Raw genomic sequence first — 72,089 nt, 5'->3', positions numbered from 1 at the left:
CGTTGTCCTAGAAGGGTTCAACGATGATGATTGGAACTCTCTTTCGGATGATTCAAAGGCAACGAGTGGCTATGTCTTTAATATAGTTAGCAGAGTTATCTCTTGGAAGTCCAAGAAGCAGACTATTTTAGCCCAATCTATGATGGAGTCAGAAATGATAGCATTAGCGACAGCTAATGAAGAAGCAGGCTGGCTTAGAAGTCTGCTATCAGAGATTCCCTTATGGGAAAAGTCAATACCAGCCATATTGATCCATTGCGATAGTACTGCAGGATCGCAAAAGTTTAGAACCGTTACTACAACGGAAAGAGACGTCAAATACGTCGTAGGCACAGTACCATTAGAGAGTTTCTCACTACTGGTGCAGTTAGAGTGGATCACATACGGACTGATGAAAATTTGGCAGATCCTTTAACGAAAGGACTAGCTAGAGAAAAGTTTTTCGGAACCTCAGAAAAGATAGGACTCATGCCTATCGAAAAATGAATCACAGTGAGGAAAACCCAACCTGTAGACTAGAGATCCCAAGAAATAGGTTCAACGGGTAATAATTGATCACGAGTGATATATAGTGAATCATGCTAAACCAAACACAGAGTTCCATTCCTATGACTTAAAGTCGGAGCATGATATCCTGAAGCGTAAGAAAGGTTGAACTCAGTTCTTAATGAGATCTATACTTGATGACAAATAGGGTACCCAGCTACAAGAGTACCCTTAATAGACTCACCTATGTGAATGTTGAAGTGAGGGCCACTTCCTATGGAGTGTTTAGGCAAACTCTCTAGAGCATTCACTAAACAGGGATTCACGTGCTAGGCCTTAAAAGCACGGACTTTCGTACTACACCCTAATAACACTCTGTGTGAGATGCTGTTAGAGATAGAGTTCAAAACCAAGGGTTACTCTAGTATATTCTGAATCATCTATACTATGTAAAGGTTCAAGTCGTAAGACACATTTGCTTATGCACAGTGTTATATAGACTGAAACTGCTCAATGAAAATCTTTCCTCTCTTCTCGTTTTGTTTAAATTTCTAAGTGGGGGATTGTTGGGTGCAAATTTATATTTAAAACGGTCCATTAATTATATTTAAAATGGTCAATTGATTATATTTAAAACGCTCCATTGATTATTTTTAAAAACGGTCCATTGATTATTTTTAAAACGGTCCATTGATTAATTTTAAAACGGTCCGTTTCGATGCTAAAGGTCTATAAAAGGTGAGGCCTTCAGTAGTTCGTGAGGCATAGAATTCATTTTCTAAATTCCCACTTCAATTTCCTCTCCTTCTCCATCTTAGCTTTCCGAGAAGTGAGTTTAGAAAGGGTGTACGTTCCGATCGGTAACGCTGCATTTCCGATCGATTTTCATTTAGCTGTTTTATCCTGGGGACAACGTGACAATTTTAAGACCTGTCTGCATACTTGGGCAGAGCCACGAAACGTCTTAAAAAGAGTGAGCTCTGCGACTCAGCCTATAATGAGTTTCTGTTTTGCAGGTTTTGTTCTTCGCTTGACCACCGTGCCTTGACGGTTTACAGTTCGTTGTTCTAAGGGTCCTACCGTTTCCAACAAAAGCCTGTAAGCATGCATTCTAAGTACAAAGAAATAAGGAAGAAGAATTTACTTACCCTTGATGAAGTTATTCTTCGGGTCATGACCACTCCCTCAACAAAACTATACAAACACAGCACTGGAACAAATCTTCTCTTGTATATCACCACAAAACTCTTCCCTATTATTCTCAAGGTAAGAACCAGAAGGAGTTATGAGAGAGTTCTTTTGGGAAAATAAGAATTGCAAAGCTAAAAAAACTATTCTATCTATTTTGTGAAAGACTTCCTACTGTATTATGTGAAAGAGATGAGGGAGGAGTTATTCAAAACAACTCCTCCACTAACACAATGAAATAACTCCCAGGGAAGTTATTCCTTAATTTAAATAAATAAAATTACATTAGTTAATTAAACTAAAAACATTATATTAAATCTTATTTAGTATAAATGTCACATGCTTGAATCATATTCAACTAATACTCTCTCACATAACTTATAGTTTTAATATAAACCATATTCATATTAATTTTAACCTATGGTTTTATATGAATCTCATTCATATAACTAACATTTGAATCATATTCAAATATTTATCTCTCTCATTACACTTTATATTATAATGTATCCATATACATTATATCAATTGTATCTCATACAATTAATTTATTTAATTAATTTGAACAATTCAAATTAATCCAAAAAATAATTGATCCTTATTTAACACTTAATGAGCTAGCAAAGGGACCTCATAAACCTACAGATTAGAAGCTCCAATGATGCGAGATTAATTAATTATCTATTTAATTAAATTAATTAACATTCATTAACTGTCGATCATTCCATTAAAGACCGATAATTGAACTCTTCGTACTGTAGATATATTTTTATGTCCATGGATATAACCAATCAACAGTGAGTTGACCCTTCATAAATTACTCGTAACTACAGTTGGGTCAAATTACCATTTTACCCCTATAGTTACATCTAACTCCTTAAATACTATTGATCCCTCTAATGAATAATTAGTTATAGTCCAACCATAAACTAGATCCATCTCTGGCCAGTGAGAGGGTGGGCAGCTCATTGTTAAGACCTGGAATTAGCCTTTAAGGGGGCAATTCATCTACTTACCCTATAATCAGGAAGAGTGAATTCCATCTTGTGTAGTTGCATTCCTAGCTCCTCATTTGGACAAATCCCTAAAATAATAGGCATATTAAATCGGCAAATCTGGCCAATCTCACTCATATAGATCAAAGGATCACCCTCATAGGTAGGAGTTCACAACTCACTCAGGATTAAGGTCAATTTACCTATAGTCATCCTAGTGAAATGTAAGTCTCTTCAGGTAATGGTGTTATAAAAAAAAAACTAATCATTTCGTGGTTCGGTCTTATACAAACTCTTTGTATAGGATACCTCCGCTCATATGTCTCCACATGAATGATCAGGATTATACCATTTGTAACATTTTACAACAATTGTAACAATTATAAAGTGGATCGTATCCGTAGTGTTACCAAAATAAGGTACCCAGCCTTATCCATAAACTATAGACCATTCAGGTTATTACTTAAGCATGATCCACTTGTATGTCACCACATACATGTTTAAGCTACATCAAATAACCTAGGATATTAGTTTATTGGATTTGGGTTAATACAGACTAAATGTCAAATAAAATAACACTTTATTTTATTAAAGAAATAATTTTTGTACAAATAATTCATAAACTACGAAACTCACGAGATTTAAGGCATCAACTCCAACAATCTCCCACTTGTTCTAAAGCCTGTGGGGTGTATAAATACAAAGTATAAAAATAAACTACAGTACACAAAACAATAAACTAAGGCATACACTATACCCAGTAGCATCTCCCACTTACCCTAGACCAAATGATGTATGTCCCATAGACACAGACTCTCCAGGTGACCCTTAAACACTTTAGTTGTGAGAGTCTTTGTAAATGGATTGACAACACTGTGCCCCGAAGCGATCTTTGTGACGATCACGTCCTCTCGATGCACAATCTCTCAGATAAGTTGATTTTTGTGCCCAATTTCCTCTCTTGTGGCTCCTAGGTTCCCTGGAATTTGCCACCACACCACTATTATTACAATAAAGGGTAATGAGTTTTAACATGTTAGGAACAACTTCCAGGTTTGTCAAAAATTTCCTAAGCCATACAACTTCCTTGACAGCTTCACAAGTCGCTACATACTTTGCCTCCATGGTAGAATCATAAATGTAGCCTTGCTTTGTACTTTTTTAGATTATAGCTCCTCCCTTAAGGGTGAACACTATTCCTGATGCGAATTTTCTAGAATCCCTATTTGTCTAAAAATTAGAGCCAGCGTATCTTATAACGATCAAATCTCTAGCTCCATACATAAGCATGTAGTCTCTCATTCTCCAAAGACACTTAAGGATGGTTTTAACTGTTGTCCAGTGATCTAATCTTGGATTGGCCTGATATCTACTGACAATCCCCCAATGTATAGCAAATGTCAGATCTAGTACATAACATTGCATACATAAGGCTGCTAATAGCCAATACATAAGGAATCTATCTCATTTCCTTAACCTCTTGAGATAGCTTAGTGTTAGGATTGGTTTCCTAATTCTCCCAGAGTCTCGTTGTTTTGTAAAGATACACATTGTTTAATGAATAAAATAAGAGTTATTTAATTCTAGCATTTATTCATATCCAATAAACAAAGCTCCTTGGTTATCTTATGTGAACTTAAGCATGAATATGTGATATACAAGTGGATCATGCCTTAAGTGATAACCTAAATAGGTCTGTAGTATAAGGATTAAGGTGGGATACCTGATCCTGGTGACACTAGGGATAAGACTCGCTTTGTAGAGGTTTACAAGTATTGTAAACTACTACAATGGTAGATCCTGATCATTCATGTGAAGACGTGTGAGCGAAGGTGTCCTATACAAAGATTTTGTATAAGACCTGGACCACGAGATGACTAGACTATATATATATAACGTTGTTGATACTAGAGACTTGCATCTCACCTAAACGATCATAGGTGACACGACCTCAATCCTGAGTGTTTTGGGAACTCCTGCCTTTGAGGGCGGTCCTTTGATTAGTATGGGTGAGAGTGGTCAGATTGCCAACTCAATATGCCTACCTTTTTGGGGACTTTTCTGATCTGGGAGCTGGGAACTCAATCCACAAGATGGAATTCACTCCTTTCCTGAAGCAGGGATAAGTAGAGAGATTGCTCCCTTAAGGGCTGATTCCGGGACTTGAACATAGTGGCCACAACTTCTCTTTGGAAGAGAAGATTCGGTCATAGTAGGACTATGACTTATGTTCATTAGAGGGATCAGTGGTGCTTAAGAAGATAGATGTAACTACAGGGGCATAACGGTTATTGGCCAGCTATACTTACGAACGATCTGTGAAGGGTTGTCGCACTTCTGATTGGTTAAGATGGACACATAATATATATATATATGATAAGGAGAGTTCAGCTGTCGGTCTTTAGTGGAGTGCCTGACAGTTAACGGATGGTGGATCCCGTGACTAAAGAGTTTAGTTAGTTATTCACGTACCATTGAAGCTTCGTTAGCTACAAGTCCATAAGGTCCCCTTGGTAGCTTAATGGATTTAGTTGAGGATCAGTTCTTGGTGTTGATTTGAAATGTTTCAAATTGACAAAAGGTATTTTGATTATATATGATATAATCGGTATGATGTATGAGATACATCTAGTGGAGGATTGATGTAAATGAGATTTACATTAAGTACCATGAAATAGAAAAAGAACTATGATTTATATGTTTCATGAGATGAAATATTAAAGCTATAGGTTATAAATAATAGTATGATAAGTTGGTTATCATTTATATATTAATAATAATTATTATTATTGGATAATTAATTCTCTTTTCTTTAATAACCAATTAAGTGGATGGTTATTAGTGATTCATGGTAAATGTGAGTTAAAAGGAAAATTGTTTTTATAATTTTAGTAAGTTTTGATGAAAAGTCTTTTTGAGATTTTCTCTCGCAAAGAAAACTCACGGTAGTTGTCAGTAAATACGAATTTACTAAGCGAACAGCATGTTTTAGTAAACGATCGTGTAGTTTTTGTAGACGACAAACACCAAAGCTAAACGATGAGCTAAACGGTCACTTAGATTTTGCTAGACAATTGCTTAGCTTTAGCTAATGGTTGGGCATCGACCTATATGATAGGTTCCTATCTTCTCCCACTTGCCCAATGTGTACAAATTTTTTTTTCCTTCTTTGTCTACCTCAATCCAAGTCGAACAGAGCCCACCCTTTGGATTCTCGCACCGAGGAATACCAAGGTAACCTTCTTGGTGGTGCCATACTCAATTCGACACCGTCGAGGTTCTGTGGAGGTCGTTCGTGTGCTGTTGGAGTATTCGTAACCGAGGCGATCGCAGAGGACGAGTACACGGTGTTCGTGCTGGGGAGCGGTCGTGTTGTTTGAGGGTTCGAGGTTGTTGTGTTCGAGCATTCATGAGCAAGGAGCATGGAGACGAGTCTACAAATGTTCGTAAAGTTTTCTCCTTGTTCATTTGTAGTTGTTCATGCTGTAATTTCTGTAGCAATTGCATAACTGTATATTTTGTGTTCGACTGTAATTTGTAATGTTCATTCATGATTGTAATTTGGAATGATCTTATTTTCGCTGCTCATGGAAATCTCGAGTTCGATTTCCTTCACTTAGGACACTGTTTGCTAGATAATATAATTTCATGCCTGAAAGGTAATAAATCCCTATTGGAATTGTGCATTGAATATCTAACAAGCATCTTGTCAATATACGATGCCTGAGACAAGTCTAGCATTTTGTTCTTATGATTCCTGATGATCTGGATCCTTAGAACAAACTACATCTCTCCCAAATCTTTCATTTGGAATTGGGCGGATAACTATTGTTTAACATCTGTTAGTAAACCTACATCATTCTCAATGAGTAGGATATCGTCCATATACAACACTAAGAAAGCTACTGAACTGTTGATGATTTTCTTGTAGACACAAGGCTCGTCAACATTTTGGTCAAAGCCATAAGATTTGATCATAGTATAAAATCTTATATTCCAATATTGAGATGCCTGTTTCAATCAATAAATGAATCGATTAAGCTTGCAAACCATTTGCTTTTGACCTTGTTTAATGAACCTCTCTGGTTGCTGCATATAAATGGTCTCCTCAAGTTTACCATTCAAAAAGGCAGTCTTGACGTCCATTTTCCATATTTCATAGTCATGATATGTGGCAATGGACAAGATCCGGATAGATTTAAACATGGCAACAAGTGAGAAAATTTTCTCATACTCTACTCCCTCAATTTGGGTATAACCATTTGCCACTAGACTAGCCTTAAAGATCTGTATCTTACCATCTACACCTATTTTCTCTTATAGATTAACAGTGGCACGCAAACGTATATATCGAAATAATAAAATCTTGAGTGAGGCATCGTCCTTGGGTTTGAAGAATTTTTTATTACTGTCGTTAATCTTAAGCCAATTTTATTTGGACAAGCAACATGAAAAGTTTATTGTTGAAGCTCAATTAAACAAGAAAACAAGACTAACAAATCAGTGAGATAATGGTTCCAAGGTGTTGTTTCGCTATGAAATTTGAATTAGTTATTAACATACGAATCAATTTTTTAGATTGAATGAGCCTAGAAGTCTATGATCAAGGTATCTTTTTTCAAGCTCAAACTGTCCTAGCATAATTACAACAAATTGAATTTCTTCCTCAATATTACAATGATGTCGCATTATTGTTCCTTCATTTTCAGCCTCTATTATCCTCTAATCATTCTCATGCATTATCAAATGACAGTTTAATTGCTCAGTTCCAGCCAAACCTATCTTTCTCAAGTAGAAAATTCAACCCAAAATGTATTTGTTCAATGGCCGTTCAAACAAATAAATTCATACGGAGAAATTAAAACTCAATATCAAACAATTGATTCAAACGTCAAATAACTAATCAATTGAATTCATAACAAAGACAACACCTTAGAATTGAGATATTTAGCTACTCATGTTCACGAAAAGTAAAGATCTAACACATAAAATTGCCATAGAGAACAAGGAAGAAAGATAGATAGATAACGCAATCTCCCTTCACCGTCGTTGTGTCACGATCTTGTTCTCTCAAACCTTCGTTGTTGAGTTTCAAATTGTTCTCAGCGATAGCTTCGTTCTCTTGATGGAACTCTCTTAATTTAGGTCTAAAATATCACAGAATTAGCATCCTCTCTCATCAACAGCGGAAGACTTGTTTTGTGAGCAGCACCTGCAGCATCGCAATGCTATCAGCAACGTTGCAATGCAGGCGTAAGTGATAGCCAGCTTCTAACGCTACCAGCAGCATTGCAGCGATGCCATATTTTCTTTAGCTTTTGGGTCTTCAGCATAATGGGGGAGCGTAGCTATGCTACAACCTTATGCTCCCCTGTTTTTTTGCTTAAAATATTTACTCAACTTGCTTTTTCACTTCTCCTTGTATTTGATGGTTCTGAAGCCCTTATTTTTAGACATTTGCACCAATTTTAATTCAAATTTCTCTGGTAACTCGATTTCCTGAAATTAACTCAATAAACCACGACAAATTATGCAAACTAGCAATATTAGCTCTAAATCTGAAGGTAAGAAAAGCACTTTTTAAGCGTTTTTCATCATCCTAAACTTGAAGTTTTGCTAGTCCTAAACAAAGAAAGAATAAAACAACATGAGAATTTAAAAAAGTATGTAATGACTCAAAACCTCATCATTCCAAATGAATACATTAGATCCATTAGGAGAAACATTTCAAGCACATCCTAACATTAAGAGATTTCATGGCCAAATCTTATCGTCCCTCACATGTGTGTGCAAGCCCTTTTATTTAAGTCCTAATAATTTGTCATGATTTTACATGAATCTTTTTAGTTTCCCCTCTACTTTGTTTCAGTAAAACTTATTAGAATTTTCTTTATCATTTATGTAACAAAAAGAACACAAGATTGACATTTATTCTTTCTCTTTTTTTTTTTTTTTTTCAGGAAAAAGAAAAACTTCTTAAGACACACTACCTTCGTTTTGGCTTTACCCACATGGATTTCATGAATGACACCCAACTACGAGCAATGTCTCAATCGAAGTGCCTAAGCTTACTCACTTCCTAAGCTAAAACAAGGAGGAGTAATCTACTTTTAGTCTATTTCCTTTCTTTTTCTATTATATTTTTTTTCTTCTCTTTTTTTTTTATTCAATATAGTAACAAGACTACACGATATATAAGGAAGTTCCTAACTCATTTTAGGATCTTTTTGGGTGACAACCTGATTAATTCAAGTAAATTCATGCTTCACCATTAGAAGCTTAAGTAAATAAGACTATGTGCTCAAATATGCAAAGGAATTAAAGAGCGACTTAAAGAAAACTTAATTCAGGAGTATGCTATCGTATTTCCACAACAGATCATCTAATATATAAATATAGAACAACTCACAGGCAATCATAGTCATCGCATACTCATCAAATTCATAATTAAAACACGCATCATTTTTACTCAGAATCGAAAAAAATTATCCAATATTTAATCACTCCAAGATTAACATGCGTAAGACAATAATTCCTAAATAGCATACATAGCAGGGTAAAACACAACAATACAAGTACAAAGTACGAGTACACCCCCCTCCCCCCACCCCAAACTTAAAACTAAGCATTGTCCCCAATGCAAGAAATTAAAACCAATCACACAACAAATGAGTAATACAAGCATGGTCATAAGCGGGGATCTACAAAATCTCGCCAGTGAACTCGTACTCGAATGTACTTGGCTATGAGAAAACTCCTGAAAATCAAATAACCAAACCACCATGAGAGAATTCTTACTCAACTTATTCAAAATGAAAACAAAGAAAGCAAAATAAAGCAAAACTAAACACTTGGGTTGCCTCCCAAGAAGTATTAATTTTAATGTTTTTAGCTAGTCAAGGCTCGCAAATCAAGCAGGATCCTGAGGTGGCTTCACTATTCCTTGCATTGAGCCACTTAGAGTCAATAAATCTCGCCCACATTGGCATTTACACAAATAATTAGCATTATTGCAATCACTAGAAAATAAATAATTCAATTTCTCCTTATTAATCAACTCGCCTTTATGGACATAATCAAGGAAATTCACTGTACCATTTTTGGGAGAACTTTTAGGATTGAACATATTTTCTTTGGCATGCTTCTTTATTGATTGTTTACACTTTAACTCAGAACTAGGTTTTAAAGATGTATAGTTACTGGAGGTTTTAACACAAGTGGAAACATGTTTCTTATCATAATTCTCTTCTAATTTTTCACATCCTAATTTAACATCAAATTCAAAATTCTCTCCATCTATTTTGTGACAAGAATTTTCAGAATAAAAAAATTTCATGGATCGAAAGATGTTAAACTTTACCTGGTCGCCAAAAATGGTCGTCCCAAGATGATTGGGCTTCTGCATCTTCATCCATATCCAGAACTACGAAATCCGCAGGGAAGATGAACTTATCAACTTTAACTAACATGTCCCCTATTATACCTCAAGAGTAAGTAAAAGAACGATCTAGTAGTTAAAAAGATATAGTCATCGATTGCACTTCCCCTATATCCAACATTAAATTAATCGAAGCTCCCAAGTCACACAGAGTTTTACTTACCGTTACATTTCCTATAGTGCAAGAGATCGTAAAACTCCCAACGTCCTTCACTTTTTTAGGCAACTTCTTCTGCAGTGTGGCACTACATTCCTTAGTCAAACTCATCGTCTCATATTTTTCAAATTTTTTCTTATTTAACAACATGTCCTTCAAGAACTTCACATAATTTGGCATATGTTCTAAAACATCAGCAAACGGAATATTAATGTGAAATTTTTTTAAAATCTCTAAAAATTTTGAAAACTATTCATGCATTTTCTTTTTCTTAAAGCATAGGGGATAAGGGATTTTATTAAGAATAGTAGATGAAGGATAAAAAATACTCCCTGAATTAGGTGATACAGGAACAACACCCTATTTCCCAACTTTTCCTTTTCTTTCATCAATCTCAGGTTCTATAGTAACCTGCTCTTCTTCGTCATCCACTACTGGATTCACAAAATTCCTCCCACTTCTTAAAGTTATTGTTTTACATTCTTCCTGCGGTTCTTCTCAATACACCTAGGGAAAGTGCCCTTTTGCTGAGTATTTATTGCAGTAACCATCTGACTAAGCTGAACTTCTATATTCTGAATGGCCTTCCTGTGACTCATCACAGTGCTTTCCAAGAATTTTGTCCTACTTCTTGATTCCTTAATAAATTTCCCTAGTGATTCCTATATAGATGGTTTCTTCTCAGAATGTGGTTGAGAAGTAGAAAACCCTAGAAGGGCCTGCAAAACATTTCTGGTGTTAGCATACGAAGATGTCTCATGATTATGAAAACCTAAATGATAATGGGTAGGTTGATGCGTTTGGTATGAGGGAAACTAAGAAGACTGGTGTGATCTTTGAAAGTGGTTAGATCGATGCACATAATTGGCCTGTTCAGGATCAAGTATCTCCTGCGATGGGTTTACATTGAAAGCCACCATTGAACCAATCAATGGTTGGTTTCCTGTAAACAATGACTAACCACATTAGTTAAGGAAGCCAATTGTGCTTTTATTGAATTCACCTCATCAAGCTCATAGATCCCTGCCACTCTAGAAGTGGACCGTTATGTTGGCCAGTTATAGTTGGTTTCAGGCATATCCTCAAGTAATGCTCGAGCTGCTTCGACGATCGTAGAGAAGATGGACTCACCTACTGCAGCGTCTAAAATTGATTTTTTCGTACTGGTCAGACCATTATAAAATAACTAGATTTGGAGCCAGTTAGGATATTAATGCTGGGACACTTTTGCAGCAACTCCTTGTATTTCTCCCAAGCCAGGAACAGTTGCACATCCTCTCTTTGCCTAAATGTGTCAATTTTAGTTCTCAATCTGCTCATCTTTGATGGCAGAAAGAATTTGTTGAGAAAAGCTTGAGCTAGTTTTTCCCAATTGGTTATGCTTCCTGATACAAGTGACTATGACTAATCTTTTGCCTTATCTTGTAAAGAAAATGGGGAACAACCTTAAACGAATAGCATCATTAGAAACCTCATTTAATTTTACTATTTCACAAATCTCCAAGAAATCACGAATGTGTTTATGCGAATCCTCATTCGATGCTCCTTTGAATGCACCATCTTGCACCATTTGAATCAAACCAGGCTTTATTCAAAATTGTTTGTATTAATCGGAGTTTCAATGATTCCAAGCTGTGATATAGGAACAACTGGCTGAAAAATAATCTCTAATGGTCCTTGCGTTAACTTGGTCTCCCACGTCAATCCTCAAATTCCTCCTAACTCTTCTCAATGTCCATTCGATTTTTGGATCCAAAGGCAAAATGTCAGATCGATGATTTCGTCGTATACACCAAATATTTCAAGAAAATAATGAAAATAAAATAAAATAAAAATCAAATTAAGACTAGCTTCATTTTCAAAATATTAATAAAAAATCTTATTGTCAATCCCCCGGCAATGATGCCAAAAACTTGACAGCGGCACGCAAGCGTACATATCGAAGTAATAAAATCCTGACGGGGGTATCATCTTCAGGGATTGTGTTTGAAGAATTTTTGGTTAGCTATCGTTAATCTTGATCTAATTTTATTTGGACAAGAAACCGGAAAAGTTTGTTGTTGAAGCTTAATTAAAAAAGAAAACAAGACTAATAATTCAGTGAGATAATGGTTTCAGGGTGTTGTTTTGCTATGAAATTCGAATAAGTTATTGACATATGGATAACTTGTTTAGATCGAATGAGTCTAGAAGCCTATGATTAGGGTATCCTTTTTCAAGCTCAACCCATTCTAGCATAATTACAACAAATTGAATTTCTTCCTAAATGTTACAAAGATATCGCATTATTGTTCCTTCAGTTTCCTCTAATCATTCTCATGCATTATCAAATAACAATTTAATTGCTCGGTTCCAACCAAACTTCTCTTTCTCAAGCAAAAAATTCAGCCCAAAATGTATTTGTTCAATGGCCAGTCAAACAAATAGTTTCATATGGAGAAAATTAAATTCAATCATCAAACAATCAATTCAAACGTCAAATAACTAATCAATTGAATTCATAGAAAAGACAACACTCTAGAATTGAGAGATTTAGCTACTCATGTTCACAAAAAGTAAAGATCTAACACAGAAAATCGTCATAGAGAATAAGGAAGAAAGATAGATAGATTATGCAATCTCCTTTCATAGTCATTGTGTCACGATCTCTCAAACCATCATAGTTGAGTTTCGGATCAATCTCAATGATAGCTTCGTTCTCTTGATGGAATTCTCTCAATTTAGGTTTAAAATATCACAAAATTGGCATCCTCTCTCATCAACAGTGAAAGACTTGTTTTCTGAGCAGCATTTAGAGCATCACAATGCTCTTAACAGCATTGCAATGCTAGCGTAAGTGATAGCCAGTTTCAATTCATAGCGTTACAACACTACCCTGTTTTATTTAGCTCTCGGGTCTTTAGCATAATGGAGGAGCGTAGCTACGCTACAGCCTTACGCTTCCCTATTTTTTTTTCTCTATACATTTGTTTAACTTGCTCTTCACTTCTCCTTGTATTGGGTGGTCCTAAAGCCCTTGTTTTTAGACGTTGCACCAATTTTCATCCAAATATGCTCAACTTGCTCTAGTAACTCGGTTTCCTAAAATTAACTCAATAAACCACATCAAATTACACAAACTAGCAATATTAGCTCCAAATCTGAAGGTAAGAAAAACACTTTTCAGGCGCTTTTCATAGATCCATTTGCAACCTATAGGTTTGACCTACCAAATTGATCTACAAGATCCCAGACTGAATTGAAGTACATAGACTCCATTTCGAGATCCATAGCATTAACCTATTTATCTTTGTTCACATCATCCATTGCCTATTTATAGGACAATGGATCCTTAACTTTTTCATCTGATATGACAGCTAAGGTTTCCGTTAAACCCATTATAATGGGCAGGTGGGTTCAGGATCCTTCCACTACATCGAGGTTCCCTCAACTGTTGGGGTGGATGTGTTTGACTAGATGAACCAATATCAACAACTTTCATTGATGTACTAGCATCTTCAATAACTTTTGTTGAAGTTCCAATAGTTTCATTGGAATGTTCATTCAACACAATTTTACTGTAAGGCTTATGCTTCTCATGTGGTCCTCTTCCAAAAATGTAGCATCTGTCGAGACAAATACTTTATTCTCGTTAGGATTATAGAAGTAAACACTCCTTGTTTTCTTGGGGTAGCCTAGAAATAAGCACAATTTTGTACGAGATTCCAATTTCTTAGGATTTGCCTCAAGCATGTATGCTAGACAATCCCAAATTTTGAAGTGTTGTAAACTACCTTTACGAACTCTCCATAACTCCAAAGGTGTTTCTGAAACACTCTTGGATAGAACATTTTCAAAATGTAAATTACAGTTATTACTGCAAAACCCCAAAACGAATCAAGTAATTAATTATAACTCATCATAGACCAACCATGTCCAACAAGGTTCTATTTCTCCTTTCTAATACACCATTTTGCTAAGATGTATCAGGTGCCGAGAGTTGAGATGCAATTCCATGTCCTGTCATATAGTCTGGAATCTTAAATCCATATAGTCTCCACCTCGATCTGATTGAAGTGTTTTAAATAGTTTTACCTAATGAATTCTCAACTTCGACCTTATACTCTTTAAACTTTTCAAGAGCTTCAGACTTGTGTTGCATTAGGTAAACATACCCATATCTCAAGTAATCATCTATAAAAGTGATGAAGCATTCAAGCTCTCCTCTTACCTTAACATTCATAGGATCACAGAGGTCTGAATATACAAGTCCAATGGTTTTTTGGCTCTATGATCTTTTTCAATAATTTTTTTTTTTTTTTGTCATCTTGCCTTCAAGGCATGATTCACATACCGGTAAGAGTTTTCTTCTAACTCACTTAGAAGTCCATTCTTAACCAACCTCTCAATTCTATTAAGATTTATGTGTCCTAATCTTAGATGCCAAAGATGGATATTTTCCTTAGGAGAAATCTTCTGTCTTTTATATTGAGTTATTGCAGTTCGGAACATTTTAGTATTTAACAGCGGTTTATATGCTAACAGCATTAGCACATATAAACTGGTCTCTAAGTTTTCATAACAAATATTAACACCATTTTTTTTTTATAAATAAACGTTTTATTTACATTGAAAGAAATAGTGTATTGTTATTTTAGCAAAAAATTTACAAAAATAAGGTTCCATTTCAAACCCAGAACCACATAAATGTTGTTTAAAAGAAGAAAGCATTTTGTAAAGAGTAGTTTCACGCCTTCCACTACAACCGCTGAGATGACATGCCCTGTTCCAACCTATATCATCATCTCGCCGGTCCCAAGCTACCGCTAGGAACTAATTCTCTGAAATGAAGAACAAACATGATTAGTGACCTCTGAATCAATTATCCAAGTCGAATCATCATTCTCTAATAAATAGGTTTCCAGAACTAGAAAATCATATTTACCTTCTTTGACCTTCTTTTTCTCTGCCAAATACTTGGGACAACTCCATTTCTAGTGTACCTCCTGGTAGTCCAATCATATTTACCAACATTTTCTCTTCGCAACCTTGGTCTTCTTTCCCTTCTGGACCACAGCACGGTTAGCTTTATTTCCTTGACCTCCCTTCTTCTTCTTCCACTTTTTAGTGCTAGATGAAAAAGGCACAAACTTAGTTCCAGTGGTCGAACCTCTATGGAACTTCCGAGAGGAAGTGACAATATTTGTCTCTCCCTTCTATTCCTTCACTTTCATTAGGGATTGGTAAATTTGTAGCTCGTTAATAAGGGTGTTTATGGTGTAGCCTAGCTTGTTTATAACAAGGTTACTACGAAACTGAAGGAAATTCTCTGAATGATTTTTCAAAATAAAGCCAACTTGACTGGCCTTATTAATGACAACCACATTCATTTCAGCCACATTAAAGTGGACGATCTTATTGAGAACGTGCTCTCGCACAAATGTCCCTCTTGCATACGGGCATTGAAAATGAACTTAATGAAGGAAACATTGAAGGTCCTTGAGCAAAAAAGGGATCGAACCCAAACCTAAAATTTATAGAATATAAATTTTACAGAAAATCATATAGAATTATTATGCATTTAATTGATGAATACAACATGCTAAAGAAATATTTACAGAAGAGAAAATTGGGTTTAGAAACCCTTACCTTTGAAGATCGATCTTCAATTATAAAACCCTCGAACTAAATGGAACACCACCACGAGAATTCCACTGTATTCTATGGATGAGAATCCAGGAGGTGTGAGCTCTAATTATTTTGGATGAGGGATTTGAAAGAATTAAGAGGAGGAGGAGATTTAGTAGTTGGGAGAGAATGAAAAAACAATACAAAACTTTTTTGTAAAATACAAAGAGGAAGAAGATGAAGAAAACGTTCAACCCCTTCCCACTATCACATTGTAGAGAAGAAAAAGGGGAGTCCCTCCCTAAAATTGTTTTTCAAAAACTAAAATAAATTAATTTTAAAAAAAACTTTAATATATATTTATATGATAACCACATTATCATATAATATATATTAAACTATATGTTATATCAAATATACATATAACCTATAGTTTAGTATTGTATCCAATATAATATAACATATAGTTTAATTCTCTCAACAACGATATTTAATATATATCCCATTTATTTTAGATTTAATTATATGAATCCAATTCTCATAATTAATATATGAATCATATTTAAATATTTATTTCCTCTCAAATAAATCTTATATTATAATGTATCAAATACATTATAGTAATTATATCATATATAATTAGATTAAATTAATTATATCACCTATAATTAATTCCCTCAATCAATTTGAACGATTCAAATTAATCTCAAATTGATTCTCATTAATTCCTATTTAGCTACAGAGGGGACATCATGAACCTGTAGCTTTAAGCTTCAACGGTACATGAATAATTAATAATTAATTATTCACCATCCGTTAACTGTCGAGCACTCCACTAAAGACCGATAGTTGCACTCTTCGCACTACATATATATTTCTGTGTCTATTGGATATAACCAGTCAATAGTATGATGACCCTTCACAAATTGCTCGTAAGTACAGCTAGACCAAAATTACTATTTTGCCTCTATAGTTACATCTAACTCCTTAAGTACCACCGATTCCTCTAATGAACAATAAATCACAGTCCAACTATGACCAAACCCCTCTCGGGCAAGGAGAGGGTGTGGTGCTACATTGTTCAAGCCCTGGAATCAGTTTTTAAGGGAGCAATCTATCTATTTACCCCGACATTGGGGAATGAATGAATTCCTTCTTGTGTAGTTGTGTTCCTAGCTTCCTAATCAGACGAATCCCGTAGGCATTTTGAGACGGCGATCTGGCCACTCTCACTCATACAAATCAAAGAACCACATTCATAGGGAGGAGTTCACAATACACTCAGAATTTAGGTCATGTTACCTATGGTCATCCTGGTGAAATGTAAGTCTCTATTATGATGATGTTATATAAAGAGACAAACATTTCATGGTTCGGTCTTATACAAACCCCTTTATATAAAATACCACCGCTCACATTCTCCACATGAATGATCAGGATCATATCACTTATAGCATTTTACAACAATTGTAACATCTATAAAACGGGTCGTACTCGTAGTGTCACTAAGATAAGGTATCCAACCTTATCTATCTACTACAGATCATTTAGATTATCACTTAAATATGATCCACTCGTATGTCTCTGCATACATGTTTAAGCTATAGGATAACCTTAAATGTTAGTTTATTGGTTTGTGGATTTAATGCAACCAAATGTCAAATAAAATATCACATATTTTATTAGATGAATAAAATGTTTGTACAATACAATTACAAACTACAGAACCCTACGAGATTTAGGGCATCAACCCCAACACTTCAGAGTGTCGTCTTGAGCTGTGAGGACGGTTGTCTAAATATTTATTGTAGTGAATCCATAATCTCGCGTGCAGTGACTATGGATTCATACTTATTTGCCAAAACTTCGTAAAGCTGGCAAGTATATATGTTTGGGACTTTTCATTTGCCTTTACCCACCTCTAATAAGCATCACAAACGTTTCAAGGTGCATTTTAAGCGAGAACTTGAGGACATTTCTCAAGCAGGATAAGTCTTAAGTCATCGATGATGAGTACATGTTGATTGTCTTTTTCCAACTTATGTAGTTATCATCAGTTAATTTATCAATACCTAAAGATCGATTGTACCACTAGTCATTTTGAAGTTTGCTGAAACCATACAAATTATTTATATTAGTTATATGTGTAACCCATTAAAACCAATCAAATTTGGCAAAATTTTAATGTACTCTTTGTGACATTTAATTTTGCGATGATGCTTCAATGAGTTAGAATAAAATCCACTAAAGGGTGGCCAATTATCCCTTCATTGAATTGAGATACTCTCAATCAATCATTATACTAGAATAAATCTTATTCCTGTAATGATTAGTCACCATTGTTCAATCAAGAAATCATTAACTCGCTTAAAATTTCTAATAAGTGTAACTCTTCATTTTAGACCCTAAAGTTCCACCCCAATGAGCGAACTGAAGGAAAAAATCGTTTGGGAAAAAACTAAAGAAATCTGATCCATTTCATGCAAACACTTTCTAAAGGGGGACACAAACAAAGGTGCCACAAAGTCGAACATGAAACTTCACAACAAACTAATGAAAGAGACCGTAGAATGTGTTGACACACGTCCCTCTCCCACTTAATATTAAACACTTTCTCCATTCACCTTGGTATTAACCTATGTAAACACCTTCCAAAGGGGGACACAAGTAAGCGGTGTCATGAGGCCGAGCATAGATCTCACGGTGTGAACTCTTAAGGAGAACGTGAGAAGAAATTGACATATCATATACATCATTTTTTTCCCACTAAGTGTTTTAAACCTAGGGTTCTTTACTTAATAAACTCTGACTAATAATCTATCTAAGTCCGTTGTTAAATTTGTTGGGTTTTATGCCTTAAAACTCGTAGATAGTTAATGTAATTAAATGACCGTCATTAATAAATAGTTATTAATGTTTTTCTCAATAAGTGTTATTGATGTTTTATTTAATTTTGTCTTATTAATCCTAAAATCCAATAAATCAACATCCTAGGTTGTCTTGTGAGTCTTAAACTGTATGTAGAAACATATAGGGATCAATGTTCAAGATACATCCTAAAGGGTTTATAGTATAAGGTTAAGGTTGGGTACCTTATCCTAGTAACACTATGGATACGATTGATAACTTGTAGAAATACAAGTTATTTATGCCACCTTATTTAGAATATGCGGCAAAAAGAAAGGAAAAGTTGCATCGAACGTATAAAAATTGGCTTAGAAACGCAAAAGTTGTAAAGTGTCGTAAGCACACTCGCTAACCCCATTGCGATGGCAAAAAGGGATGTCCAAGTCTTTGTTTTGCAGGAAACAGGTCACCGCATGCAACGATCGCTCGAGCCGACAAAAGATCAACGCATTAGCACTGCATGCGGCAATCGATCATGGATAAAAGATCAACGCATTTGCACTGCATGCGGTGATTGATGTAGATGAAAAGATCGATGCATTCGCAAGGGGATTTTCTGAAATTGTACATCTTTTCTGTTGTACGATCTGACAAATTGAATGTGGAGCAGAGCGAACGTTTTCACCAAGCCGTGTAGTAAAAGCAGTTTCAGAGCGGGACCCACTGACGCAGGAGATGCCAAAGCGTCTATAAATAACTATATCAATTTCAAAGAAAGGAGGCTGGTCTGAAGAGACAACTTAGAGAAAATCTGGGAGAAAGACGAGACAAGACCGAAAGGGAAGTCTCAAGAGCAAGAAATTCATTCACATTCCCGAAGAGAAGCTCTGTGCAGAGATCACTTCTACTTGGAAAACAAGCCTGAGAAGAAAGTTCTCCACGACATTCCTCCGACACATCGGCAAGAAAATTGTCTCCGATCAGAATCCGTGTCAAGACATTGAGACGCTTTCCTTATTGTTCTTACTTTCTATTCATCAACTGTGTTCATTTCTAATCTTTCATTCATTAGCTGTTACAAACGCTTATCTTTATCTTTCAATATCATCATCATATTCATCGTCATCTCCCTGTTCTTCACCATACATTCATCTCCATCTCTCTCACCATGTGTAACTAATTCCCTAGGGTCAGGGGAAGGATTAAGCGAGTACGTTAATCCTTGTTGAAGAAATCGGCTAAGTTTAGCTAACGTGTGCTCAATGGCATCTTCACCTGTGAGAGCAGAAGTGAAGATGTTATTCCACCTCTCAAAAAAAGGTTGGAAGAATGCGTTAACTAAAGCAAGAAGTATTTCTAGAGATGGAAACAACCTTGTGTTCGCAACGTTCATCCCTGATTCATCATAGACATATGGGAACACGGCCGATCATTGAAAGGTGTAAGCCAAGGGAAAGCGGAACCTTAGTTGCGTCTTCAACGGGATTGACGAACTTTCGGTGTCCTTCCCCCAACCCATTCTCTTTCTGACACATTTCACAAGACTTGCCACCGCATTCCATCAGATACTTGCACATCTTCACAGACAGTCCTCTATTTGTTTATTTATTTATTTATCACCACAATTTATTTTATCACCATATTTTATTTATCACCGTATTTCATTTTATCATCACATTTTATTTTGTTACCACATTTATTTTTATTATCACATTTATTTTTATTATTGCATTTTACTTTTCACCTCATTTTACTTTTTCCAATACAATTCATTATTATTTTGTTTTCGGTCGCATATGTTACATTAGTATCGCATTGATCACCACAGTCTCCGTGTTCGACCTCAGATCACTCTGAGAAACTTGCGTTGGAATTATACTTGGTTCCAGCGCAAGAAAACTTATGACACGCGCGTACTACATGAACGCATATTAGCATCATCGTATACACTATTTTAAACGTAGTATCGCAATTATTATCGAGAGCGCATACATATCATCCACACGTCATCATCCACTCCACTCCATCACCATCCCTTTCTTCCATCTTTGTGGCGGCATTACATTGCATTGCATTGTATTACGTTTTGTCCGCCACAATTCAAGTTTCATTCAACAAGTTTTTGCGCAATCAAAATTCAACCTTACAACGACCCACTTTGTATTTGATACAAACGCAGTGATCCAACGCGTTCATGTAGTAGACATGCGAGTGGGGGTATCCTGGACAATGAGTTTGCACAAGACCAAACCGCGAAATAGTAACCACTAGATGTAACTCTGTTGATTAGTTAGGTTTCTATTTCAATAGATGACCTAGGCAACTTAGTCTTACTCCTGAGTATATTATGAACTTTTGTTCACGAGGGATTGTCCTTTAATTTGTATGGGTGAGAGTGGTCAGTTTTCCGACTCAATATGCCTACCATTTTGGGGATAAGATCGAGTGGGCAGCTGGGAACATAATCATACAAGATGGATTTCATTCATTCTCGCCTACATGATAAGTAGATTAATGTTCCCTTAAGTGGTGTCTCCGGGACTTGAATAAAGAGCCCTACCCTCTCAATGTCCCAAGAGGGTTTATGTTTAATGGTTGAACCATAAACAGGTTGTTCATTAGAGGAACATTGGTACTTAAGGATGTATAGGTAACCCAGGGGTAAAACAGTGATTTGACTCAGTTAGTGTTACGAACACTCTTCAAGGATTAACTTGCTGTTATTGGTCTATATCCGTGGTACAGAAACATATATGTAGTGAGAAGAGTGCAGCTGTGGTCTTTAATGGAGTGTACCCACAATTAACGAATATTGATTAATTTGGTTAATGAGTTTAGCCAATTAATCTCACATCGTTGGAGCTTCTGATCTACAAGTCCATTAGGTCCCCTTCCTAGCTTGTAAAGGGTATTGAGGTAATTTATCATTAAATTGAATTTGAAATATTCAAATTCAGAATTGGAAATTTTTTAATATATGTTGATACATTTTAATATAAAGTTTAATTTTAGACTTTATTATTAATTTTGGATATGATTCAAAATTAATGAATGAGAGAACAAAATATTTGAAAGGAGTTCAAATATTAATTTAATATGAATAAGATTCATATTGAAAACTATAGGTTAAAAATAATGTGCATTGGATGCACATTAAAACTATAGGTTAAATGAGGGAATTCTGTGGAATTCGTATGAATTTGGAATTAGGTTTTTGTTTTATTCCTGCAAAATTATTCTGTTTTAAATGCCAATTTTAGATATGTTTAGGTTATGTGTTTTGGCTTCCGTTATCCCTATGGGTTTATATCCCATCAAAATTGGCCCAATATAACCCTTATATTAGATAATTTAACAATATATGATTTGGTTCATTAAACACTTTAATAAAATAAATCATGTATTGCATGTTTATAAAATATTTGTCTAATTCACCTTCCAAGTTGGTTCCCAAATAGGGGTGCTCCATTTCCGTTAGCTTAAATACTCCACCTTAGACAAAACCTTCCTTGGACAAAAGTTCCTTATAGACGATTATTTTATAAATTTAATTTTTTATTATTTATAATTTAATCCTATTAAAAAGAAAATAAAAGATTAACATATTTCTAACCATATTAGAAATACTTTAACATAGGTCTAGATGAAATTAATTTTAAACTATTTAAAATTAATTAAAGCCTATGTTTGCATGCAACTCTTGATTGTAGATTTTAATTCTAATTCACTAATCTTATAACATTTATAAATTAATGAAAAATTTAAAACTATAACCATGCATCTAATGACATAATTAAATATAACATTTATATTAACTAATGTCATGCTCAATGCAATTCAATTTTCATTAGATATTATAATAATTATATTATAAACTAATGAAAATTAAAACATAACCACCATTCAACCATATACTATAAAATTTATATTATATTATGATGCATGGATATGCTTAATGATACATGTTATCATATAATATAACATGTATATTCAATATGATGCATGTGCATGCTTATGATATCATGCAACTATATAATATAGCATTTATATTAAGTATGATGCATCAATCATATTTATCCTAAGGTGGGATTTAAAAAAAAAAAAATTATATGGCATACACTATGCAATACATAAAAAAGTAATCATACATCATATGTAAAATTAAATAAATAGAAAAATTGGACCAAATTTTGGTACCCTTGAAAATTAATTAAATTTAACATTGAAGGAACTCTTATCAAAGAGGACCTATGAGCAGAAGTAAGATCGTTCCAAATTCATTATGACGGAAATACCGCATTCACAAATATACAACAAGTTATACATCTACTAACAAATTATGACATGCTTTTAAAACTTAAATACAAAGGAACAAAAGACATACCTCTTGAAGAACTCTTCTTCCCTTTATCTCTCGCTCTCATCAAGATCAGTAACTCTTGTTGTCGCTATGATCGCCAAGTCAATCGTCCACCAAATCTCGCTGTCGCTTACCACCAAACGGTCTTCTACACGAATAGGCAGTAAGGAGGACAACACCACTCAGTAACCTCGATATTCTCGGAGTGAGAATCCAGGAGGTGTGGGCTCTGTTGGATTTGGTAAAGGGAAGGAGGAAAGAACGATCACACACAACGACCAAGAAAGTAGAAGAGGTTCAGAGTCTATTGTATAGACGGATGCTTGATCGTTTAGAAATAGGTGCACGATCGTTTAGTAAATCGGGGTTAATCGTTTAGGAAATCTTGCTCTCTCGCGCGATCGTTTAGAAAAAGCTATTCGGTCGTTTAGGTCAACTGCGCATGTACACGATCGTTTAGGAAAACTTGAGCTATCGTGTATGCTCTCGTTAGCTAGACGATGGGTAGTGTACAAATCGTGAAGCGATTGTCTGATCTCTTTGCAAAATGAAAACTATTTTCATTTTATCCTTTAGTTATGAAAACTGAATGTAACCTCTCACTTTCACATATGGTTATGGAGAAAAACTACCAACAATTATCTTATAATTGTTTAATTATAAATAAATATAATCATATTATATTTATAACCTACAGTTTTAATATTACATCATATGCAACATATAAACCATAGTCATTTTCTCTTCAACTAGATATAAATCATATTTATATCTTTTTCCTCAAATTAATGTATCGCATACATCATGTCAACTATATCATATATAATCGACCAGTTTAATTATATCATATATAATCAAACTCCCTCTTATCAATTTGAACACTTCAAACTGACCCAAAAACTGATTCTCAACTTGAATCCATTGAGCTACCAATGGGACCTTATGGACCTGTGGCTCAAAGCTCCAACGATATGTGAATAGCTGACTAAACTCTTTAGCCACGAGATCCACCATTCGTTAACTGCTAGGCATTCCACAAAAGACTGACAACTGTACTCTTCTCACCACATATATATTTCTGTGTCCATCGGATATAACCAGTCAACAGTACGATAACCCTTCACAGATGCTCGTAAGTACAACTAGGCCAATTTACCGTTTTTCCCCTATAGTTACATCTAACTCCTTAAGTACCATTGATCCCTTTAATGAATAATACAACATAGTCCTACTATGTGTAGACACCTCTCGGGCCATGAGAATGTATGTGGCGCCACATTGTTCAAGTCTCGGAATCAGTCCTTAAGGGAGCAATCTATCTACTTACCCCTGCATCTTGTGTAGCTGAATTCCTAGCACCAAATCAGACGAATCCCTAAAGTGGTAGGTTTGAGTCGGCGATCTGGCCACTCGCACCCATGCAAATCAAAGGACCACCCTCAAAGGCAGGAGTTCCAACTCACTCAGGATTGAGGTCACGTTACCTATGGTCATCCTAATGAAGTGAAATCTTTGTCATGAACGACGTTATATAACGAGATTATAACATTTCATGGTCCGGTCTTATACAAACTCTTTGTATAAGGCGCCCCCGCTCGCATGTCCTTACATGAATGATCAGGACCAGACTATCTGTAGCAAGTCATAACACTTGTAACTATTCTACAAAGTGGGCCGCATCCGTAGCGTTACCAAGATAAGGTATCCCTCCTATATCCATATACTACAAACCATTTTGGTTATCACTTAAGACATGCTCCACTTGTATGCCTCCACATACATGGTTATGTTACAAACGACAACCATGGATCTTAGTTTATTAGTTTGTGGTAAAGCAAATAAAACATCCAATATTCATAGACAAAAGTGAAGAAAATATCATATATTATACAACACAAGCGTTTGTTCAAAACTGTATTCATAAACTACAGGACATGAGAGTTTAGGGCATCATCCCCAATAGTGGCAAGGGCACTATGGCGCTCTGGTACAAATTGCTTCTGTCTTCTTCATTTTCATCAGCTTGTGCTTCAAATCCAAGTCCCCAACATGGAAAACTCTTCACCATGAAAAACACGAACTTACAGACTCGATAGCATGAAATTAAATGCCTAAAACAACGGGCTTTTACAACTTTAAACAACTTTATAACAGTAAATTTTTAGTGCCAAAGTTTGAAATTATCCAATTTACAACCCAACATTCACAATGCAGTAAGCACTCACCATTCTCTAATTTTCGTTTCCAAAGAGAAATACAGAGACACGATTTGGTTCTAATACCAATTGAAGGATTTGAATCCTCAGCAGAAGCGAAAGAACGCCTTGTGTCGATGATTTCATTTTGGAAAGAATCCAAAATAGAGAAATTATGTAGAAGGATAAACAAAATTATAAAGCCTATAAACATGCATTCTAAATAAAAAGAAATAAAGAATAATAATTTACTCACCAATGTGTTGGGGTTGATGCCCTAAAGTCTCGTGTCCTGTAGTTTGTAAACAGTATGTACAAACGCTTGTGTTGTTAATATATGATATTTACTTCATGTTTTGTATTTTGCTCAGTTGCTTGTTTTATTTGCTTTACCACAAACCAATAAACATAAGATCTCTGGTTATCAGTATATGACTCAAACATGTATGTGGTGACATACAAGTGGATCATGTGATAACCAAAATGGTCTGTAGTATATGGATATAGGAGGGAAACTTTATCCTGGTAATGCTACGGATGCGGCCTGCTTTGTGGAATGGTCACAAGTGTTGTGACTTGTCACAGATGGTCTGATCCTGATCATTCGTGTTGGGGACATGCGAGCGAGGGCGTCCTATACAAAGAGTTTGTATAAGACCTGACCACGAAGTGTTAACGTTTCGTTATATAACACCGTTCATGACAAAGACTTCACTTCATTAGGATGACCATAGGTAACATGACCTCAATCTTGAACGAGCTAGGAACTCCTGCCATTTAGGGGGGTCCTTTGATTTGTATGGGTGCGAGTGGCCAGTTCGTGATTCAAATCTACCATTTTGGGGATTCGTCTGATTTAGGAGCTGGGAACTCAACTACACAAGATGAAATTCACTCCTTCCCCGAGGCAGGGGTAAGTAGAGAGATAGCTCCCTTAAGGGTTGATTATAGGGCTTGAACAATGTGGCACCACACACATTCTCTTGGCCCGAGAGATGTTCACACATAGTTGGACTATGTTGTATTGTTCATTAGAGGAATCAATGGTACTTAAAGAGTGAGATGTAACTACAGGGCATAACGGTAATTTGACCCAACTATACTTACGAACATCTGTGAAAGGTCATCGTACTCATGGCTAAATATATATGTGGTAAGAAGAGTTCAGCTGTTGGTCTTTAATGGAATGTTTGACAGTTAACGGATGGTGGATCTCGTGGCTAAAGAGTTTAGTCAGCTATCCACGGACCGTTGGAGCTTCGAGCCACAGGTCCATTAAGTCCCCTGAGTAGCTTGGATAAATTTGAGAACCAGTGTTTGGGTTAATTTGAAATGTTCAAATTGACAAGAGGAAGTTCGATTATATATGATATAATTGGACTGGCTAATTATATATGATATAATTGGACTGGTTAATTATATATGATATAATTGGCTAAATGTATAAGATACATTATTTTAGAGGAAATTAGATATAAATATGATTTATATCAAGTAGAAGAAAAAATACTATAGTAGATATGTGATATCAAACTATAGGATATAAATATAATATGATTATATTAATTAATTAATTAATTGGTTAATTATATGATAATTAAACCAATTTTCATGTTTGGACATGGGCTAGTGGGAATGAGTCGGTTATTGTAACCAATGAAATAAAAATGAAATTGTATTTTGAATGAAGAGTTCATTCGCCCCGTCGTTCAATTGCCCAAGAAAAAGTGAGAGCGCGCTGGTGAAACATCTAAACGATTACTTAAGAAAATTGAGAGACTATACGATAGCTCTTCTCTGGCTAAACGATCGTCCTTCGCACGCTAAACGATCGCATGCTATTTCCTACACGATCGGATAGCTTTTCTAAACGAACATATAGTGTGCCGGTTTTACTAAACGATCGTGTACCTTTTCCTAAACGATCGTTCAGTAAATTCTACACGATTGTGTAGCTCCTCCTAAACGATAAGTATTTCTGCTATGCGATAGTAGCTTTTCCCCTTCCACTTGCTTATCACCTACACGATTTGTGCTTTCCTCCTTCCTCTACCAAATTCACCAAAGCCCACCCTTTAGGTTTTCACTCCGAGAATAGCCAGGGGCTCTTTAGTGGTGGTGTCGTCCCCGTTGCGGTCGTGAGTTCGCGTTGTTCGTGCTGCTGCAGTCGACGTTTCCGATGGGCATTGGTAGATCGCGTGGAGGTTTTCCACTATGTTGAAGTTCTGAAATGTGAAGACTGTCTTCAACTGGTATGAAACTCTCTCCCTTGTTGTTTATCTTATTCGTAGCATGCCGTTAATTAAGATTTGTTTGTATAACTGTATGTTTTGAATGTATATTGTTGTATTTCGGACACTGTGAGATCGGAGCGATCTGAACGCGCTCATGTAACTCTTAGATATGAGATCCTTCACCTTGATGAAATTCTTCTTCACATAATCCTCTTTATGGTCACGAGCACTCCCTCCACGAAACTCTACAAACACAGTATTGGAATAAATCAACACAGTACTGGAATAAATCTTCTCTTGGACACCACCACAAAATTCCTCCTTGCTATTTTCTAGGTAAGAAATAGAAGGAGTTATGGGTTTCTTATTTTTGGAGAGGAAATATGTGTTTCTTTTGAGAGAATTCTTTTGGGAAAGCATGAATTTCAAAGCTAAAAAAACCTTCTATCTATTTTGTGAAAGACTTCCTACTATATGTGAAATAGAGGAGGGATGAATGATTCAAAACAACTCCTCCACTAACACTATGAAATAATTTCCAAGGGAGTTATTCCTTAATTTAAATAAATAAAATTATATTATAAATAAATTTAGAATTTTTTTTTAAAATAATGTTATTTTAATATTTATTGACAAAAATAAGGTTGATTTGAAAGTATTGACAAATATAGAGTTGTGAAATCGTGGAGGAGGTTCACGAGTATCGAGTCAGCAAATAAATCGTATACTCGATCTATGATTTAAGACATAATCGTGGATGGGGTCCACGATTTCTTAGCCATATGTCATCGATATGTTGAAAAGTAACTTCACAAGTTCGTTTCGTGAAGTTATAAGTTTATCTCATGAAGTTACTTCACGGGACATTCTATTCATCTTCACGAGATGTATTTATTTTTTCATAATGTTGTAAGTTTGTCTCGTGAAGTTACTTCATGAAAAAATTTATTCATCTTCATGAGTCATATTTATTTTTTCATAATGTTGTAAGTTTGTCTTGTGAAGTAATTTCATGGGACAAAAGACAAAAATGAAGGGAAAATTGCAAAAGCCACTCCTGAACTATGAAATTGGTTACAATTACCTTCTTGTAGTGACCTGGTCAATAGTCGAAGTTGAAAGTCCTTCCGATGTTGACTTCATCATTGGTGTCAAGATGCCGTCGGGTCAAGCTTAAGACTAGGGACGAGGCAAAAATGCCAAACAACTCACTTGGGTTATATTTGTTTATTAAGGTTTTCATTTGGCTATTAATGTTTCTGTTAGGGTTTGAGGTAGTAGCATATTACAAAGGTTGGCATTTTAAGGAGAAAGTGAAAGAGAGAGGATGGAGGGGAGATATGAAGAAGATAGGGTTTGCCATATCAACCATCTAGTCAATTCTTTAGTTCAAATTTAATGGTTTTTTTAAAATAAAAATATGAAAATCGTAGACCCCATCCACGAGTTTGATCTTCATTGACCAAGTCATACTAATAACTCTAAAAAAGAATTAGTATTCCTAAATTGATTCGGGTTTGTTATTGGATTTTATGTGTTTATTTGCATTATTTTGTAGGTATTGAGCAATCAAGAGGTAGAATTGGCGATTTGAAGCTGAACGGGGTTGATTTGGAGCAAATTGGAGTTAATTTGAGTATCTAGGCTTCAAAAGAGTTGAAAAAACCAAAATTTCCCTACCTCAGCATCACAACGCTCATGATTTGCCTAGCACTAACACTCGCATGACACTTGAAGGCAGAATGTTAAGGTGTTGGGTAATGTTGCAACGCTACAAATGTTAAGACGGAGATGCCCTAGCGCACGCAAGTGAGCGTCAGCCCAACGTTGCCCCTCTATGCCTGACGCTCAAAGCCAACCGCATTAGAGCGTTGTGACACTGCTACTTTTTTATAATACTTCCCTTCAATTTTAGGTTATTTTTATGCTGAATTTGGAGGCTGGATTGATGGAGGCTAAGGTTGATCTTTATTCTTCTTCTTTTTCCTTCAGATTTTAGTATCTTTAAGTTAGTTTTTCTTTTTATTTTGGATTGTAATCAATGGATCAAATGTTTATCTCTAGTTTGTCTATGAATCAAGAGGTAACTTCTATCTAATTTCCTTGAGCAAGAACCCTACATTTAATTCCTTGGGATTTCTGTGATTAAATATAATGTTCTTCAATTCTATGTTTTCTTTGAATTTTAATGTAATTAGATTTGTATTTGTGTGTTGGACTGATGACCCTATCATAATTTCATGTCTCTGCTAGTTAATTTCGAGCTCGTTTGTTTCTTTGTGTTCGTCTATGCTTGAATTTACCCTAATAGTAAAAGATTAGATGTGAATGCTTAGATTTATAGGTTGGTCTTAAATCTTGGTAATGCATGTTTAATCTAGATTTGAAGAATATATTGGTTAATTGAATATGGCTTTTCCTGATATTTAATTGATATGATTGAATCCTTATTCTTAATGCAAATAATTTTTAATTCTATATGATCACTAAGAACCCAGTAGAACTAAGAGCATATAGTTTAATTAGGGTATGGTCTTTCCAATCTTAATTAATAATTAGGATACTTGATTGATTTTGATTTTGATTTAATTAATTGTCGGCCTTTGTTGAGATTAGTTAAGTTGAATCGATTTAGTAGTCGTGCATGCATAAAATGGAATATTTGTTTATTATTGATTTTCATGATAGAAATTGCATAGGATACTCTTTCTTGCTCTAGAAATTGATAGGCTCCTATCCTAGATTACTTTTATTTCAATTTCATGCATTTATCTCATTCACACCAAAACCCCCATTTAACGCTCTAGTTAGAAAATAGCTTAACAAACAAATTGCGCTTCTTGTAGATCGACCCGTACTTACCACTATTGCTACATATTTGTAGTGATAGGAGTACTTCAGTTTTATAGATTTTCTTTTGATTAGTAGTCCTTTTCGAGAATTAAACGACACCAAAAAGGCTTCGAACACATACGTTAACAATAACCTATGTCAATTAAAGCAACACTTCATTTTATTAAATAAATAACTTTTGTACAAATAATTCACAAACTATGAAACCCGTGTAGGACATCAACCCCAACAAAAACCCTCAAACTTTCAATAGTAAAAGGTGAGCACTCAAGCTTATACAAGTTTTAAATTTGACCATCAAACTTAATGAAAAAAATTGTAACAATTGTATAAGTTCAAAAATTTATTTTTATCATCTGGAGATCTAATTTCTACAATTGTTGTAAATTTGAGGGTTCAATTTTTATCATTTGTTGTCCAATTTCTATAGCTATTTTAAGTTTGATGATCTAATTTTAACGCATGTACAACTTGAAGCCCCAACTTTTACGATTGAAAGTTTGAGGGTGTAATTTCAACTACCACCATACTTGTTTTTACTTTTTAATATATATATATATTGTTGGTCCTTAAACGGACGTATTTTCAAATTTGTAAGGTAACGGTTTTCATGATAGAAACACTGATTTTTTTTTTTTCCAGTTGGGTGTGAGTGAGAAAGAGAATGTAGAAAATGAAGAAGGTAGGATTATCTTCTTGCTAGATTCAATGAAATACCTCCAAAAGCATGAGTGACAATCAGAAGAAACCAATACTCTGGATCTTATTGGAACAAATTCTTGCATTACATTTTGGAGCTCAGAAGAATAAAACAGTAAGAATTTTCACACTGTCACCACCATATATCTGATCCAAATTCCAATCCATTCAATATACTAGCTTTTACGAATGGTAAGTATATTATTGCAACATGTAAAAAGAATACGATAATTTTGTAAACAAGTAGTAAAGTTGAGAGATATTTGTGTAATGTGAAAAAGTACATTTAACTACTTAGACCAATTAATTACCTCTCCATGGATAAATCACCAAATAATCAGATTTTCTTTTGCATAAAGCCCAAGGAGATATACTATTGTCTTCATCAAAAGCAAGCTCAAAGAACCATTCTGATCAGAAGTGAAAGAGAGAAAAAAGAAATAAAAGATGGAATTCAAGAGGACAAGACAACAAACTACCAAACTAGAAACAGGAAACTGATATAGGAATTTGTTTTAGATATCTATCAACTTATCAGAGTCTTTGAATATGATACCTCTGCAGATGAAGAACAACAACATAAGAACATGAGCTAAAAGTTAAAAAATTACAAGCTCTGTCATTCTGCCGAACCACAATGGAATCTCACAGAATTACCATACAGAACTGTATAAACTAGTGTTATAAACCGCTGCTAACTGATGGATTCACACTCACGATAAGAAATGATCGCAAGCCATCCATCCAAGACAAAAATAAGCATTGTTTTTCCGCAATGTACATCATGGTCGAATTCTTGAACATTCCCCACAGCGTTGTCCAAGTAAAAGAAACAATATTGTACACCTAATCGTCGTGGTACTCTGCTTGCGACAGGCAGCTCGTAAATATGAAGAGAATGTATTAGGATTCTATGAAGAAGGCAAGAGAATTGATTGAGGAAATGATGCAGAACCATTGTTAGGTGCAGGTTTAATGTTGAGAATTGAAGTAACCAAGTTATATATCTGAACATTTTCAAAAGATGGGACTTTTCTCCCCCTTGCAAACTGTGGACCATGGCCAATGAAGATGGTTCTCATGGAGAAGATTGCATTATCATATCCATGAGCTCCTCCACACTCCTCCCTCTTACTATTTTTCATCTCCACCTTGAATCCTTCATCAAGCAACCCAATCACAGGTGGAATTCGATCGCTTGCGCTGTAATGAAGCCGAGATGGAAGCTCTTCCTTGACATATATTTTCAAACGCTTCCCATTCTTAACATTCCCAGATTGCAAAGCCTCATTCATTTTCGAAACAACCTTAGAAGGTGAAAGATCAGGAGGTGGACGAATTGCCAGTAGAGGAGTTCTTGATTGAACCCAACTCTCTGGAATCACAATCCATGGAGCTAAATCTTCGAGAAAAATCAACTTCTTATCACAAGTCCCAACCATTCCATGATCACCCACTAAGATTATATTAACATCCTCATAAACCCCTCTTTTTTCCAAGCCAGAAATGAGTTTCCCAAGCATTAAATCAATTCTAGCTACAGCATCAGTGATTTGTGGATCATCAGGCCCAACCTTGTGACCCTGATGATCCGGGTCCTCAAAATACAGAGTCATAAACACAGGAATCTCCTCACTAGGCAAGTCGAAATAGTGCAAAATCATATCTACTCTTTCCTCAAATGGAACCGATTCATTATAATGATGACATAAATCAACAGGGCAAGACCATGAACCTTTGTTTACCTCAGCGCCGACCCAAAAGACCGTTGCCGCTCTGAGCCCTTGATTGGTCACCGTCTCCCACAGCGGCTCGCCAAGCCACCACTTAGGGTCGTGATTAGCCATGGTGAAGGCATCTCCAGTCACCGGATCGAGAAAATAGTTGTTGATTATGCCGTGATGAGCTGGATAAAGGCCAGTGACGATGGAGTAATGATTGGGAAATGTTAAAGTCGGAAAAACAGGAATCAAACCCCTCTCGGCTTCGGTCCCATTCGCGATCAGACGGTCAATGTTAGGGGTTGCGGTTTTGAATTGATACCCAAATCGAAACCCATCGGAGGAGATCAATAGAACCACGGGACGTTTCAGCTTTGAGAGAGCACGGGCAGTGGAATTGATGCCGGAAGTGGCGGAGAAGAAGAGGAAGGCGAAGGCGAAAGCGGCGGAGAGCGCGATACAAGTAATGAGAGTGAGAGAAATGAAGAGAATGCTGGTTTTATGAGTTGGGTTTGAAGAATATGCATCGGTGTCGAAAGAGAGCAGAGCGGTGGAGGGATTAGATGAGTCTTCTTCCTGATCTGCCGTCGGAGTTGGCTTTGCCGGTTCAGGACCCATGACGGAAAAAGACGGATCCTAGCCAGTCGTCTTCTTCCAGCTCTGGCAGAGGAGGAAGCAGAATTTGGGAAGATGGTTCAGATTTGAAGAGGAAAAGAATTCCAGAAGTGAAATTGAAGGATCGTATGGATTAGATGGTTAGGTGTGGGAAATCGAACGGTGGATTGAAGAGTTTGGGTGAAACGTTATTGTCGCGTCGCCAGCAGATTATGAGAGCCTGCGGGAGTTCTTCGGAGTTAATGTGTTGAGTTGAACGGTGGAATGAAGACTTTGGGTGAAACGTTATGGGCTAAATTGAGTGGAAATTTCTCCAAAATAACTCAAAACACACAAATTTCCATCAAAGTGACTTTATTATTATTTTTTCTTTACCGTTTCGAGAGGTGAAATACTCATTTTGTCCTCAAAATTAGATGAATCACTTCCTTCACTTCACTTCTCTCTTTCATTTCATCTCAACCATTTGTTTTCTCTCAAGAATTTAACCCAACATTTTTGCCACCAAAGCTGATATAAAAGAGAGAGTCACCTCACGACTTGAAGTTAAGATACAAATAAATATTGACAATAAAAAAGAACGAAATCAAGCAAACAGACTTAAGGGAAAAGGTCCCAAAGATGGAGAGATCCCCACAAGAGAAGTCCCAAGCCACTTAAATGACAAATAAGAACCTTAGATAGAATAATCAGATTAATCACCTGAAAGACCTTAATATAGCACCATGGATACGTCCATTATGCTTGCGTCAAATATGATAAATAACAAAACACCAAGCGACTCTTTATACCTTATGCCTTTGTCGATTACATGCAATAAAGTGACAAATCTAATTTAGCTCTGTATCCCAATGAGAAATTTTATGTGAACATCTTCCCCACAAAGAATATGTCCCCAAACAACCTTGCTAAGAGAACCTTTATAAAATAAATGACATCTAGACTCAACTCCATTTGTACATAGGATGCTCAGAATAACAAGACGCCATCTACGAATACGATTTTGTATATGTAATCGATTACAAACAACAAGCCAGGAAATAAATGAATGTATAAGAATATTACCTCCAAATCAAATAAGGCTAGACCAAGGCTCATCGTGATGTATAGGACATAAGGAATACCAGGCATGACAAGAAGATCAAGTTACGCTATCTTCCTGACTAACCTCAGCTAATATTAAATGATCATGCAAGGAGAGCTCAACTAACTCTGTAGAACGAGAAGGTCACAGGATAAGCCATGAAAGCTTCACAACTATGAAGCACTACAAACACACATTGACCCAATAGACTTAAAAGCTTTTCATAATGAAATGTTGTGTTGTAGCTAACCAGTATAAGATAGAGCCTTAGAAGACTAGCTCTTCACACGGGAAGTTACTCTTTTTAGCAAATGTAAACAATTTGCATACAAAGGCCTCCTCAAAATAAAAGCAGATCTAGATAATTAATAGGGAGGAAGCCTACGGAAAACCCATAAACGCGGATAAACCCCATCTTCACCAAGAGACGTGTCAACATAAAACAACGAGCTCTTACCATCATTAGCTACAAAACTAGACAACGCCTAAAACCTTCTCAAAACATTCTACACGAAGGCCAAAGAACCACAATTTTCAGTGCTATAAATTATCAAATCATCAATAAAACAAATGTGAGTGAGCCTAATCTATTCACGCCGATAATGAAATCGAAAAGAATGAGGATAATTCAACAAACGAGACAATACTTTCATTAAAATTGACGTTTGTGAAGTATAGATGGCGAGATGTGCTAATTGAAATGAAACTATGAAAAATTCCAATGGATAGCATTTTGGATTAATATTAATAACTAAACGTACAACAACATTTTTAAATAATTGTAAATATAAAAAAATTTAATCGATGAACTCTATTATTGATAGACTTCTATTAGCGATAGATTTTATCATTGAAAAACTTTTATCATCAATATAGTTTATCATTGATATACTCTAAGAACTACATCTATGTTTTTTTTTTTTTTTTTTAATGTATTTGTAAATTATTTTGCATTAATATTTCGGAAATGAATGGTATATTTGCAATCAAACTAATTTATGTGACTAAGTTTATAGTGGGCTGGGCTGGAAGTCAAACTCGGCCCCCGGAACTAAACGGCACCGCTTGGTTTCGCCGTAGAACTAAATTAACAGAGGCAAAGTGCTGTACTGTAGAAGAAGCACTCAAAGATTTGCAGCATAGAGGAAACCGGCAATGGCGTACCTGAGCATGGGAGAGGCACATAGAAGAATTACTGAGTACTTGAATCGATTTTCAGACTCTGTTGCGTCGCAAGATGGAGCTTCTCTCAAATCCCTTCTCGCCCTCTCCTCCAATTCCGCCAATCTTCTCGCTCTCGCTGATTCTCTCAATGTTTTCCAGGTACTCTCTCCCTCCCCCTCAACCTTCCAAGACCTGTAATCCTTGTTCTAGTTGTTAATCACAAGCGAACTTTAATTTTAGGGATTGGGTTTTGACAGGATGCCAATAGGTTGATCAGACAGTCGGATAGATATTCTCAGTTTGGAGAAATATTGGTGAATTTCTTTCGTGCGCTGCAGTGTTACCGCCTTGGACATTTGGTTGATGCTTATCAAGCTTTTGAAAAATCCGCGAAGTATTTTCTTTCCCTCCAATCTATTTGGATACACCTGGGTTTTATTTGTGCCTGATTAATGCTTTAATTTTAGTATGAAATCAAGTAATCGTGCTTGTAATGGTGGAACTTTCCAGCGCTTTCACTCAGGAATTTCGGTCTTGGGATTCAGCTTGGGCGTTGGAAGCATTGTATGTAGTTGCTTATGAGATTAGGATCATTGCAGAGAGGGTATGATCTTAGGCTCTGTTTGGAAATTTAATGTCTTGTTAAGTGGTTAATTAGGCTTATGTGTTTGCAGGCTGACAGAGAGCTGGCTTCAAATGGAAAATCGCCGGAAAAGTTAAAGGGAGCTGGCTCATTTCTTATGAAAGTGTTTGGGGTTCTTGCTGTATGTTTTGTTCAAACAATCTTTTTCTTGCAGACGTGTTTATCTACTCTTTCTATGTTATTTTCCGCAATGATCAAATTCTAACTTCTAGAATTTCTCTGTAAACGAGAACGTTTCTTTTCCATACATTAGTTTGAATGCATAGCCCCCATTGTACCTTGAGACGATGAATTGGGAAGTTTCATCAGCTTTCCAACATTAGATCCCATCTTCAACGAGAACGTCTCGATTTTATCCTAATGTAAAAGCTTGAACTCTTAGATCTATTTAAGAAGAATGATCAGAGTTAAATTCTTGTAACAATTACCAATTTTTTTTTCCTATTTGGACGACATGTGAGAGACTGTATTGAGAATGGTTAAATTCATACAAACATAAAACCTTGAAGTTTAAATTGAATTAGCATTTGTGTTTAAGTTAAGTTACTTGGTGACAGGATTAACTGACCACAAATATATTTCATTCCGTTTGCTGGATTTCCTAACTATCACAGACTGAAGTTATAACAACATCTTTCAGCAAGTTAACTGGAGAATTATATGCTCTTTGCTCGTTTTTAAATCAGTAAACAATTTATTGTTGACAACGATGAGGCTTATAGCTAGTTAACATCAGATTACATAGATTTCATTAGACTTATCGACTGATACTCATTGCTTTGGATTTGCATATTCATCTTGCTTACATAAAATTTTGTTTTTTGTGTTTTAGGGAAAAGGCCCTAAACGTGTTGGAGCATTGTATGTAACATGTCAGTTGTTCAAGATATACTTTAAGGTAACAAATGTGTTTTTTCATTTGAATTTCAAAAGTAGAAACTGTAATATTCAGATTCAATTTGACATTTCTTTTGCACCTTGGTTAGAAAAGATGGCTGTTAAAAACTTACTCAACATTCCTTCTCTAAAAAAAAATTTACTTAACATTTCCTGTTTCATATTCACACCATCCACATATCTCTGTGACAATAATATCTGCCAGAATGGTGATGTGATGGAATTTGGAAAAACATAGTTGGAGAATGACTCCGTTTAGTTGGAACACAAAACTTATAGCAAATTTTTACAAATAAATCTATGTTTGATGCGTAGCTTACTCTATGTGCTTCTAGTTTGTTTGTTTTTGTTTTTATTTTTGTGTTTTTTTAAAGTAATTAATTAATTATAAATAATTTAAAAAATTAAGTCTATACATCTCTGGTTACATAGTGATGAAGTAACTAATGTGATTGCAGCTTGGTACTGTGCACCTGTGCCGTAGTGTGATAAGGAGCATTGAAACAGCTCGAATATTTGACTTTGAGGAGTTCCCTAAAAGAGACAGGGTCAGAATTGGTTTTGGTTGCTGATGTTTTCCTGCTGGATTGTCATCATCCTTTTTTATATTTCACCAGGATGATATGACCATCATGGTTTATATTGAAAAGTTCTGACAAAAGTAACTGTGTTATTTAGGTGACCTACATGTATTATACAGGCCGTCTGGAAGTTTTCAACGAGAATTTCCCTGCTGTAAGTAATTCTATGGTCAAAGCATTTAGGGCTTAGGAATTTAAATTCCTCAGTTAATACTGGTGCATCCACATGATTTTTTCACTCAGATTGGTACCAATCTTTCAAGCTTGTCATGTCTCCTTATCATGTGACTTGTGAATAATACGTGAAGCCTTTAATTTTCCCTTCCTTTTCAACCTCATTTTACTTTATCACTTCTGTGACATGGCAGGCTGATCAAAAGTTATCATACGCCTTGATGCATTGCAACCCTGAAAGAGAAGCTAATATAAGGTTTGACTCAGGTGTGCTTGCTGCATATAATTTGCTTTTGCGCAGACAATTGTGGATGGATGATTGATTGATGTTTTTCTCTTTTGTATATTACTGAATGTTTGAAATAGATAAATCTTTTCCTTGAGATTTTAACAAACATGATACTCTATTATTATTACAAGTTTATGCTATAACCTATGATTTATGAGAGGGTGCATTTAAGAATTTCTAAAATTAACAGTTCATGGATCGTTTTGTAAGATGACAAAAATTATTAGTGGTTTTAAAATTAATATTTTTGTAAGGGGGCTTATCACTTATGCAAGATGACCTTCTCTCCCCTTTCCTTTTCACTCTTGTGGCAAATTATCAGTATGTTATTCTCCTTGTCCCAGGATTTAATTAGTGGTTTTAATTTGGGAGTCCTACTGCCAGCCGCCAGGTCATTATCTTTGGTTTGCTAATAACACCTTTCTCTTCAGTCTTTTCCTCCATGAAAGGCAAACGACTGTTGATCTTTTCATTCAAGAATTTCAATCTTTTGAGAAGCACCCACCCTAAAGTTAAAAGTTCAGAACAACCAAGGGTTGAGATTTTGGGCCTTAACTATGAAACTTCTTACATGGTTCTCGTAGCCTCTGGTAGCGTAACTCTTAGTTTGGGTTTGCTCTAAATGGTAAGCACCGCTGATACACCCTTTGGGCTCAATTCGATGGTTGATACTTTTAACAATCTTCCATCAAAATGGGGATACACCAAAATGACGAAGAAACCTCTTCTCACAAAACGGGGATGGAGTTTGTCTATAGAGAAGAAGGCCTTTTGGAGGGAAAACGTGGCAGTTAAATATGGAATATGATACTTCTCTCTCTTTGATTCTCTTCCTTCCTCTAAAAGCCCTCCCCACTTGCTACTGCCTACCTGGGGCTTCACCTCTTAGCCAATCGGACCATTCTATTTCCATCTGTTAATGTTTCTTGGAACTACACAACAGCCAATTGGGACCTGGACTTTGAAAGATTTTTTGGGGGAGATCGAGATATGGGGGTGGACTTCCGTTTCCCACTTGCCTTCTACCTAACCTTTCTATTCGGACCAAATGATTACTTCTCAGTTTGACCTCTTGTCAAATGTCAATAATGTTTACAGCAAAGGTTCCCTTGTTAGCGCTTTGCTTCATGATCCAAAGAAAGTCAAGTTTTTTTTTTTTTTTGGAACTCTGGTTTGAACTTAAACATCCCGCCATGGTTCTGATCCGTGGATTGGTCTCTGCCATGCAAAGATTGGAATCAAAAAGCCACATCTTCATCAACTATTACTTTGCCGCAAATTTCTGGAAGTACCTCTTTTCCACTTTGGTTGGAACTTGGTCAGAAACCACTGCTTTCATGACTATAATAGGAACATAGTCAGAAACCACTGCTTTCATGACTATAATAGGAACATACTTTGGCTCCATATATTCAAGAATTTGGTGTAAACCTGCTTTCCTTTCAACTACAATACGATTATTTCTATTTTTGTTTACATCCATTGGATGGATCTTTTGTACTCTTCTTTGACTTCTACCTCTTTTTCACTATTATAACTATTATAATTTCATCCTTCAATGGGATTCTTTTCTTAGTCAATTTATACATACTTACAAAGTACCGTATTCTTGCTTGTTAGAACTCTATACTATAGCCTACGAGAAGATGCAGGTTTAAATTTTAATATTCTGTGCCCATTGAAATATTCTTATCTATATGGCCCGTTATATCGTCATTTTAGATTTTAATATGCCCAGTTCTTTTGATGCATTTGGTTATCTATTATGTAGTCATTTCTTGAATAGTCCTATTTAGCTTGTGAAATTGAAGGGAGTCTTACATAAGTGGCACTAATTGTGGAACAGAATGATATTAAAGTATCTAATACCTGTGAAGCTTTCTATGGGGATCTTACCTACTAAGTCGCTTCTCGAGAAGTATAACCTTTCTGAGGTATTGCAAGTTTCTACAAATGTTTACTCGGTCTATAAATTATTTAAGCTACTTGTAAAGTTTTTCTAGAACATAATGATGTGTAAGCAATCGTTTTGTAATTTTTTGCATGCTTGGTTTTTGCACGGTCTAAAAGAGAAATAATAATGTCCTTACTTCACAGTATGAAAATGTTGTGCAAGCTCTTAAAAGAGGTGATCCTAGGCTTCTGCGACATGCTCTTCAAGAGCATGAAGATCGGTAAAGCTGTTGTTTCATATTTTCTTCTGTGTATTTAGGACAAGGACGTAAACTCAAACTTGTTTCCTTTGTTATATCAGGTTCTTAAGATCAGGGGTGTATCTTGTCTTAGAGAAGTTGGAACTTCAAGTTTACCAAAGATTGGTGAAGAAAATGTAAGCTCACCCGTTCTTGTACTTTGTTGGCTTATAAGCTCCACCTGACTATATGTTCATTATTCTGAATTCTCTACTCTCTCCAGCTACTTTATACAAAGGCAAAAGGATCCAAACAAAGCTCACCAGATCAAATTAGAAGTAATTGTAAGAGCTTTACAGTGGTTGGAAGTAGACATGGACATCGACGAGGTATTCGTTGCAAAATCACTCATGTTGTTGATGGAGTCACCAACCTATTCGTGTCATCTCATAGTTCCCTTAAATTTGCAGGTAGAGTGCATCATGGCCATACTCATAAATAAGAGTCTTGTGAAGGGGTACTTCGCTCACAAGAGTAAAGTTGCAGTGGTAAGCAAACAAGATCCTTTTCCTCGACTGAATGGAAAGCCCGTTGGCTCATGAAACAATTTAAGAAAAAGGTTGTTTTATGACCAGGCAGTTGTAAGTGTATCATTTCTCATTTATATTTCACTTACTTAATCCAAGAGAAAGTAGTAGAACATATTTTGGACAACAGACTTGTATCAAGATCACAGCATTTTGTATTTCAAAAAATGGTGTGAGAATTGCATAACCGAATTCCTGCCCAAATCATCTATTCTCTACTCCAAAAAACCTCACTTATTCGTTCTTGTAAGCCTAACATATTCTTGTAGTGTATTTCAAAAAATGACTCCTCAAATCCGTGTTTGTTTGTTTGTTTTTCTTTTTTCTGACCCTCCAAAACCGTCAGCCATTTTTCTTTCAAAAGCGGGCTTCCATTTTTTTTTTTTTTTGACAAATTTTCTCCCTTCTTTTTTGGTCGGACTCGTCATCGTCTTCCATTTTTCATTTACTGAAGCTTCTTACATTTTTTTAGCAACTTCAACTGATAACCAAATTTGGTTTTGTGATATTATTTATGTCATTCACAATTATACAGACTTAGTCGATAAATTTTATTTTATTTAGAAATCAAGCATAGTTCTTAGAAACAAAGTTACTATCAAATGCAACCTAAAAAAAATGTGATTTCATCCTCATTCTCAATTAATAATAGCATTTCTTTTCCATTCTTAAAAGTGTCTAAACTAGTTGAGATCCATCCGAAGTTCAATTTTTATCATTTATCATAGTTGAATTTTTAGTCAAATTTTAAAAATAAAAATTACATTTTAAAAACTCTTTTTTTAGTTTTTAAATTGACTTAATTTTTTAAATTAGATATCAAACGGAGGATTTGACGGAAAAGTAGTTAATTTTTAAAAACAAAAAAACCAAATGTGATTTTCAAAGACCTTAAGAATTCCAATTTCCACCATTAAAGTTGATCGAGTAATTAGACTCCAAGGTTTTCATAATTTGCCATTATTTTATTCTTTGGTCTTAGTCCTTCATTCTAAACTCATCCACCATTTAGATTATTTGTCCACAAACTTTACACACCCTCGAGATATATTATGCCAAGTAACTTATTATATAGATCATTTCATTGTGTAAGTTCAATGCCAATGTCTTCCGTTTCTGATGTGCAACTGTTAATTCAATTCAAACACCAAAAAATCAAATCAATCATGTAATTATTACGAAGCTCTCTCGTGAATTTATAAACCTGAGTTTGGTGATACAAAAAGAAGTTGCTGAGTTTCTTAACATTGCTATGAATTTAAGGATCTTCGCTTTAGTGTTCTTGATTGGAAATGAACTCTGTAGAATGGTTTGAGGGGCTGGTGAATTCATTATTCTAAACAACCACTTAACATCCAATCGAGCCAACGATCATCATTCATCAATCTACTCCTCCCAAATGGACTCGGTTTATCTTCTTCAATTCCTCAGTTCCAGAGAATTACCAATTGTCAATTTCAACCTATTTTCTTTCATACTCAAAGAACAAACCCTAGCGGTTCAGCCGGAGAAAAGCAGAATATTCGCTTAAAATTGAACGAGAGGAAATCATGCAACTAAAAACAATAAGCAGGAAACAAACCCTAGAAAAAGAAAACGAAACAATCGCCGACTTCAATCCTCAGATAGAAATCAATAGATGAAACAAAAAATTAAGAGGATGGAAGGCTCAGATTCGCCTTTTCTCAGAAACGGAGGGAGACGAGACGATCCGTGGCTGCGAACATCGGCAAACAAAAAGTCTGAGTGAAAGATGAATCCACAAAGACTGGTGTCCGAGTCGCCATGCCCGACGAAGGGTCGCAGCTCAACTCCATATCTGGTACATAGACTTTCAGATCGATCATCATTGCCAACACATTAGGACTATGAAGAGGAAGAAGAAGAAGAAGAAGAAGAAGATGATGATGATGATGATAATGATCAAAAAGAGAGAGAGAGAGAGAGAGAGAGAGATGGAAATGGTAGCGCGCTGAAATCATGGGCTCTACAAGCATTCGAAGCGAAGGGAACCTCCATCTCCGAGAGCAAAGCCTCATTCTTAAACTAGTGAGGGCAGAGCGGCGCAGCCGCCACGGCGGAGCAACCGCGCTGCAATTTCACCACAACGCACAGGAAGGAGTATTTATATGGCCCCCCGCTGAACTTTTGGTGTTCCCATTTTGCCCCCCGCACGCCAACGTATTACTTACTACTATTAGGGTTTCTTCCCCTCCCCTTTCTTTTTGGGAAATTTATAACAAATGATCCAATTTTTTGGTCTAAAATATCAAATGATCTATTTTTAAAAATAATGTCAATTGACTCTCTGCTTACATCATCACGATATGAAATTACAAAAAAGTCTCTCTAGTCTATACGATACTCGTGCGTTCAAATTCAACGGTCGTCCCACTCCACTCAAAATTATCGTGAAGTGTCGTTCAACCTCGCTCTGCAAAACCATTGTCCATCTATTGCCGTAATCGAAGTTCTCTACTGGGTTAGTGAATTTAATTTTTGTCTTCCATGTTGTGTTGCGTCTATTTAATTTTTTTCTTCTTACGTCATCATGATATGAGATTACATGAATTGCCCCTAATAACCGTCTCGCTCTCGCTGTCTGTTCATCTTCCATCGTGATGTGATTGTTTGTCACTGTACGATTGATTTGAAAATTTTCACAAAATCTATCTACAACTTAAAATCGTTAACACATAGAAAAATATGTAATGGTGAATTCTTTAAAATCTAAACTTCATTTGAACTATTGAACGAGGCTTTCCAGAGCGAAGTTTTTTGGAACCAAACAGAGTTTTTAGAACAGGTTTTTCAGAACAGAACAGACTTTTCTTGAACTTGGTTTCATTGGTATTTGTAGAAACATGATCTCAAAAAATGTATGTAAATAGACGTTGTAAATAGCATAACGAAAGGGGTGTGAGAAAGAGCGACAAAGAGAAAGGTGGAGAGAGAGAGCGACAGCGAGAAAGGTGGAGAGAGCGACAACGAGAAAGGTGGAGAGAGCGATATTGAACGACAGCGAGAGAGTGAGATTGAGTGAGAGCAAGAGGTGCGGAGCGAAAGGAGCGAAAGAGTGAGATTGAGCGAGAGNTATTATTGATAGACTTCTATTAGCGATAGATTTTATCATTGAAAAACTTTTATCATCAATATAGTTTATCATTGATATACTCTAAGAACTACATCATGTTTTTTTTTTTTTTTTTTTTAATGTATTTGTAAATTATTTTGCATTAATATTTCGGAAATGAATGGTATATTTGCAATCAAACTAATTTATGTGACTAAGTTTATAGTGGGCTGGGCTGGAAGTCAAACTCGGCCCCCGGAACTAAACGGCACCGCTTGGTTTCGCCGTAGAACTAAATTAACAGAGGCAAAGTGCTGTACTGTAGAAGAAGCACTCAAAGATTTGCAGCATAGAGGAAACCGGCAATGGCGTACCTGAGCATGGGAGAGGCACATAGAAGAATTACTGAGTACTTGAATCGATTTTCAGACTCTGTTGCGTCGCAAGATGGAGCTTCTCTCAAATCCCTTCTCGCCCTCTCCTCCAATTCCGCCAATCTTCTCGCTCTCGCTGATTCTCTCAATGTTTTCCAGGTACTCTCTCCCTCCCCCTCAACCTTCCAAGACCTGTAATCCTTGTTCTAGTTGTTAATCACAAGCGAACTTTAATTTTAGGGATTGGGTTTTGACAGGATGCCAATAGGTTGATCAGACAGTCGGATAGATATTCTCAGTTTGGAGAAATATTGGTGAATTTCTTTCGTGCGCTGCAGTGTTACCGCCTTGGACATTTGGTTGATGCTTATCAAGCTTTTGAAAAATCCGCGAAGTATTTTCTTTCCCTCCAATCTATTTGGATACACCTGGGTTTTATTTGTGCCTGATTAATGCTTTAATTTTAGTATGAAATCAAGTAATCGTGCTTGTAATGGTGGAACTTTCCAGCGCTTTCACTCAGGAATTTCGGTCTTGGGATTCAGCTTGGGCGTTGGAAGCATTGTATGTAGTTGCTTATGAGATTAGGATCATTGCAGAGAGGGTATGATCTTAGGCTCTGTTTGGAAATTTAATGTCTTGTTAAGTGGTTAATTAGGCTTATGTGTTTGCAGGCTGACAGAGAGCTGGCTTCAAATGGAAAATCGCCGGAAAAGTTAAAGGGAGCTGGCTCATTTCTTATGAAAGTGTTTGGGGTTCTTGCTGTATGTTTTGTTCAAACAATCTTTTTCTTGCAGACGTGTTTATCTACTCTTTCTATGTTATTTTCCGCAATGATCAAATTCTAACTTCTAGAATTTCTCTGTAAACGAGAACGTTTCTTTTCCATACATTAGTTTGAATGCATAGCCCCCATTGTACCTTGAGACGATGAATTGGGAAGTTTCATCAGCTTTCCAACATTAGATCCCATCTTCAACGAGAACGTCTCGATTTTATCCTAATGTAAAAGCTTGAACTCTTAGATCTATTTAAGAAGAATGATCAGAGTTAAATTCTTGTAACAATTACCAATTTTTTTTTCCTATTTGGACGACATGTGAGAGACTGTATTGAGAATGGTTAAATTCATACAAACATAAAACCTTGAAGTTTAAATTGAATTAGCATTTGTGTTTAAGTTAAGTTACTTGGTGACAGGATTAACTGACCACAAATATATTTCATTCCGTTTGCTGGATTTCCTAACTATCACAGACTGAAGTTATAACAACATCTTTCAGCAAGTTAACTGGAGAATTATATGCTCTTTGCTCGTTTTTAAATCAGTAAACAATTTATTGTTGACAACGATGAGGCTTATAGCTAGTTAACATCAGATTACATAGATTTCATTAGACTTATCGACTGATACTCATTGCTTTGGATTTGCATATTCATCTTGCTTACATAAAATTTTGTTTTTTGTGTTTTAGGGAAAAGGCCCTAAACGTGTTGGAGCATTGTATGTAACATGTCAGTTGTTCAAGATATACTTTAAGGTAACAAATGTGTTTTTTCATTTGAATTTCAAAAGTAGAAACTGTAATATTCAGATTCAATTTGACATTTCTTTTGCACCTTGGTTAGAAAAGATGGCTGTTAAAAACTTACTCAACATTCCTTCTCTAAAAAAAAATTTACTTAACATTTCCTGTTTCATATTCACACCATCCACATATCTCTGTGACAATAATATCTGCCAGAATGGTGATGTGATGGAATTTGGAAAAACATAGTTGGAGAATGACTCCGTTTAGTTGGAACACAAAACTTATAGCAAATTTTTACAAATAAATCTATGTTTGATGCGTAGCTTACTCTATGTGCTTCTAGTTTGTTTGTTTTTGTTTTTATTTTTGTGTTTTTTTAAAGTAATTAATTAATTATAAATAATTTAAAAAATTAAGTCTATACATCTCTGGTTACATAGTGATGAAGTAACTAATGTGATTGCAGCTTGGTACTGTGCACCTGTGCCGTAGTGTGATAAGGAGCATTGAAACAGCTCGAATATTTGACTTTGAGGAGTTCCCTAAAAGAGACAGGGTCAGAATTGGTTTTGGTTGCTGATGTTTTCCTGCTGGATTGTCATCATCCTTTTTTATATTTCACCAGGATGATATGACCATCATGGTTTATATTGAAAAGTTCTGACAAAAGTAACTGTGTTATTTAGGTGACCTACATGTATTATACAGGCCGTCTGGAAGTTTTCAACGAGAATTTCCCTGCTGTAAGTAATTCTATGGTCAAAGCATTTAGGGCTTAGGAATTTAAATTCCTCAGTTAATACTGGTGCATCCACATGATTTTTTCACTCAGATTGGTACCAATCTTTCAAGCTTGTCATGTCTCCTTATCATGTGACTTGTGAATAATACGTGAAGCCTTTAATTTTCCCTTCCTTTTCAACCTCATTTTACTTTATCACTTCTGTGACATGGCAGGCTGATCAAAAGTTATCATACGCCTTGATGCATTGCAACCCTGAAAGAGAAGCTAATATAAGGTTTGACTCAGGTGTGCTTGCTGCATATAATTTGCTTTTGCGCAGACAATTGTGGATGGATGATTGATTGATGTTTTTCTCTTTTGTATATTACTGAATGTTTGAAATAGATAAATCTTTTCCTTGAGATTTTAACAAACATGATACTCTATTATTATTACAAGTTTATGCTATAACCTATGATTTATGAGAGGGTGCATTTAAGAATTTCTAAAATTAACAGTTCATGGATCGTTTTGTAAGATGACAAAAATTATTAGTGGTTTTAAAATTAATATTTTTGTAAGGGGGCTTATCACTTATGCAAGATGACCTTCTCTCCCCTTTCCTTTTCACTCTTGTGGCAAATTATCAGTATGTTATTCTCCTTGTCCCAGGATTTAATTAGTGGTTTTAATTTGGGAGTCCTACTGCCAGCCGCCAGGTCATTATCTTTGGTTTGCTAATAACACCTTTCTCTTCAGTCTTTTCCTCCATGAAAGGCAAACGACTGTTGATCTTTTCATTCAAGAATTTCAATCTTTTGAGAAGCACCCACCCTAAAGTTAAAAGTTCAGAACAACCAAGGGTTGAGATTTTGGGCCTTAACTATGAAACTTCTTACATGGTTCTCGTAGCCTCTGGTAGCGTAACTCTTAGTTTGGGTTTGCTCTAAATGGTAAGCACCGCTGATACACCCTTTGGGCTCAATTCGATGGTTGATACTTTTAACAATCTTCCATCAAAATGGGGATACACCAAAATGACGAAGAAACCTCTTCTCACAAAACGGGGATGGAGTTTGTCTATAGAGAAGAAGGCCTTTTGGAGGGAAAACGTGGCAGTTAAATATGGAATATGATACTTCTCTCTCTTTGATTCTCTTCCTTCCTCTAAAAGCCCTCCCCACTTGCTACTGCCTACCTGGGGCTTCACCTCTTAGCCAATCGGACCATTCTATTTCCATCTGTTAATGTTTCTTGGAACTACACAACAGCCAATTGGGACCTGGACTTTGAAAGATTTTTTGGGGGAGATCGAGATATGGGGGTGGACTTCCGTTTCCCACTTGCCTTCTACCTAACCTTTCTATTCGGACCAAATGATTACTTCTCAGTTTGACCTCTTGTCAAATGTCAATAATGTTTACAGCAAAGGTTCCCTTGTTAGCGCTTTGCTTCATGATCCAAAGAAAGTCAAGTTTTTTTTTTTTTTTGGAACTCTGGTTTGAACTTAAACATCCCGCCATGGTTCTGATCCGTGGATTGGTCTCTGCCATGCAAAGATTGGAATCAAAAAGCCACATCTTCATCAACTATTACTTTGCCGCAAATTTCTGGAAGTACCTCTTTTCCACTTTGGTTGGAACTTGGTCAGAAACCACTGCTTTCATGACTATAATAGGAACATAGTCAGAAACCACTGCTTTCATGACTATAATAGGAACATACTTTGGCTCCATATATTCAAGAATTTGGTGTAAACCTGCTTTCCTTTCAACTACAATACGATTATTTCTATTTTTGTTTACATCCATTGGATGGATCTTTTGTACTCTTCTTTGACTTCTACCTCTTTTTCACTATTATAACTATTATAATTTCATCCTTCAATGGGATTCTTTTCTTAGTCAATTTATACATACTTACAAAGTACCGTATTCTTGCTTGTTAGAACTCTATACTATAGCCTACGAGAAGATGCAGGTTTAAATTTTAATATTCTGTGCCCATTGAAATATTCTTATCTATATGGCCCGTTATATCGTCATTTTAGATTTTAATATGCCCAGTTCTTTTGATGCATTTGGTTATCTATTATGTAGTCATTTCTTGAATAGTCCTATTTAGCTTGTGAAATTGAAGGGAGTCTTACATAAGTGGCACTAATTGTGGAACAGAATGATATTAAAGTATCTAATACCTGTGAAGCTTTCTATGGGGATCTTACCTACTAAGTCGCTTCTCGAGAAGTATAACCTTTCTGAGGTATTGCAAGTTTCTACAAATGTTTACTCGGTCTATAAATTATTTAAGCTACTTGTAAAGTTTTTCTAGAACATAATGATGTGTAAGCAATCGTTTTGTAATTTTTTGCATGCTTGGTTTTTGCACGGTCTAAAAGAGAAATAATAATGTCCTTACTTCACAGTATGAAAATGTTGTGCAAGCTCTTAAAAGAGGTGATCCTAGGCTTCTGCGACATGCTCTTCAAGAGCATGAAGATCGGTAAAGCTGTTGTTTCATATTTTCTTCTGTGTATTTAGGACAAGGACGTAAACTCAAACTTGTTTCCTTTGTTATATCAGGTTCTTAAGATCAGGGGTGTATCTTGTCTTAGAGAAGTTGGAACTTCAAGTTTACCAAAGATTGGTGAAGAAAATGTAAGCTCACCCGTTCTTGTACTTTGTTGGCTTATAAGCTCCACCTGACTATATGTTCATTATTCTGAATTCTCTACTCTCTCCAGCTACTTTATACAAAGGCAAAAGGATCCAAACAAAGCTCACCAGATCAAATTAGAAGTAATTGTAAGAGCTTTACAGTGGTTGGAAGTAGACATGGACATCGACGAGGTATTCGTTGCAAAATCACTCATGTTGTTGATGGAGTCACCAACCTATTCGTGTCATCTCATAGTTCCCTTAAATTTGCAGGTAGAGTGCATCATGGCCATACTCATAAATAAGAGTCTTGTGAAGGGGTACTTCGCTCACAAGAGTAAAGTTGCAGTGGTAAGCAAACAAGATCCTTTTCCTCGACTGAATGGAAAGCCCGTTGGCTCATGAAACAATTTAAGAAAAAGGTTGTTTTATGACCAGGCAGTTGTAAGTGTATCATTTCTCATTTATATTTCACTTACTTAATCCAAGAGAAAGTAGTAGAACATATTTTGGACAACAGACTTGTATCAAGATCACAGCATTTTGTATTTCAAAAAATGGTGTGAGAATTGCATAACCGAATTCCTGCCCAAATCATCTATTCTCTACTCCAAAAAACCTCACTTATTCGTTCTTGTAAGCCTAACATATTCTTGTAGTGTATTTCAAAAAATGACTCCTCAAATCCGTGTTTGTTTGTTTGTTTTTCTTTTTTCTGACCCTCCAAAACCGTCAGCCATTTTTCTTTCAAAAGCGGGCTTCCATTTTTTTTTTTTTTTGACAAATTTTCTCCCTTCTTTTTTGGTCGGACTCGTCATCGTCTTCCATTTTTCATTTACTGAAGCTTCTTACATTTTTTTAGCAACTTCAACTGATAACCAAATTTGGTTTTGTGATATTATTTATGTCATTCACAATTATACAGACTTAGTCGATAAATTTTATTTTATTTAGAAATCAAGCATAGTTCTTAGAAACAAAGTTACTATCAAATGCAACCTAAAAAAAATGTGATTTCATCCTCATTCTCAATTAATAATAGCATTTCTTTTCCATTCTTAAAAGTGTCTAAACTAGTTGAGATCCATCCGAAGTTCAATTTTTATCATTTATCATAGTTGAATTTTTAGTCAAATTTTAAAAATAAAAATTACATTTTAAAAACTCTTTTTTTAGTTTTTAAATTGACTTAATTTTTTAAATTAGATATCAAACGGAGGATTTGACGGAAAAGTAGTTAATTTTTAAAAACAAAAAAACCAAATGTGATTTTCAAAGACCTTAAGAATTCCAATTTCCACCATTAAAGTTGATCGAGTAATTAGACTCCAAGGTTTTCATAATTTGCCATTATTTTATTCTTTGGTCTTAGTCCTTCATTCTAAACTCATCCACCATTTAGATTATTTGTCCACAAACTTTACACACCCTCGAGATATATTATGCCAAGTAACTTATTATATAGATCATTTCATTGTGTAAGTTCAATGCCAATGTCTTCCGTTTCTGATGTGCAACTGTTAATTCAATTCAAACACCAAAAAATCAAATCAATCATGTAATTATTACGAAGCTCTCTCGTGAATTTATAAACCTGAGTTTGGTGATACAAAAAGAAGTTGCTGAGTTTCTTAACATTGCTATGAATTTAAGGATCTTCGCTTTAGTGTTCTTGATTGGAAATGAACTCTGTAGAATGGTTTGAGGGGCTGGTGAATTCATTATTCTAAACAACCACTTAACATCCAATCGAGCCAACGATCATCATTCATCAATCTACTCCTCCCAAATGGACTCGGTTTATCTTCTTCAATTCCTCAGTTCCAGAGAATTACCAATTGTCAATTTCAACCTATTTTCTTTCATACTCAAAGAACAAACCCTAGCGGTTCAGCCGGAGAAAAGCAGAATATTCGCTTAAAATTGAACGAGAGGAAATCATGCAACTAAAAACAATAAGCAGGAAACAAACCCTAGAAAAAGAAAACGAAACAATCGCCGACTTCAATCCTCAGATAGAAATCAATAGATGAAACAAAAAATTAAGAGGATGGAAGGCTCAGATTCGCCTTTTCTCAGAAACGGAGGGAGACGAGACGATCCGTGGCTGCGAACATCGGCAAACAAAAAGTCTGAGTGAAAGATGAATCCACAAAGACTGGTGTCCGAGTCGCCATGCCCGACGAAGGGTCGCAGCTCAACTCCATATCTGGTACATAGACTTTCAGATCGATCATCATTGCCAACACATTAGGACTATGAAGAGGAAGAAGAAGAAGAAGAAGAAGAAGATGATGATGATGATGATAATGATCAAAAAGAGAGAGAGAGAGAGAGAGAGAGAGATGGAAATGGTAGCGCGCTGAAATCATGGGCTCTACAAGCATTCGAAGCGAAGGGAACCTCCATCTCCGAGAGCAAAGCCTCATTCTTAAACTAGTGAGGGCAGAGCGGCGCAGCCGCCACGGCGGAGCAACCGCGCTGCAATTTCACCACAACGCACAGGAAGGAGTATTTATATGGCCCCCCGCTGAACTTTTGGTGTTCCCATTTTGCCCCCCGCACGCCAACGTATTACTTACTACTATTAGGGTTTCTTCCCCTCCCCTTTCTTTTTGGGAAATTTATAACAAATGATCCAATTTTTTGGTCTAAAATATCAAATGATCTATTTTTAAAAATAATGTCAATTGACTCTCTGCTTACATCATCACGATATGAAATTACAAAAAAGTCTCTCTAGTCTATACGATACTCGTGCGTTCAAATTCAACGGTCGTCCCACTCCACTCAAAATTATCGTGAAGTGTCGTTCAACCTCGCTCTGCAAAACCATTGTCCATCTATTGCCGTAATCGAAGTTCTCTACTGGGTTAGTGAATTTAATTTTTGTCTTCCATGTTGTGTTGCGTCTATTTAATTTTTTTCTTCTTACGTCATCATGATATGAGATTACATGAATTGCCCCTAATAACCGTCTCGCTCTCGCTGTCTGTTCATCTTCCATCGTGATGTGATTGTTTGTCACTGTACGATTGATTTGAAAATTTTCACAAAATCTATCTACAACTTAAAATCGTTAACACATAGAAAAATATGTAATGGTGAATTCTTTAAAATCTAAACTTCATTTGAACTATTGAACGAGGCTTTCCAGAGCGAAGTTTTTTGGAACCAAACAGAGTTTTTAGAACAGGTTTTTCAGAACAGAACAGACTTTTCTTGAACTTGGTTTCATTGGTATTTGTAGAAACATGATCTCAAAAAATGTATGTAAATAGACGTTGTAAATAGCATAACGAAAGGGGTGTGAGAAAGAGCGACAAAGAGAAAGGTGGAGAGAGAGAGCGACAGCGAGAAAGGTGGAGAGAGCGACAACGAGAAAGGTGGAGAGAGCGATATTGAACGACAGCGAGAGAGTGAGATTGAGTGAGAGCAAGAGGTGCGGAGCGAAAGGAGCGAAAGAGTGAGATTGAGCGAGAGCGAGAGGCGCGAGAGAATGAAATTGAGCGAAAGCGAGAGGCGCGAGAATGAGATACAGCGAGAGCGAGAGTCACGAGAGTGAGAGCACATGGGAGCGACAACGAGAGAGATCCATGTGTATTATTATCTGCTTAATAAAAAGTGTTCTCTTACTTTGTAGGATGACAGAAAAGTGTGTACTAATTCGGTACGAAGGTCATTGGGATGAGAACCAAAATTTGTATGTTGGAGGCGAGTTAACAGGAATTGTTGTGCCTATTACCTTGAAGTATGAAGAACTTAAAGCTCACATTTACAGGATTGCAAATGTAAGTTTGCTCATAGTTTGATGTTGTTATGAGAGTTAAATATAAGCTTGACTTTGAAGCCCCTTCACAATACATACGAAATGACGGTGATGTTTACTTCCTTCTTTGCTGGGATGATCTTTCTAGGGTTCAGCTATATGTAACGCTAAAATCATACCATGACGAAAATGTGAATATGAGTCATGATGGTATAGGTGTAGACAGATAATACGAGACATCATATGAGCTTAATCGAGAAGAGGGTGATATTTCATTGTCTATGAACATATGAACTTAATCGAGAAAAGGGTGATATTTCATTATTTATGAACATTCAACCATCAACATTATCAATAGACAATGCCAACATTTGTGCAGTGGACTTGGAAAGGGAAACTCAATGTAATAGACCTGTACTTGGTAATGAGAGATCAACATGCTTGAATTTTATAGATTGTGGTCCTTCAGAAGAGCGTGATCCTTTCGTGGTTGATAATGAAAGATTAGTAGGATTGAATTCTATGGACTATGGTCCTTCAGAGGTGCGTAGACTTGCACTGGCTGTTATTGAGAGATCAACATGATTGAATTCCATGTCTTCATGTCGTAGAGGGGAATTGATTATGCCTGACACCTCTTCATCTGAGACATATGTTGAAGTTGGTCAAATTTTTTTGAGTAAGAGTGATTTAAAAATGAGTTTGTCTATTCTGTGCATAAACAATAATTTTGAATATAAGGTAAGGAAGTCAACTAAGTCTTTGTTTACTGTTAAATGTATAGAGGATAATTATAAGTGGAGCCTTCATGTAGTTAAAATTCCAGGGTGCGATATATTTAAGATCACGAAGTATATGCGGTCGCACACATGTTCTATTGGAATTTTAAATCATGACCATAGACAAGCAACGGTTGCAGTAGTTGGTGAACTAATCAAAGATAAGTTTACAGGCATAGGACGTGTTTATAAACATCATCACATCGTTGAGGATATAAGGAAAGAGTACGACATAAACATAAGTTACGATAAGGCGTGGCGTGCAAGGGAAACCGCTTATGCTCTCGCCAGAGGTACTCTAGAAGAGTCGTACGTTGTTTTACATGCATATAGTGAAGCATTAAAGATGGAGAATCTAGGTACAAGGTTTGAAATCGAACTTGAAAATGATGTCCATTTCAAGTACATGTTTATGGCATTAGGACCTTGTATTAGAGGTTTTTCAAGTTGTCGGCCTGTGATAATTGTTGATGGATCGCATCTGAAAGAAAAATACAAAGAGACTATGTTGGTTGATGTCTCCATGGATGGCAACAACCAAGTTTACCCACTAACATATGCCATAGTGGACAATGAAACTGATCGAGCTTGGAAGTGGTTTATGTCGAACTTGAAGTGTGCCATTGGAGAACCCCCTAACTTGGTTTTCGTGTTCGATCGAGTAGTATCTATTTGGAAATGTCATTCGTGCGGTTTTTTCCATAGCATTTCATGGATTGTGCACCTACCACCTAGAAAATAATATTCTTTCCAACTTTAAGGAAAACACGATTGTTGGGATGTTCAAGGATGCAACCGGGCATTTCGCATGTCAGAGTTCCAAGCACACTTGGACCAACTACGTACTTTTCGAAATGGTGCAGTATCGAAATATTTAGAGGATATTGGTCTTGAAAGGTAGGTGCGTGTTTACTAAATAGAACGAAGATACGATAACATGACGTCCAATGGTGTAGAGTGTTTCAATTCATTGACCAAAGAATATCGACAGCTACCCATAATGTGCTTGTTGGAACATGTTCGAGGCCTCATCCATTCATGGTTTTATGAACGGAGAAATTATTGGGCATCTCAAACGACGTCACACTCAGACTATTGTGAAAATCGATTAGCAACTGAGTGTGACAAGGGCAAACGATATCGAGTTGAGCCGATTGATTGTTAAAGTATCCATGTGCGGGACAATCGATTGTATGGTATAGTGAACCTCCATACGAAAGAATGCATATGCAAGAAATTTGACTCACTCGGTATCCTATGTTCGCATGCAATTTTGGCTCGCGAGAATGAAACATCCCCATCCATGGTTTGTATAGTCCATTCTATAGCGTTGACTTCCTCATGGCTGCTTATGTAGAGTTCGTAAATCCATTCGGTCATATATCTGAATGGAAGAGACCTCTGGGATATGTGGAAAAACATATTACACCTCCTAGAAGAGTGGTACAGGTTGGGCGACGAAGAGTACAAAGAATACCATCAAGAGGAGAACAACGCAGACAAATAAAATGTGGTAAGTGTGGGAACTACGAGCATAATCGACAAAACTGCAGTGAACCGCTCACGTCCGGGTGACCTACTGATTCTAATCCAAATGATTCAAATTTCGGTTGATTGTAATTGTCTATATGCCACTTATCTATGTAATTGTCTATGTGCCACTTGTTTATTCACGAATCCTCAAAACTGTAACTTTCTATGTGCCACTTTAATCCCCAAAATTGTAATTTTCTATGTGCCACTTGTCTATTCACAAATCTCTTCAGATGTATCGCTTATCTCGCTCTCCCTTTTATAAGGTTAATTAAATTGTTGGCTATTCGTGAACAATTCTGGAAACGTCTCGCTCTTGCTAATCTCGCTCTCACTTGTAATCCCTTTTAAAATGTCTCGCTTATAAGTTTGATTACTAAAGTTTGTCTATTCATGAATCTCTTCAGATGTCTCGCTTATCTCGCTCTCCCTTTTATAAGTGTAATTAAATTATTGGCTATTCATGAACCATTCTGGAAACGTCTAGCTCTCATGAATCTCGCTCTAGCTAATCTCGCTATCACTTGGAATCCCTTTTAAAATATCTCACCTATAAGTTTGATTACTAAAGTTTGTCTATTCATGAATCTGTTCAGATGTCTCGCTTATCTCGCTCTCTCTTTTATAAGTGTAATTAAATTGTTGGCTATTCATGAACCATTCTGGAAACGTCTCGCTCTCGCTTATCTCGCTATCACTTGGAATCCCTTTTAAAATGTCTCGCTTATAAGTTTGACTACTAAAGTTTGTCTATTCATCAATCTCTTCAGATGTCTCCCTTATCTCGCTCTCCCTTTTATAAGTTTAATTTAACTTGTTGGCTATTCATGAATGAATTTTCTATATTCATGGTAGTTTTACACTAACAATTTAAATAACATACTAGTAAAATTACATCAATAATATACATAATATACATAATATACAAGTACGTCAATAATATGGAATGTTCATCCACAATTGACATGCCAATTGCGTCGTATAGTCAAGTCATCTTATCCTGAGTTATTGTAGGGGCATTACCAGTCACTAAATGTTCTAAGAATTTTACAAAAAAAATATTCCACAATCTAACGACCCCTGTTGTGTATTCATATAGGTGGGTCGGGTTCAAGGAAAAACTCTAGCTTCTTCTTTGATGTCATGAACAGTAGTGAATCAAATATGAATAACCGACCTCTAATTAGATCGAATGCTATCAATATCCAATGCTGATCGATGTTTGTTGCCGTATATACGAAGTCCACATCTGACCACTTGACATCGAATTTACCCATGACATAATCCGGTAACGTCTCATCCCCCCATGGTACGACAACATCCAAAGTCGACTTGTTCTTAATATGTTTGTAGACCCCATATCGAGAATTTAGGTGATTCTACACGACGAAAATAACATTAAAAACACATAATAGTCAACCAACGTATTCCTATTCAAAAGTACAGTAGATGGTTACCATTATTCCAATTGGTAAGAGGGTAAGACGCGTCAATACACATGTCTGGTTGCCTATAGAATTTATCTTTCATGAACTCAAATAGGATATTTAGAGTCTGCATCCAAAACAAGATATACGTCAGGAGATGGGAATAAAATGTATGTACTTGGTAAAAAGGACAAGGATTGTAAACTTACATCACACTCAACCCATGAACTTGGTTTAGTCAACTCCTAAAAAAAGGATTTGGATAATGGCTAAAATGCATTTTCTCGAACCTCGTTGTCCATATTCTTATCGGTAATCCGGTTCACCATTTCCTTGAATATAGCACCTGGAACCTCATGCTCCAAGGAGTATTGGATCATCGCTTTAAATTATATCGTAGGTACCCCAAGGAGAGGGTACTTAATATTTGGACAATCCAAAGAAAGTTGAACCTTAACTTCCTTCTCTTTTCTTATTTTCTTTTTTGGTTCAACGGGAAGTGTGTATTTATTAATTAAAATTAATAAAATTCCACTAAGACAACTCAAAACATTTGTTCGGGGTCTCCCTAAAAACATAAATTTAAAACTGGAAAACATGGAAGAACTTGAAATTTTAACATAAAAAGTTCTACAATTTTAAACACCAAAACTCGTTTCAAACATGAAAAATATGAAAACATGAGTAGAAGCTTCTATCTGGTCCCAATCGTACGGTTACGGATTCTTCTTATCATTCGTCGATCTGTTCTCGCCCTTACCTAAAAAATATATCATAAAAAAATGGTGAGTATGAATACTCAGTAAGTGACCCACTACTAGGTCAACTAGGTGAATTTGTTAGCCTACCTATCTAAGCATTGGTTTACATTTTATAACATGGAAGTCGTGGTGATCCCGTAGGAACACAAATCATGGCAGTCATGGTGATACCGTAGGAACACAAATCATGGCAGTCTAGTGATCTCGAAGGAACATAAATCATGGTAGTCTAGTAAACTCAAAGGAACACATATCATGGCAGTCTAGTGAACTTGAAGGAACACGTATCACAACAATAGTTGTGATCCCTGAGGGACACTGAATCGGTCATAAATGGTGAACCTGAGGGTTCACAAACATAAGAAAAAAATAAGATATATACCGCTCGATAGGATTACTGACAGTCACCATTGGTCCAACATGCAACATATGACATCCAAATTTCATATCAAACCATAAACATGTTATCACGATCTTAGTAGCATAATTGATAGGTTTCCAGAACACCCTCATGAGTCCATCCATTAGCAAATCATAGCAAATTATTCCACCATAATAATATCATGCTTTTACGTGTATACACAATCTTAACATCAACTTAGTTAAGGTGCCTGATTCGAGGGCGAACCAGTAGTAAACCATTTACCTTGAAATTAAATCCAAATAGCTAGCAATTTAACTTCGTAAAACCTTAAATCCTGAATAAATCAAAAAACATAAACCAAAATTAAATCCAAAATTTAGGGCACAATTCCAATCACAACTTAACCTGAATGTCTTCAAACAACTTACCCAACAAGTGGTTTGATCCAAAACCACTTAGAAACTTCAAAATCAACAGATCCAATGACTATATCACCAAAATCAACTTTTAGCTCTAATGGACAGCAACTTTAGACCTTCTAATCCAACCTCCAAAAATCACAATTAAAACAAAAATTAAGCGGACACTTGGGTATCAAAAAATTCTCAACAAAGATTCCAAACCTTACAAAAAAGGATGCCGAACAATTTTAGTATTGTTAGAAAGCACCTTTAGAGTCTGTAAAACTCAATTTCAACATCAAAATAATATGGGTAAGCCAAGACTTTAACAAAAATTTGATGGATATTCAAGATGTTCAAGAAAACTCATAAAATACCAAATAACTTATCCAAAATATCAATTCCATTGACAATGGTGCTAGCGGCACTGGCAGTGACGACAACCATAGACGAGTGACGGCCGTTGATGTCGAGCGGCGCAAATTATTTAGGCTAGCGGTTAACAGTGAAGGTCTTGCATGAGGAGGGTTTGCGAGAGTGAGAGAGAAAGGAGATTTCCAGTTTTATCGATTCTATTCAGCATCGATTACAGACAAAATCAGAGCTCCAAACAATAATGCAACCGTTCAAAACAAGACCCTATATGTCCCGAACAGATCAACTAAATTTCAGCATGATCCAACAGTTCAAACTCCGATAATTGACACTTTTGTGGAAGTTGTCGCCGAAAAACCAAACTGCTATTTTTCTTTTTGATTTTTTGCCTCTTTTCACTCTACTTTAATTTCAAATATCCCAATTCTTTCATTTTTTAAAAAAAAAAAATTAAAAAGATAAATCAAATATTTTATCTCCAAAATCTCAAAAGATTCTATCAAATTAATAAATCAATTAACTTCTCAAATTACCTTAATTTAGACTCCAAAAACCAACCAAAATTAAAGGGCATAAAATCTGTCAATTTGATACAAATTAAATCCTTTCAAATATTTAAATCAATTTAAAACCACGTAAAATTAATTATCTCCTCAATTGTTTTAAATTGACTCAAAAATCCAAAAACTAAAGAAAATTAAAGCCCAATAATTTAAGATAAATAACCCCAATTTATCTGAAACTTTAGATGTTACAAAATGACCCAACAACCCAAATAACCCAGACTACCCAATTCAAATTGTAAGGGTTGGGTTGGATTAGTTTTAATTTTAGGTTGGGTTAGGTTAAACTATGTTCTTTTCGAATTGGGTTGGGTTTGGGTTACACTTTTAAAAATTTAGGTTGGGTATCCAATCCGAATTTCTATATATATATATATATATATGTTACAACTCATATATATTTTTATGTTGTTCGTATGAAGTTTATAATAGATATCTTGAATTTTGATATTTAATATTTGAGTTTTATGAAATTTTAATAAATAGATAGTATTTACACAAATTTAAGTATTTTAAATTAATAAAAAAGAAAGAAAAAAATAAATAACCTGACAACCCAACCCAACCTGAATTTTAAGAGTTGAGTTAGATTAGAGGGCTTATTCGGGTCATTCGGGTAGACAACGATCAACTCGAATTTTCTTGTTGGTCCAAAAAATTCCCCAACCTAATGCAATCCAACCTAACCCATGTACATCCTTAGGAGTAATAAAAATATATTTGAAGTTAAATTCCAAAATATTTGGTAACAAATGAATATCACCTAAAAATATTATTATAATTATTTTTCAGAGTTGATCTAAAAAATTAATTTGAATAAAAAAAACTATTTAATCAACAATCAAAACTTTAATAATAATGGTACAACAAACTTACCCTAAATCATAAGGTGAACAAATGAATTAGCTGTAGCTCAAACATTGTTTAAAAAGAATATGCAAGTGTCTTTGACAATCAAATATTGTAGAATCTAGTTGTCTAGTGAGGTATCAAGTGTTCTTTTTCCTCTCTGAAATAAAGCAGGAGTAAGTTATTGACTAAGATTAAGGCAGTTTACATGAAACAAACCAAAGTGTAGGAGTCTAGAAGGAACCAAACTAAGTGAGAAGAAAGCATCACACTTCAAAAGGAAGAAACCAGACTACCTCAAACCAGAGGACTGCTCAAGAGACATAAGAACGAAGATAAGATTAAGGGCAATACAATATGACGAAAACTTACCGGACCGCAAGGGGTATGAATGACTGGATCAGAATGAAATTGTCTTCAACAGCTCATAGCTGCAATACAACACACCTGAGAAACAACTATGTAGAACCACAAAGGTTTGTGTGTGTTGATAAAGCATCTATTACCATATGGGGTTGACGGTTCAATCTCTGACCCCTGCAAATGTGAACTCAAATAGAGAGATATGTGTCTTAAGAACATGTTCTCATGACATACAACTATCAACGACTTGACAGATTTGAGAGGGTGAGCGTAAAGATCTATGAGTTAATAGTCTCAGAGAATCAACTTGAAATGAGTGGGTTACCGTCTTCTTCCTCAACTAAGTTACAGAACATTAGAATATAAAGTTGATTTATTCAAAATAAGCACAAAATTTATACAATGGGGGTGAAGAAAGGAATTGCAAGTACATCAATGACACGTTCTGTACGAAAGGCCAAAATTTGTTAATATGCATATGCGGTTTTAAAAAAAAAGAATGGGAGAAGAAAGCTGGGCTGCAGTTATGGAAGTAACAGCTTCGATCTCCTTGAATAGGATTGATATGGATTCTTCATCCAACTGGTTATTTCTGTAAGGTCATAAATAAAACCATGTGTATCAGACATGGGAACAGAAGGAAAGACCACAGTTTTAGATGCCAACTAGCAGATATGCGTATATGGATGCCTTTTGTGTGAATTTATGATGCTTTGTAAGCATAATTTCATCCTTAAAGGAATGTTCACATGACAAATAACAGGTTTACTTTTCCTTCTCTTTGAAGATGGATTGGTGCAGAAGTTTCTTGCAAGGCGTTGGAAAGTAAAAGCTCAAGAAGCATGGAATTCAACAAAAATTATCTCATACCTTCTTTTTCCTTTGTCTAGTAAAGAGAACAAGAGTCCCGAACCCAACCATTATTGCAATCTTTAGGGCCTAAACAAGAGAATTTGGGAGAGCAAAACATCAATAATTTTGTAACTCCCAGTGAAACACAATAATTGAATAACCATTTCTTTAAATCATTAAAAGGTTAAAACATGTTAGATCGAACTCTTAATCAATTTTAATCAGTTATTGATCTCACTTTAGATGATAAAAATCTAAATGAGCCTCATAGAGGATTGAAATTACATTGGCAAGTGGTCCTTCAGAGGGTTTTACATCATCTGAACTCTCTGGTTTGATCATTTCTTGATGATCACGCTTGCCCCCATTTGCCTTCGTTTCTGAGATACCTCTGTTCTGCAGATGCAAGTGCAAGCACATCCATTGCATACCATTAACAAGATACAATCGATAAAGTATTTTCTTAAAACAAAATAAAGCACTAACATATGACTTTCACTCATTGCACACTGGGCCTTGACCATTTAAAGAGCGAAGATGTCACTAATATGCTGTGCACACACATCATCATATAGTGGGTGCATGGACTAACTTAAGAGTATGGTTGTGGTTTTGCAGCAAGTTTCTGATCTTCATGATTGTCAAGAAGAATTTAAAATGGAGAGTTAATTGCAAGATTGTCAAGAAAATTTACGTTGCTTCATAAAGATCAAATGAATATAACTTTTTTCACCTATACGTAGTTTTAAGAAACTAAATAGGGGGAAAAAACTATTTAAACCAGGATTACCTCTTCCATGGAAATCTTCATTTCCGCTTTACGGTTGAATGTATAGCTAGTGCGCCCTCCTCCCAACAAATTACCACCTGTCGTGACGCAAAGCCGTCTTCTTTCATCTGGAAATATCCAGCCACCAGACCTTCTGGAGGGAAATTGCTCGTCTTTGACACGTGATACTGATTCACCTGTTACTGAATTTCTATCACAGTCCGGCTTCTCAGGCACCAACTTTTGATAAGATTCATCATTCTTTGACTCTATATCATCACGCTCCTTATGCATCTTATCCTTCTTACTCAACTTTTCTCCTCCAACTTGATTCTTTTTCCCCTTTAACTTTAGTGATTGCCTAGGGTCCTCAGATATTTTAGTCCCATCTGAAGTGTCAATGAATTTACGTTTCTGTTCCTTTTGCTTGATAATGATATTTTCCAAGTCATGGGTCAAGTCCCCTGCAAAAGGAGGGCCTATTGGCGTTTGTGACAATATAGGTTTGGTATTATCCTCGGTGGGTTTTTTCGACTGGTTAACTTTCAGAGATGTTTGCTTTTCTTCCACACTGTGGTGAGCATTTCTTAAGGTAGGTTTAATGCGAGGTTTTGTATCCTGATGTAAGAACCAAAATTTTATTCAAACATTAATAAACTCAAGCAATAAGCCTATGGAATGGTATAAATATTATAAAGCATCGTCCAGTATACCTGAGTCAGGCTACTTTCAAAGGCGCTTATTACTTTTTTAACATTGCCAGGAGCTCTCCTACGTGATGGGGTCTCTGTAGCATCAGTCTTCTCTTCACCTTTTGATGGAGAATCAGATAACTCTGAGCCTTGAGAATTGAATAAGTTTTCTTCCAAACGAATCGGTGGTGAAAGTTTGTTTGCATGAGGTGACTGTGTCCCCATCCTCTCAACTAATACAGTGTTATTTACCTTTGGTTTATTAGCATCAACTTCTTGCAACTGAGAAATTGTTGATGGACTAACCTCATTTCTATCTGCGTCATTCTAAAACAAATAAAACACCCATCAAAATCCCAAAACAAGTATTAGAACTTCAGCAAGAAATTGCTCTACATATTCATGAAACCTCAACTGAAAGTGGTTGAAACCTGATCAAGTTGAACATTGTTTGTTTTTTCAGTAACTGGATTCTCATCAGGGATATTTTCTGTTGATGCTGATGGAGATTGCTGAGCTGCTTCTTTAGCACTTAGATCCCCAATTTGAAGAAGACACTTTTGCGAATCTTGAGAAGACGGAGCACTCAGAAAATCAAGAAATAACCTTTCAGAAAACACCAATGTAAAAAACCTGACAGCTACAAAATCCTACTATATAACCTTAACCATGAAAAGATTCAGCTTCTGGACTTATTTGGTTTTTCAAAAGAAAAAAAGAGACAAAAAAGAGCAGGGTCTAACCAGAGAGCTCACGGTTGAGGTAAAAAGATGATGCAAGGTTGCTTCCAGAGCTTTTGAGATTTTTATCTTGATGCTCAACGTGTTTTCTTCTCAAAGCGGTTTCTCTCTATGGGAAAAAGGTAGAAACGATAACAAGTAACAACGAAAGCAATTCAAGTTATCGTGATGCCAAACAAAGGGTCCAAGTGAGTGAAACTAAACTCAGTGATTGCAATAATACAACTCAAATGATACAGATGACTATCAACTGGAATTCAGTAAACAAAGTGACATTATTGAATAGAAAAGGAAAAAAAAGGTTTGAAAGTACCATCATTCGAATTCGACTGCGATCATCTTCACTAAGAGCAAACTGGAATTGCAAATGCACACAGCCTCCTCCTTCAAGAGGAAAAAGATCATCCCAGTAACCCTTCTCAACTATTGATTTTGCCTGAACACCTTCCCCAAAACAAAACCATTCCAATCAGCCTCATAAATTAACTAAATCAGATAACAACGGGAAATTCCTAGAACAAACCTGCACGTGATATCTCATTCCCCCCAGCATCCTGAACTATAAGAACCACATCATCTCGCAGAGTTGTCAATGGACTGTATACACCAACAAGAATGCCATAATTCACAGAGGAAAAACCACACAAAATCCAGTTCACGAAGAAGATAAACATCACAAATGACAGAGACAAATTTCATTACAATGAGAATTCTCCTTTTTCCGAAGTTTCGTAATGTCTTTTCCCCATGGAAACTGGAATGAAACGAACCCATTTCAGAATCAATACAACAAAAAATAAAAATCAAACAAGCAGCTGATTTGGGTACCCTTAATCGAGATTGGAGAAGGCAAAAGCTCGGGAAGGTCGATGAACTCCAGAACTGAAAGAAATGGAAATGAAGCATGAAGAAGGAAAAGTAATGGAGTAAAGAGAAGAAATGGGAGAGAATTACCTGAAAGTTTGATAGTTCCTGGCATGATTGAGGGAAAAACGGCAGGCGAAGGATGAAAACGGTTGAATTATTATGGATATTTGACATGAAAGCAGAGATTTAGAGTTGGGGAAATTTAGGATGGAAAATGGTTGGCGGTGAGAGAAGGAACCAGTGAAGAGTGGGGCAGATGAAGTTTTGGTAAGAGAAGCGATGAATAACTACCCCAAATACTACGGCGCCAAAATTTTGGTTTTGTCTCACTCTTGTTTATGGGTCCTTCCTAACTGTAAACCAACAACGAGGATTATCACGTTTACCGTACTATCGACCGAGGTTACAATACTTTACAAAAAATAATTGTTCTATTTAAAAAAAAAAAAAAAAAAAACCCTGATCTAAATTCTAAAATATATCTCTAGACTTTTTTTATTTATTTTAAAAATATAAGATGTAATATTACATGAATGTTTCAAAATTATCATTGAAGAAGAAAATCGTCAGAATGTTGAATGAAACTTGGGATCTAGAATTATGTGACAAGATGTTACTTAGAAAATATTGCTCCAAGCATGTTTATGAACTCCTCCATGGTTGAGAGTTCAAGAAGGATCAAAGGAGAGTTAGATTGTTACATCACATGACTAAGAATTTGCTCTATAATGTGATAATTTCGATTTGAGGATGAATCCTTCAAAATGATTAGAGGTATAATGACCAAAATTTCTATTATGTTTCTAAGACGCTACTATGTGCATGCATAGGCTTAAGAATAAATTCCTTGACGGAAAATTAAATAAAAGAACTAAAAGTTTTATTTTCTTAAATAAATAATAAAATCCTGAAAATAACGTTCGAGGTACCCCTGACTCAAATTTAGAATAAATAGCAATTAAACAAGTTAACAAATTAATAAATGAAAAAATGGATTTTAAAATGCTACTCCTAAATCAAACCCTGTCAAATGAAACCTAAGTGCGGAAGCGATAACACGTCCAAATGGTCGGGTCACGGATCTCTCTTGTCATTCGTTGGTCTATCTTTACCTTTACTTGAAAAATATAAAAGGAAAAAGATGAGTATATAAATATACTTAGTAAGCGACCCATCAACCAAACCTAACAAACATTCACATAAAATCATATTTTCCGCCACGTAAGCAGGGGTCTCCACAACACTCTCAACAGCCAACCATAATAAGTCATAGTAATTGAACCCATCAATACATAATCATGCTTTCAGTGCAAACACAATCTCAAATCAACTTGGGTTCGAGGGTGAACTGGTAGTACATCACATACCTCAAATTTAAGCCCAAGCAAAAAAAACAATCTAAAGACCACTTTTATTTTGAGTAAAAACCTTGAATTAATCCCTAAAATTAGCCAATTCTAAATTCCAAAATTAGCACCTAACTTTAATCACCATAACTAATCTCAAAACCTCCAATTAACCTACTCAAATCTCACTGGAATAGACCCCAAACCTGTTGGACAACGCACTGATTTTTCTTTCACGACCTCGAATCTACATCCAAACACAAAAGTGAAGGAACTCTTATTCAAGAGAACCCATGAGCGGAAGCAAGATCTTTTCAAGTCCATTGTGACCGAATTAAATGCATTCGCAAACATACAAAATAGTTATGCATCTTCTAACAAATTACAACATACTTTAATAATCAAAACCAAAAGAAACGAGAGACATACCTTTGAAGAACTTTTCTTCTACTGATCTCTCGCTCTCGTGAAGACTGGAACAACAACCTCTCGCTGTCGCTTAGCACGTCTACCTAATCTCTCGCTATCGATTAGATCACGAACAATCTTTTCCACGAATTGAAGGAAATCGGACGTCCATGAGCAGCAGAAGGATCGTTCCAAATTTCATTCATATTTGGACATACACAATTACAGTCAAGAAACGAAAACAACAAGCTATACACAAATCGAAATTACAACATGCTTTTCTAAAGATCAAGGGATAGAATTAATATACCTTTGAAGACTCATCTTCAACACCCTTGATCACGAACGCTCGTTCACAGCAAGACGACAACCATGAACGCTCGAACACTTCGACCACTACACTACACGATCCACAACAATCACCTGGATCACAAACACAGCGAACGCAATGAACGACCTCCACAGAACCTCGACTAGTATCGATTTGAGTATGATATCACCACAATGGCTACCTTGGTATTCTCGGTGCGAGAATCCAAAAGTGTGGGCTCTGTGCAGACTTAGTTAGAGGAAGAGACCGGAGGATGACAATCATGTAAACGATTGAGCAAGTGGGAGATGTCAAAGTCTATCGTATAGACGATGCCCAATCGTTTAACAAACGCTATGCAATCGTTTAGCAAAAGTTGCACGATCGTTTAGCTAATCAGCTAGCTGAGTGTCTATCGTATAGAAACACTTCACGATCATCTAGTCTCTCCAAGCTGTCGTTTAACAAATCTAATTTACTTGACAGTCGTTGTGAGTAATTTCCGAGTATTTAATATATATAATTTTGATATATATTAATATGATAACCACCTTATCATATAATATATATTAAATTATATGTTATATCAAATATAACATATAATCTATAGTTTTAATATTGTATCATATACAATATAACCTATAGTTTTTTTTCTCTCTCACTAATGACATTTAATATAAATCACATTTACATTAAATTTAACAATATGAATCCAATTCATAAAATTAATATTTGAATCATATTCAAATATTTATTTCCTCTCATAAATAGTTAATATTATAATGTATCAAATACATTATAGTAATTATATCACATATAATTAAAATTTAATTAATTATATCATATATAATTAATTCTCTCAATTAATTTGAACAATTCAAATTAATCCAAGAACTTATTCTGATTTTAATCCCGTTGAGCTACTGAGAGGATCTCATGGACTTGTAGCTTGAAGCTCTAACAGTACGTGGATAATTAATTAAACTCTTTAATTAAATTATTCACCATTCGTAACTGTCGGGCACTCCATCAAAGATTGGCAGTTGCACCTTCGTACTACAGATATATTTCTGTGTCTATTAGATATAACCAATCAACAGTATGATGACCCTCCACAAATTGCTCGTAAGTACAGTTGGGCCAAAATTATCATTTTGCCCCTGTAGTTACATCTAACTCCTTAAATACCACTGATCCCTCTGGTAAACAATAAATCATAGTCCAACTATGATCATACCCTTCTTGGGCCAAGAGGGGGTGTGGCGCCACATTGTTCAATCCTCGGAATCAGCCCTTAGAGGAGTAATTTATCTACTTACCCCCGACATTGGGGAATGAGCGAATTCCTTCTTGTGTAGTTGTGTTCCCAGCCCCCCAATCAAACGAATTCCCAAAATGATAGGCTTGTTGAGTCGGCGATCTGGCCACTCTCACCCATACAAATGAAAGGATCTCCCTCATAGGCAGGAGTTCACAACTCACTCAGAATTCAGGTCATGTTACCTATGGTCATCTTGGTGAAATGTAAGTCTCTATTATGAATGGCGTTATATAATGAGACTTAATATTTCGTAGTCGGTCTTATACAAACTCCTTTGTATAGAATATCCCCGCTCACATGTCTCCACATGATTGATCAGGATCAGATCATTTGTAGCACTTTACAACAATTGTAACATCTACAAAGTGACCCAAACTCATAGTGTCACCAAGATAAGGTATCCAGCCTTATCCATCTACTATAGACCATTTGGGTTATCACTTAGACATGATCCATTCGTATGTCTCTACATACATGTTTAAGCTACAAGATAGCCTTAGATGTTAGTTTATTGGTTTGTCGTTAATGCAACTAATTTTGAAATAAAACACCACAGATTTTATTACATAAATAAAATGTTTGTACATTACAATTATAAACTACGAGACCCTATGAGATTTAGCGCAACAACCCCAACAACCTTAGGGTCTCTAACATCCACCATACTGACCAAAAGGCCCCAAGCACCCTAACTAACCATCTTCCTAACTTTCAAAGTTGAGATTACCCTAGGCAAAGCCTCAGTCTTAGCTCATCTAAATTTAAAGCTAGCTTCTACAGATGGTCTAAACACAACTTCTTTACAAAAACAATCTATGATGGCATGGTTGTCAGCCAACTAATCCATGCCCAAAATCACATTAAAATCCGATATATCCAAGACCAACAAGGTCACATCTAACATACACTCTGCTATTAAAAGCTGACATGATTTTACTCTCTGAGCCACATGAATAACATTCCCAGACGGAGTAGAAACTGACAATACATAGTGCATGTTAAGTGGGTCTAAATATAAGTTAAAATTAGGAGATGAGGGAAATAAAAAGAGGAATTCTAAGTGATTGATAGGTATAGTCTCAGGTAAACTTGTGTTGGGTCTTAGTTAATAAAAATTTGGCTAAGTGTGGAAGCCAAGAGTAACCATGCATTGAAGTTTGTAAGGCATGGCCACATGGGGTGTTGGATATGTGGCAACTAAGGCTTGTAGAGGTTGGATGAGGTTGTGATGAGCGTGGGAGCATGCCTGGGGCGTTGAGAAGACTTGGTGTGCGATGACATTGTCATTAGAGGTTGGGCGAGCTTGTTGGCTAAGTGTTGAACGCATAGAGACACCATGTGTTAGTGTGGAGTACGCGACCAAGACACCAAGTGATGGGTGTTATGCTCGACAAGTCCATGATGGACGCATGGTGTGGGTTGGCCGAGCGATGACATGAAAGAATTTTCTAGGCAGGGGCATGAGGGACATGTCAACCGCTAAGTTTTGACCAAGAGTGTGCCATGTGTTAGCAAGGAGCATGCGACACATAAGGACTTGAGAGGTTAGGTGGTGTGCACGGTAGGGCAAGGCATTGGCCAAGCATACGAAGGTCTTGGGTAAAGCTACCAAGGAAGGGAAGTGGTGGCAAGGGCATGCAATGAGGCTAAGTTGATGTGCGCGGCAAGAGGCCTTAGGCAAGAAGCTTGTGCAAGCATTGACACACATGGGCTAAGTAAGGTGAGCGTTTGGCACAATGGGTGCAAGGGCATGCATTGGCCAATGAAGTATGCGCCAACCATGAGGTTAAGCGTTGGAATGAGAGTGCGACCATTGGACTATGCATTGGTCTTGAGAGGTTAGGTGGACGCAAGGTGGGTCATGGCAAAGGCTATGAGTCCAAGTGAGTCCAAGTGAGGTTATACGTTTAAGAAAGCTATGCGTTGACCAGGGAGATGCATTTAAGAGATGCTATGCGACCAAGAAGAAGAATATGTGATGAGTTGAGGAAACTTGGAGATTAAGGCTAGCATCGGGAGAAGTGGTTGAACCAAGTGAAGGTTGAGCTTAAGCTAGGAGGAAGTGGACATATATTAGGACATGCAAAGAGGACTTATGCGTTAGACAATACATAAGGAAGAAAACTCAAATTACATGCAAGTCGGAGGTGGTATGGAAGTAGGTGGTGACACAATGAGGTGAAGACACTCCAAAAGTTCACAAGAAGAAGGTGTCATGCGTTGGAGCATCCTAAAAGCCTATAAATACCTCAACAAAATTTTAATTCAGCTCATAACACAAATTCCTTTTAAAGAAAGTCAGGAAGAGTGATTGAGGGCAAGTTTGGGAAGGCTTTGCGTTGATCATGAAGAGCATGCATTGATAGCAAGACCATGTGTTGATCAGGAGGACCAGAAGGTGCAAGTGTTATCCGGGCGTTGAGGTCATACGGTGACACCAAGTTCAAACGGTGAGTGCTCTCAAACTACTCATGTGAATTAGGTGATTCTTAAGCCAATGTCTTATAAATTGAATGTAGTTTGTGTATGAGGGCTGCTATGAGAAATTTGTAGAGGAGGCCCATCAGAATTAAAGAAAACCAAGAGGTGTTCACAGAATCTGGGATAGACGGGCAAGGTGGAGGAATCTTGAGATTCTGAGCTCTAGAGTTGGAATTTGAAGCTCATATTTTAAAGTAAGTAATTTAAGGAATTTCTAAACAAGTTTGTAGAAGGAACTTTCCTAAAATAATGACTGGAAAAATAAGTAATTTGAGCTTGAAGTTGAATTTGGAGATTAGGGTTCAAAGGGGAAGACGATTGAAGTGTGCCAAGGACAAACACACTTAGGGGAGGCGTGCAAACCCTAAAGAATTAGCCCAAAGGATTTTGAGTGGTTTTCCTTTACTTATTATGCTTGTAATATATGATGTGACTGTATATATGTGTGTGTGTGTGTGTGTGTGTGTAATAGATAGATAGATAGATAGATAGATAGATAGATAGATAGATAGATAGATAGATAGATAGATAGATATATAGATATATAGATACAGGGTTGGTTGTAGGTTTAGATTTTTGAAACTTATGGCATGATCAAAAAATATTTTTTACTACTTGATTGTGTGCGGGATTGAATGCATGTATGTTGTGTATGTGACAGGAACTGAAACATCACCCGAGGATAATTGTTATCATATCTCGTGGGCGTTTGGCTAGAATTGTTAGTATAATTGGTTGGGATTGTCAGCGTACCCGAGTATGACTAATGGGATATTGTTGACATGTGCACATTCGACGGGATAATTTAGGTGACTGGGAAGGATTTCCTGGGTTCGTGGAAACAGTGTTATTTAATACACGCGATCATGCTAGGATATGCTCAGTTAGCAGACTGAGTATATGTATACTTTGTTGTGGTTATATGATTGGATGCATTGCATATGTTTTCCCCAAAATGAATCTTAAAAACCTATTTCCATATAAATTGTCACTTACTGGGCTTCTAGCTCATGTTTTCCAAATGTTTTCTTTTCTCCCCCCAGGTAGCAGAAGAGAAGAATTCCAATATGCTGCTAAGGTCGAGGTTTACCATACCATAGGCACACTTCTGGAATTTAAGTTTGTTGTTATAAACTTCTGTAACTAAGAGTCTAGAGTTGTTGAGCTAAGTTTAGGAACTATATAAACGTTATACTGATTGTAATAAAATAAGTTAAGCTAAAAAACTGTTGTTTATTTACTTGGCTTTAAGTTTAGTGAGCGAAATAGGTTCAGATCGGTAGTAGGTATCACAAAAGGGTGGTATTTTCCATCCTCGCGCCTTCTTTCGGGTTCGAGAGGTGAGGTCGAGAGGGTGTGTGACAGTGCATCAACTCTAACTCTATACTAGCATGCTTCACAAATGTAGACGATATGAACGAATCTGTCGAACCAGAGTCAAACAATACATAAGCATAATGTCCCGAAATAGGGAGTGTGTCTGTCACCACTAAGTCTGGCTTTTCTGCCTCACGGCGAGTCATGACGTAAACTCAACCCTGTTGTTGTTGTTGATTTGAACTTCCCTGATGTGAATTCGGGGGTGACCTTCTATACTTCCAGAACCATTTCTAGGGCATTGGTTTTATGTCCTGTCTATTTACACTTGAAGCAAACCCCTATACCAATCAGACAACGTCCCCAATGATGCTTCCCACATTTTTTGTACACCGGTCTATCCCTCCAGGCTCCTCTTGAATTAGTAGCTTGCTGCTTGATGTGCCTCAACGATCTGCCCATGTTATAAACCTTTTGCGGGGGCTCCAATGCTTTT

At 36.1% G+C, this 72,089-nt stretch overlaps 4 protein-coding genes across 9 annotated transcripts; 2 read left to right on the top strand and 2 right to left on the bottom strand.

The window, feature by feature from the left end:
- Window positions 1-31,493: 31,493 nt before the first annotated feature.
- On the bottom strand, window positions 31,494-33,674 carry LOC120080174 (ectonucleotide pyrophosphatase/phosphodiesterase family member 1-like). The gene has a single exon (XM_039034748.1). It carries the CDS (start codon window positions 33,396-33,398, stop codon window positions 31,971-31,973), a length of 1,428 nt encoding a protein of 475 aa, XP_038890676.1. The 5' UTR covers window positions 33,399-33,674; the 3' UTR covers window positions 31,494-31,970.
- A 1,811-nt stretch (window positions 33,675-35,485) lies between these two features.
- On the top strand, window positions 35,486-41,174 carry LOC120079399 (enhanced ethylene response protein 5-like). Its single transcript, XM_039033564.1, has 13 exons — window positions 35,486-35,802; window positions 35,901-36,037; window positions 36,154-36,247; window positions 36,318-36,407; window positions 37,119-37,184; window positions 37,642-37,731; window positions 37,862-37,918; window positions 38,133-38,194; window positions 40,074-40,161; window positions 40,325-40,401; window positions 40,482-40,556; window positions 40,643-40,748; window positions 40,830-41,174. The coding sequence occupies exons 1-13, from the start codon at window positions 35,635-35,637 to the stop codon at window positions 40,959-40,961; spliced, it is 1,242 nt and encodes a 413-aa protein (XP_038889492.1). The 5' UTR covers window positions 35,486-35,634; the 3' UTR covers window positions 40,962-41,174.
- Window positions 41,175-44,235: 3,061 nt separating this feature from the next.
- On the top strand, window positions 44,236-49,924 carry LOC120079398 (enhanced ethylene response protein 5-like). Its single transcript, XM_039033563.1, has 13 exons — window positions 44,236-44,552; window positions 44,651-44,787; window positions 44,904-44,997; window positions 45,068-45,157; window positions 45,869-45,934; window positions 46,392-46,481; window positions 46,612-46,668; window positions 46,883-46,944; window positions 48,824-48,911; window positions 49,075-49,151; window positions 49,232-49,306; window positions 49,393-49,498; window positions 49,580-49,924. Exons 1-13 carry the CDS (start codon window positions 44,385-44,387, stop codon window positions 49,709-49,711), a joined length of 1,242 nt encoding a protein of 413 aa, XP_038889491.1. The 5' UTR covers window positions 44,236-44,384; the 3' UTR covers window positions 49,712-49,924.
- Window positions 49,925-56,256: 6,332 nt separating this feature from the next.
- On the bottom strand, window positions 56,257-64,684 carry LOC120079962. Of its 6 annotated transcripts, XR_005482378.1 has the most exons (14): window positions 64,372-64,684; window positions 64,246-64,297; window positions 64,067-64,140; window positions 63,857-63,987; window positions 63,547-63,652; window positions 63,235-63,371; window positions 62,825-63,130; window positions 62,133-62,729; window positions 61,628-61,738; window positions 61,361-61,429; window positions 60,500-60,664; window positions 57,024-58,487; window positions 56,845-56,941; window positions 56,257-56,766 (listed from the first exon to the last, which is right to left on the bottom strand). XR_005482378.1 is itself a non-coding variant. In XM_039034446.1 (12 exons), the coding sequence occupies exons 1-12, from the start codon at window positions 64,520-64,522 to the stop codon at window positions 60,545-60,547; spliced, it is 1,782 nt and encodes a 593-aa protein (XP_038890374.1). In that variant the 5' UTR covers window positions 64,523-64,683; the 3' UTR covers window positions 60,141-60,544. The 6 variants fall into 6 exon arrangements, 4 of the variants coding, with proteins under 4 accessions (XP_038890374.1, XP_038890373.1, XP_038890376.1 ...); XM_039034446.1 differs by lacking the exons at window positions 56,257-56,766; window positions 56,845-56,941; window positions 57,024-58,487 and having other exon boundaries at window positions 60,141-60,664; window positions 64,372-64,425; window positions 64,498-64,683; XM_039034445.1 differs by lacking the exons at window positions 56,257-56,766; window positions 56,845-56,941; window positions 57,024-58,487 and having other exon boundaries at window positions 60,141-60,664.
- Between the last annotated feature and the right edge of the window lie 7,405 nt (window positions 64,685-72,089).

The sequence above is a fragment of the Benincasa hispida genome, chromosome 6 (assembly GCF_009727055.1).
Source record: "Benincasa hispida cultivar B227 chromosome 6, ASM972705v1, whole genome shotgun sequence".
NCBI classification, from domain to species: Eukaryota; Viridiplantae; Streptophyta; class Magnoliopsida; order Cucurbitales; family Cucurbitaceae; genus Benincasa; species Benincasa hispida.
The sequence above is the reverse complement of the archived record's forward strand: the minus strand, read 5'-3'. Positions and strand labels throughout refer to the sequence as shown.

What these genes read in the sequence shown, in the direction of transcription:
- LOC120080174 (XM_039034748.1), bottom strand. Translation starts at nt 33,398, where the DNA reads ATGGGTCCTGAACCGGCAAAGCCAACTCCGACGGCAGATCAGGAAGAA.
- LOC120079399 (XM_039033564.1), top strand. Translation starts at nt 35,635, where the DNA reads ATGGCGTACCTGAGCATGGGAGAGGCACATAGAAGAATTACTGAGTAC. An exon ending in GCTTTTGAAAAATCCGCGAA is followed by an intron (nt 36,038 to 36,153) that starts GTATTTTCTTTC and finishes GGAACTTTCCAG; the next exon opens with CGCTTTCACTCAGGAATTTC. An exon ending in AGTTCCCTAAAAGAGACAGG is followed by an intron (nt 37,732 to 37,861) that starts GTCAGAATTGGT and finishes TGTGTTATTTAG; the next exon opens with GTGACCTACATGTATTATAC.
- LOC120079398 (XM_039033563.1), top strand. Translation starts at nt 44,385, where the DNA reads ATGGCGTACCTGAGCATGGGAGAGGCACATAGAAGAATTACTGAGTAC. An exon ending in GCTTTTGAAAAATCCGCGAA is followed by an intron (nt 44,788 to 44,903) that starts GTATTTTCTTTC and finishes GGAACTTTCCAG; the next exon opens with CGCTTTCACTCAGGAATTTC. An exon ending in GAAAGAGAAGCTAATATAAG is followed by an intron (nt 46,945 to 48,823) that starts GTTTGACTCAGG and finishes ATTGTGGAACAG; the next exon opens with AATGATATTAAAGTATCTAA.
- LOC120079962 (XM_039034445.1), bottom strand. Translation starts at nt 64,522, where the DNA reads ATGCCAGGAACTATCAAACTTTCAGGTAATTCTCTCCCATTTCTTCTC. An exon ending in GAAAAAGGAGAATTCTCATT is followed by an intron (nt 64,141 to 64,245) that starts GTAATGAAATTT and finishes TGGTGTATACAG; the next exon opens with TCCATTGACAACTCTGCGAG. An exon ending in GAATGAGATATCACGTGCAG is followed by an intron (nt 63,988 to 64,066) that starts GTTTGTTCTAGG and finishes GTTTTGGGGAAG; the next exon opens with GTGTTCAGGCAAAATCAATA.